General features: G+C 37.7%; 2 protein-coding genes, 1 non-coding gene and 1 pseudogene across 3 annotated transcripts; 3 read left to right on the forward strand and 1 right to left on the reverse strand.

The window, feature by feature from the left end:
* Positions 1-3,672: 3,672 nt before the first annotated feature.
* On the reverse strand, positions 3,673-4,257 carry LOC121173142 (putative pentatricopeptide repeat-containing protein At1g10330). The gene has a single exon (XM_041007198.1). The coding sequence runs from the start codon at positions 4,255-4,257 to the stop codon at positions 3,673-3,675; it is 585 nt and encodes a 194-aa protein (XP_040863132.1).
* A 19,323-nt stretch (positions 4,258-23,580) lies between these two features.
* On the forward strand, positions 23,581-24,583 carry LOC121173239 (uncharacterized). Its single transcript, XM_041007728.1, has 2 exons — positions 23,581-24,357; positions 24,464-24,583. Exons 1-2 carry the CDS (start codon positions 23,916-23,918, stop codon positions 24,496-24,498), a joined length of 477 nt encoding a protein of 158 aa, XP_040863662.1. The 5' UTR covers positions 23,581-23,915; the 3' UTR covers positions 24,499-24,583.
* Positions 24,584-31,810: 7,227 nt separating this feature from the next.
* On the forward strand, positions 31,811-36,795 carry LOC100787429 (protein Mpv17-like; annotated as a pseudogene).
* Positions 36,796-67,786: 30,991 nt separating this feature from the next.
* On the forward strand, positions 67,787-67,893 carry LOC112998632 (small nucleolar RNA R71). The gene has a single exon (XR_003263726.1). It is a non-coding gene; the product is annotated as a small nucleolar RNA R71 (small nucleolar RNA).
* The last annotated feature ends 4,196 nt before the right edge of the window (positions 67,894-72,089 follow it).

Below are 72,089 nucleotides of genomic sequence, written 5' to 3' on the forward strand. Positions count from 1 at the left end.
AAAACAACTCTGTGTTGTTTTCCAGTTAAACAGTGAGCACAAGGATCAAGCGGCTTACCTTTCACATTAGGGATGAGATGTTTTCGAGCTAGCATGTGAAGACCCTTCTCACTGATATGCCCAAGTCATTTATGCCATACTTCCATATCATCAGTGGTTATGTTTACCTCTTATTTGCAGAGCTTAGCTTGCATCACATATAATGATCATACCTTCTTTCCTCGAGCCATGACTAGACTTCCTTTGGTGAGCTTCCACTTTCCTTCACCAAAGTAGTTCATCAGACCAGCATTGTCTAGCTTCCCAGCGGAGATAAGATTGAGGCGCATAGTCGGGACATGCCTCACATCTTTTAGAATAAGCTTGCGTCCGGTGCTTGTTGTCAGGGTGATGTTTCCTATCCCGACGATCTTGCTCATATCTTGATTTCCCATTTGCACCGTACCAAAGTCACCGCTTTGGTAAGATGAGAAGAAACTTCCATGTGGAGTAACATGGAAGGAGGCACCAGAATCGACAATCCAACAACTATCATCACAAGCAATGTTTAGGATATTACCTTCACCAACGAGATATAACAAATCTTCTTTTGAAACTACGGCAGTAGTATTCTTCTCTTCTTGCTTCTTTGTTGGATCGACATTCTATTTTCCTGTGGCCCATCCTTCCACAGTAGTAGCATGTAATTTTTGAGTGTGATTTGGATCTACCTCGAGTTTGATGCGGATCTTGGCTCTTATTACATTCACGAGTCTCATTCCTACCCTGATTCTCAATAACATTAGCCTCGGGATGGATAGACTCACCTCGTTCCATTCTTCTTGCTTCTTCACCGCGAAGGCTGTCACTAACTGTATCCATGGCGAGCTTTCCTTCTGGAGCTGAGTTACTAAGAGTAACCACGAGTGTGTCCCAACTTTCTGGCTAGGAACTAAGGAGTAGAAGGGCTTGCAAATCATCATCAATCTTCATCTCAATATTGGTTAATTGATTTACGAGCCTTTTAAAATTATTCAAGTGCTCAATCATACTATGACCATCCTTATACTCTGACTTCACCAACCGTCGAACTAAATTGGCTTTATTAAGAAGTGTTTTCTTTTGAATCATGGACTCAAGCTTTGTCCATAATTCATAAGCATTTGTGTATGTAGAAACATGCTCGAAGAGAGTTTTGTCAATGTAGTTACAGATCATAGCAATGGCCTTCCGATTTAGTAACTCCCACTAAGCGTCGCTTTTACCTTCTACCTTGTCTTTATAGATGACGGGCTTATGCAAATCCTTGCAGTATAGATGATCCTCCATCATCGGCTTCCAATATGAGTAGTTGTTAGCCGTGAGCTTGAACATGTCTCCATCATGAGCGACATTATCCTCCATCTTGAACTGCACGAGCTAATGACGACTCCGAATGAACCTGGCTCTGATACCACTGTTGGGAAAACTCAGACTTTCCCGCTTCGTGAAGTTAAGATAGGAATTTAGTAATTAAAGGTAGTAATGGGAGCACACGATTATAATTCTCCAATATGGAGATTCTTCCACTATACAAAAGAATAGTAGGGTAACAAGGATGTGTTTACAAAATTGACTCACTCTACGGTGACTCACTCAAGCTTGAGGATAGAGACTTCCCAAGCTATTTATCTTCTCTTTCAAAGAGGCTCTCTAACTTTCTAGCTTTCTCACTCTAAGAAGTGGATTCACTCTTGTCTTGGATGGTTAGGAATGAAGGCTCCTACCCTTATTTATACTACTCCACCTCCACAATGAATGGTGGAGATTACTTGCATCCTAGGGTGGAGATTAATTCTCTAGTGAAGAAGCAAGGAAAGCTCACCATGGATACAGTCAGTGACAACCTTCTCGGTGAAGAAGCAAGGAGAATGGAACGAGGTGAGTCTATCCATCCCGAGGCTAATGTTATTGAGAATTGGCATAGGAATGAGACTCGTGGACGTAATAAGAGCTGCGATCCGCATCAATCTCGAGGTAGATCCAAATCACGCTAAAAAATTACATGCTACTACCGTGGAAGGATGGGCCACAGGAAAATAAAATGTCGATCCTTCAAGAGAGATCAAAAGGCCGATAACGTTAAACCAAACCAAGTCAGCCCAACAAAGAAGCAAGAAGAGAAGAATACTACTGCTGTAGTTTCAAAAGAAGATTTGTTATATCTCATTGGTGAAGGTAATATCCTAAACATTGCTTGTGATGATAGTTCTTGGATTTTTGATTCTGGTGCCTCCTTCCATGTTACTCCACATGGAAGTTTCTTCTGATCCTACCAAAGCGGTGACTTTGGTAAGGTGCAAATGGGAAATCAAGATAGGAGCAAGATCGTCGGGATAGGAAACATCACCCTGACAACATGCTCCGGATGCAAGCTTGTCCTAAAAGATGTGAGGCATGTCCCGGCTATGGCCTCAATCTTATCTCCGCTGGGAAGCTAGACAATGCTGGTCTGATGAACTACTTTGGTGAAGGAAAGTGGAAGCTCACCAAAGGAAGTCTAGTCATGGCTCGAGGAAAGAAGGAATGATCATTATACGTGATGCAAGCTAAGCTTTTCAAATGAGAGGTAAACATAACCACTGATGATATGGAAGTATGGCATAAATGACTTGGGCATATCAGTGAGAAGGGTCTTCACATGCTAGCTCGAAAACATCTCATCCCTAACGTGAAAGGTAAGCCGCTTGATCCTTGTGCTCACTGTTTAACTGGAAAACAACACAGAGTTGTTTTCAAAAGATCTTCTCCGCCCACAAGGAGAAAGAACATTCTTGACCTTGTACACACCGATGTGTGTTCAATGTCCGAGAGATTCATTGGTGGTGCATTGTACTTTGTCCCCTTCATTGATGACCATTCAAGGAAGGTTTGGTTACACCTGTTAAAATCAAAGGATCAAGTGCTTGACGCCTTCAAAGAATTCCATGCTCTAGTGGAGCGTGAGACTGGAAGAAAGATCAAGAACATACGATATGATAATGGAGGTGAGTATAGAGGTCCCTTTGAAGCCTATTGCAAGAAATATGACATTAGGCTAGAGAAGACTCCACCCAAGACACCACAGTTGAATGGACTAGCTGAGAGAATGAACCGAACATTTGAAGAAAGAGTTCGATGCGTGCTTTCTCATGCTAAATTACCTAAATCATTTTGGGAAGAAGTTATAATCGTGTGCTCCCATTACTACCTTTAATTACTAAGTGTCTATCTTAACTTCACGAAGCAGGAAAGTCTGAGTTTTTCCAACAGTGATTTTCAATCACATAAAATGCTACATCGCATTCACAATGCTGCAACAACGGGGCCTTAACACCATTCCTTTCCACATTTTTTGTAAAAAGCAATAAAATTTAGATTTCAATTTTCTATTTGAACTTCTAAGTGTCAATGATTGAACTTGAATGAGTATGACCATATGGGATGTTGAAGGATACAAAATCTTAAAATGAATGAAAAATTATGCCATCTTATAAATAAAAGATATACCAATAATTAGAATTATTATAAAATTCTTTTTTACATTTAGTGAAAACATAATAATTTCACATCACAACAGCCACAATGCCTACAACTGCGGTCGCAGCCTTTGCAATTGTGTCACGACCGTAATTACAATCACAATTTCGAACCATTTTTAGACCAAAAAAATAGTTATGTCAAGTCAACCATACTGTATTCTGGAAATTTATGAATTCCAGCCTCCATTATTTCTCTCCTCAAACCAGCAGCACGATCCCATCTTTCCTTTGCATTCATGCTTGACAGTAACACATATTGGCCACAATATTGTGTCTGCAATCTAAGCATCTTTTTTCCTATTCCTTCTCCAAGTTCAATAGCTCCATGAATCCTACATGCTCCCAAAATAGATGCGTAAGGCTGAAAAGACATATTTCTTATGATCTCAGTTGCTTCTTCATTATGGCCTGCTTTACCCAAAAGATCAATCACGCATCCATAGTGCTCCAAATTTTGCTTTATTCCAAAGTCATACCACATTGATCGAAACAAGTCCAATCCTTCCCTAATTAAATTTCCACGAGCATATGTTGTAAGAACTACAACAAAGGTAATGCTATTTGGTTTCAACCCATGAAGCTTCATCCTTTTAAACATGTCCAGAGCCTCGTTCTCTCTTCCATGAGAAGCTAATGAAGAAACCATTGCATTCCAAGTACTCACCTCTCTGACAACCATTACTCTGAAAACATTTTCAGCATTACTCAAGCACCCCATTTCCTATAAAGATGTATCAAGGAAGTTCCCACAAAAACTCCCGACTTGACCTCATTCATTACTACATATCCATGAACCTGCTTTGCACAATCAAAAGATGTTTTTGATGGAGTGGCCCATGTTCAAGCTTTATTTTTTCCCACATTTCACGTTCTATTTTAGTTATTTCCCATTGCAAATCTTGGGAATTTTGTTGTTTCTGTATCTGGTCCATTTTCCATTCATATTCAACCCCTTTATCACTGCCACCTTCAGTAACAAACTCACGTACCTATCCTCAAGTCCACGTTCTGATAACAAGTTGGTTGAACTCTATGATGGACAGACTCTATAAATAGGATAGCGTGCTCTTAGTTTTGTATCACCAAACTCACTTCTCTATTCAGAGCGAGTAAGGGTCTGGAAGAACAAAACTGCCTTCGGGTTTGTGTATGCGCCGCTTTATGTTCGATTTGCAATGGCTGGAGGTACGCTCGTAATATTTAATTTCTGTTGTTTTATCTGAATATTCCATTTAAATTGATTTGTTTGTTTAGACCAATATCTGTATATTTTTTTATCATTTGGTATCAGAGCCATTCCATTGCTTCTATTTTGTTTTGTTTAATAGAGAAGAAAGATGAACAATGTATATATATATATATATATATATATATATATATATATATATATATATATATATATATATATACATTTTTTTGACCGGAATAATAAATTTATGCCAAAACAGCTACCAATCCTAAAGGGAAACTACCTTTAGCCAAAACACAAACACTACCTACCAAACAAACTAACAACTATATTTATAAAAATAAATTTTTAACTGTTTTGCAGATGGAACCTGAATTTTGGGACAAAAATCCCTTCAAGGTGACGGCCAAGGCTTTCCTATCAGGATTTCACTACAAACCAACCACCATCCTGAAGACAAGAACTTTTTACGAATTGATTTTGGTAGATTCAAATTCAGTATCTATCAAACATTTCAAAGACCCAAAAGACCAAACCTTAAACACCCACTCCACAATCCAAATACTAAAAGTTCTTTAACCAAGACACTTTGGTTCGGACCTGAACAAAGGAAAGAGATTTTTCAGTTCCATTTGATCCGGTAGGTTATACCTATTGGGATTATGTTGATGCTTGGACTAAGGTGTTTTGGCACCAAAATAGGACAGTAAGACTAAGGTGTATTGTTCAAATAAAATATTGAGACATAATATACTGGTGGCTATAGGAGTAGTGTTCAAACTATATTGTCCGTAAAAAAAAAAATCTTTTTCATTAGTTCAGATCCAAGAAGTTCTGTAACATATATCCTTATGGAAATATTTCTATGTAACCAAATGAAGGCAAAGATATTAGAGAATGTTATAATCATGTCTAGACTATTGCGCTCTTTTTCTTTTGTTTTGGACAGGCCGGTAGACCGAATTGTTCACAGAAAGAACCTAAATCCTTCTTTGTTTGAGCCTTTTCTTTGGCTAATTGCCTCTGAATTTTGTTATACTGACAAATTTTTAAGGCTACCTTTTGGACATAAGAAATTAATTGACCATAGCTTAAAATTTCATATGGAATATCTCCATTGGCAGATTGACTACGGATTTTATCTCTAACCTTGTCTCCTAATGATCTAGGAAGACCGGCTATAAATTTTTCTTTCCAAAAAGGTTGTTGACTATCTTCTCTGGTGTAAACCCTAGTTAGGAAAGTATCTCTTTACCACCTAAAATCTGCTAAGGTTCTACACTTAAGATTTGATAATAATTCTGCAGACCTATCTTTCCACAAGGATGGGTCTCCAATGAAATGTTGGGCTATTGTAAAAATTAATGTGTTAACAGCGTCAGGAATCTCTTTATCATCATCATTAGTAATGACTTTTCCATTGAGATTTGTCTTAACTGCGCTGTAAATTTTTTATTTCTCTTCATTAGTGAGATAATTATCCCACCATCCTTTTAGTTGTCCAGAAAATCTTGCCACTAGGATATCTATAATGGTCTCTTTTGAACATTCATGGGAGGTTTGGTAAGCTGTAGCTACCATGGTCATCTGTTGGAGTGTATTCATGATGTTATACTCTGTTTGTACATCTATGTTCCATTCATAGATGTTGTTTGCACTAAAACTCTTAAAATTGTTTTCACCTTTTTCTTCTAATAGAAGGTCAGGGGCAGTTGGGCGTTGATAATAAAGTTTGGAGGGTGTTTTCCAGTGTTTGGAATTAATTGGATTTATATTCTTTTTTGATACTGATCCTATCTCAGTTGTATTTTTTGAGTTCTGGTCACTATCTTCATTAATAACATTAATTAATTTGGAAGTACTTCTTGTTACCATTTTGGAAGTATTATCTGAAGTTTGGGGAGTTTCTGGATGACCTTAAGTAAACAACCAATTTTGTTTAGTAATTCACCATGATTATCGCCTACTCCTTCAATTAAGGATTTAGTTTTCTAAGTTCCCTAATTTTTCTTTTAGCCTTCTCACTAAATTTGAAAGGTTTGAATAATGGTTTTTCAATGGGAATGCTTGGCGAGCTTCCTCAATTGATTTTTGTTTAGGAACTACCTTAGTTTTAATGGTTTCTCCTAAAGCTTGTAAATATTTATTGGTATAATTTGCCTGTTCCATTAGGCTCTTAATGTCTTTAGAGATTACTTCCTTGTTGACATCTTTTGTCTTGAATGGAATTGCCATGATAGGTTTATTGTTACTGTCTTTGACATTTGGTAGTTGATATTGTGTTGCGGGAGGTAATTCCGATTAGATTAACTCACCATCCTTCATTCGCCAATTTGTTATGACATTTGTTGTTGGATCACCTATGATATCTTGTTTCCAAGGGTAATCTATATCCTTTCTAATGGTATAAGCATGAAACCAATCAAAGAAAAGGACATTAATTTTGACTCTTTCGACAAATTCGTAGAACTTGTCTTGGATTTGTTTTCTGTTTGTACCCTTGTAATGTTGGAAAAATCATCTCCTTTGAGGCTCATTCTTCGGAGAATAAAAATATTTCCTAAGGGTTATATGTTACCCTCTAGTATAAGAGCCTGAGGGGAAGTAGAAATAGTGTCCGTAAGGGCATATGTTAACTGAACTTATGGATCTGAACCATGTACAGTAGTTTTAATTTAAACAGTATATGTTTGAACATTATTTTCTGGAAGCACAGCAGTCTGATATTTTAGTTGAATGATACTGTAGCAGTAAGACTAAGGTGTATTGTTCAAATAAAATATTGAGACATAATATACTGGTGGCTATAGGAGTAGTGTTCAAACTATATTGTCCATAAAAAAAAACTCTTTTTCATTAGTTCAGATCCAAGAAGTTCTATAACATATAGCCTGATGGAAATATTTCTATGGAACCAAATGAAGGCAAAGATATTAGAGAATGTTATAATCATGTCTAGACTATTGTGCTCTTTTTCCCGTATCTCTTTTCGATCAAATTCCTCCTCATCATCTTCTTCAAGAAATTCCAATTTATTAAGTGATCAAGATAACTAGACCCAAGAGGTCGCCCCCAAACACAATCTCTTCGATGAGGAAGTCCGATTCGAAGATATCAATCAAAACATGGATGACTGGAACATTCCAGAAATCCCTTAGGATCAACTATACGTTCCTGAAACAATTAAGGACAAACACAACTTTGATTACATAATCAAAACAGTAGAAAACAATATTCCTCTAGGACAAGATATAGGGGAAGAATTTCATTTACTTTCAAAAAATTCAATTTATGAACATAGTCGTAAGTATAAATATCTACACATTGGTTGTGTACAAGTAGCCATCAAGCCCTTAATTGACATGGACATAGATGCAACAGTTTTAATGTATCTAAGAGATATTTGGCATAATAAATTTGAAGACTCCTTAATTGGAATAGTCGAAACTAGCCTAGGACAAGGTCCAGTATATTTTAATTGTTATCCAAACGAGACAGTGAGTCTGATGGACATAAACATTCTTGACTCTCTATAATTAAATATCCACTTTCATGGCCTTGACATGAAAGAAGGATCAATCCCAGCGGCTTTGATCTATAGGATCCAATACAAGGTCATGAATACTTGTGCATCTAGAGTCCTATTGCGACCACAAAAGGGAGAAACAACCTTATTTATCACTGATATTGCAAAAGCCAACATTTCTTTAAAAAGAATAATAAAATGGGATGAAGTAACTCTCCCCGAAAAATGGGTCATGGAGAAGGTCACACCGTCTGATCCCCGACCCGCTCCAATTATTGAAAAAATTAAACAAGATAACTCCGGAAAGGTAGAGATAACCTTCAATAGGAGAAATTCTTTTTCATCAAGGATAGAAGCCTCTAGGTCTGAATATGAGTAAGCCAGAAGGTCTTTTTCGGTTAGAACCCGTTCAATTCCAGTAGGACTAACCAGATCTGAGTCACATAACCAGTTCCCTACTGTAAACCTCCAAGTATTAGACACTACTTCTAGCATACCTAGAACAACTTACAACCAAGAACAAGAGGACGACCAAAAGTCGATCCAATCCCCAACATACTCTTCTATGGAACCTTATGATGTTATCTGACAACTTTAGCATTGATAAGGAAACCCTTAGGAAAGATTTTTATTCTCCGGAGAATGAGCCTCAAAGGAGATGGTTTTTCCAACATTACAAGGGTACAAACAGAAAACAAATCCAAGACAAGTTCTACGAATTTGTCGAAAGAGTCAAAATTAATGTCCTTTTCTTTGATTGGTTTCATGCTTATACCATCAGAAAGGATATAGATTACCCTTGGAAACAAGATATCATAGGTGATCCAACAACAAATGTCATAACAAATTGGCAAATGAAGGATGGTGAGTTAATCCAATCAGAATTACCTCCCGCAACACAATATCAACTACCAAATGTCAAAGACAGTAACAATAAACCTGTCATGGCAATTCCATTCAAGACAAAAGATGTCAACGAGGAAGTAACCTCTAAAGGCATTAAGAGCCTAATGGAACAGACAAATTATATCAATAAATATTTACAAGCTTTAGGAGAAACCATTAAAACTAAGGTAGTTCCTAAACAAAAATCAATTGAGGAAGCCTCGCCAAGCATTCCCATTGAAAAACCATTATTCAAACCTTTCAAAGTTAGTGAGAAGGCTAAAAGAAAAATTAGGGAACTTAGAAAAACTAAATCCTTAATTGAAGGAGTAGGCGATAATCATGGTGAATTACTAAACAAATTGGTAGTTTACTTAAGGTCATCCCAGAAACTCCCCAAACTTCAGATAATACTTCCAAAATGGTAACAAGAAGTACTTCCAAATTAATTAATGTTATTAATGAAGATAGTGACCAGACCTCAGAAAATACAAGTGAGATAGGATCAGTATCAGAAAAGAATATAAATCCAATTAATTCCAAACACTGGAAAACACCCTCCAAACTATATTATCAACGCCCAACTGCCCCTGACCTTCTATTAGAAGAAAGAGGTGAAAACAATTTTAAGAGTTTTAGTGCAAACAACATCTATGAATGGAACATAGATGCACAAACGGAGTATAACATCATGAATACACTCCAACACATGACCATGGTAGCTATAACTTACCAAACCTCCCATGAATGTTCAGAAGAGACCATTATTAATATCTTAGTGGTAGGATTTTCTGGACAACTGAAAGGATGGTGGGATAATTATCTCATTGATGAAGAGAAATAAAAAATTTACAGCGCAATTAAGACGAATCTCAATGGAAAAGTCATTACTAATGATGATGATAAAGAGATTCTTGACGCTGTTAACACATTAATTTTTACAATAGCCCAACATTTCATTGGAGACCCATCCTTGTGGAAAGATAGGTCTGCAAAATTATTATCAAATCTTAAGTGTAGAACCTTAGCGGATTTTAAGTGGTACAGAGATACTTTCCTAACTAGGGTTTACACCAGAGAAGATAGTCAACAACCTTTTTGGAAAGAAAAATTTCTAGTCGATCTTCCCAGATCATTAGGAGACAAGGTTAGAGATAAAATCCATAGTCAATATTCCAATGGAGATATTCCATATGAAAGTTTAAGCTAAAGGTAGCCTTAAAAATTTGTCAGAATGACAAAATTCAGAGGCAATTAGCCAAAGAAAAGGCTCAAACAAAGAAAGATTTAGGTTCTTTCTGCTAACAATTTGGGCTACCGGCCTGTCCAAAACAAAAGAAAAAACAATCCTTCTAGAAAAGAAATCCATGAGAATAAACTGGTCAATACAAAGATTTCCAAGAAGGAGATACTCACACAAACCATCAACCAATAAAGAAATGGAAAATCCTAAACAATAAATAAAATAAAAAATAACGTGCTACAATTGTGGAAAACAAGGCCACATTAGTAAATATTGTAGACTAAAAAAGAAGTTAAGAAACCTTAACCTAGAACCCGCAATTGAAGAGCAAATAAACAATTTTCTTATAGAAACCTCGGAGGAAGAAACATAAACTTCAAAAGATTAGAAAACTCATCAGCCAAACCAACAACAATCCAAGATTTTCAAACAGAGATAAACAGTCTAAAAAAGAAAGTAAAAGAACTTCGTCAACAACAAGAAATTCATCAGATCATTCTTTCTCAGCTCGAGAAAGATAATGATTCTGAAAGTGTCAACAATAGTGAAGAAAACCAACCGGAAAATCTAGAAGATGATATGTTTATGAGATTAATCAACAAGATTAAAATCCAAATTTTTTACATAAACATAAAAATAATTATTAATGACTTTGTTTTAGAAACGATGGCCCTATTTGACACAGGGGCTGATTCAAACTGCATTTTAGAAGGATTGATTCCTACAAAATTCTTTGAGAAAACCTCAGAAAAATTAAGTACGGCAAACGACTCAAAATTAAAAATTAATTTTTAGCTATCAAATGCAATCATTGAGAACCAAGGTCTTAGGATTAACACAAACTTTCTTCTGGTAAAAAACCTTAAGAACGAAGTAATCCTAGGAACCCCCTTCATTAGAGCCTTGTTTCCCAATCAAATATCTAATGAAGGAATAACCACAAATTATTTAGGAAGAAAAATTATATTTAATTTTTGTACTAAACTAATCTCCAAAAATATAAATCTTATAGGAAATAAGATTAATCAAATTAACTTCTTAAAAGAAGAAGTATCTTTTAATAATATTCAGATACAACTAGGAAAACCCGAAGTAAAAAAAAAATTCAATCTTTATTAAATCATATCGAATCAACTGTCTGTTCTGATTTGTCACATGCATTTTGGGACAAAAAGAAACATATTGTTGATCTCCCTTATGAGAAAGACTTTAGGGAAAAACAAATTCCCACAAAAGCTAGACCAATCCAAATGAATGAAGAACTTCTTCAATACTGCCAAAAGGAAATCAAGGATTTGCTTGATAAAGGCCTAATCCGGAAAAGCAAATGCCCATGGTCTTGTGCGGCTTTTTATGTCAACAAACAATCTGAGATTGAGCGTGGAACACCCCGCTTAGTCATAAATTACAAACCAGTAAATCAAGCATTACAATGGATTAGGTATCCTATTTCAAACAAAAAAGATTTGCTTAACAGATTAAATTCTGTAAAGATATTTTCAAAATTTGATATGAAATCTGGATTTTGGCAAATCCAAGAATCAGATAGGTACAAAACAACGTTTATTGTACCTTTCGGGCAATATGAATGGAATGTGATGCCATTCGGACTAAAGAATGCCCCTTCAGAATTTCAAAAAATTATGAATGATATTTTTAATCCCTGTTCAAAATTTGTCATTGTCTACATAGATGATGTTTTAATCTTTTCCCAAAACATTGACCAACATTTCAAACATCTCCAGACTTTCATCCATATCATCAAACATAATGGTTTGGCAGTCTCCAAATCAAAAATAAATCTTTTCCAAACTCGAATTCGATTCCTTGGTCACAATATATATCAAGGTACACTCATTCCAATAGAAAGGTCAATAGAGTTTGCTGACAAATTTCCCAACCAAATCTTAGACAAAACCGAGTTACAAAGATTTCTAGGTTGTCTAAATTATGTAGGAAAATTTGTCCCCTATTTAAACAATATTGTCAAGCCATTGCATGATAGGCTGAAGAAAAATCCGCCTCCTTGGTCTGACCTCCATACACAAACAGTTAAAGAAATCAAACTCAAAGTCCAATCCCATAAATGTCTGTATCTTCCCATTCCCAAGACATTTAAATTGGTCGAAACTCATGCCTCATATATAGGTTATGGTGGCATCGTGAAACAAAGAGTCCATGCCCAAGATCATGTCATTGCATATACATCGAAACACTGGGAATCCAGCACAAGTAAAATATTCAACTGTTAAAAAGGAAGTTTTAACAATTGTTTTGTGCATTTCCAAATGTCAATCGGATTTATTAAACCAAAAGTTTTTAATCAGGGTTGATTGTAAATCAGCCAAAGATATTTTACAAAAAGATGTTAAAAACCTTGCCTCAAAACAAATTTTTGCAAGATGGCAAGCAATTCTAAGTGTCTTTGATTTTGACAGAATATATCAAGGGCACCTCAAATTCATTACCTGACTACCTTACCTGTGAATTTTTACAGAAAAGTGGTAATGCCTCCTAAGGCATCAGGAATCTCCCTAAGGGGAGGACGAAGTACAGGCAAAGGATCCAGACTGGCTCTTCCAGAGCCAACCACTAAGAAATCATCAACCTCTTATGGGTCACCAACCCAGGCTGGATCATCTACCCAGAAAACATATTTAGAAGGGTCATCGACCCAGATTACCTCAATCAAACCTGAGCCATCCACTCAGGAATCTCTCAAACCGGCAACCGCCAAGCAAACATCGGTCGACTATGCACCAATTGAAACCTTTCAGGCCCTTCAAGACATGGGTCTAACCAAATTTCCAAAAATAATCAAAAAATCTTGGGCAGACATTGCCTCAGAATCTGATGATGATTCTGAATCGAATTTACAAACAATGATCCAAAATGCATCAATGACCAAAACATCTACCAATCCTAAAGGAAAATTACCTTTAGCCAAAGCACAAACACCACCTACCAAACAAACTAACAATTATATTTATAAAAATAAATTTTTAACTATTTTGCAGATGGAACCTGAATTTTGGGACAAGAATCCCTTCAAGGCGACGGCTAAGGCTTTCCCACCAGGATTTCACTACAAACCAACCACCATCCTGAAGACAAGAACTTTTTATGAATTGATTTTGGTAGATTCAAATTCAGTATCTATCAAACATTTCAAAGACCCAAAAGACCAAACATTAAACGCCCACTGCATAATCCAAATACTAAAAGTTCTTCAACCTAGACACTTTGGTTCGGACTTGAACAGAGGAAAGAGATTTTCAGTTCCATTTGATCCGGTAGGTTATACCTATTGGGATTATGTTGATGCTTGGACTAAGGTGTTTTGGCACCAAAATACCCATTTCAAGCATTCATGGCTGATATATTTCAAGACCAATACAATTTACAATTTTCCCAATTGGTTTTTACAATGGTGGGACTTCTTTGGACAAATTCCAGAGATATTCCCATAAACAGTCCAACAAGGATTTGCCCAATTTGAGAGACAATACAATTCGCAGGAATCACAAATTCCAACAGATCTTAAATACTTCTCAAGCTTTGCACTGTCATGGATCTTCTCATGGCAATATCGTTACAGCAAGACTGAAAAGACAAACCAATATCCATCACTACAAAGACACACATTTGTAAAATGGTGGACACAATTTGACTCATCCAAAGCAGATCCAGAACAAGTAAAACTCTAGTTCCAATCCCAACCATAATTCCTCAAAGCAGCTGATCCAAAACTTCTGTGTTTTTGAACCAAAAGTCTCATCTGACAACATTTTTAGCAGGATCGAAATCAAAGGAGATCCTAACTAAAAATCTAAAGGAAGTTTAGCAAATGTTACAGCAGGAAGAAGAAGGATCATCCTTAAAGAAGGAAGAGACAAGTTCTGCTGAAGAAGAAGAAGAAGAAGACCCCTTTTACCAAAACGAAGATGATTGTTTTGGTATCTGTTTAGATTAAATTTATATTCGGTCACAAAACCGTCTGTTTGTAATTAATGTGTAATTAATTTTGGACAATACTACCTGTCCTGTAGCCATTAAAGTCCCGGTCAAAACTACTTGTCTTGTAACAAACAGTTAAATAGTCCCGGTCAAAACTACCGGCAACTACCGGTCTCAGATTTTTGGCTATATAAGGAGTCCTCAACTATGTTGTGAGACACCCTTTCATTTGGCCATTTTTCAGGTTTCTGAAGAGAGGTGCTCTGAAAGAAAACTTTTGTAAGCGCTTCTTTCAAGTTTCAATAAATTTCTATTTTCCGTCTCTTTTCTCTCTCCCACCACCGATCCTGTGCGGTTGTGCCGCCGTTTCGGTTTCTTTGTTTATGAAAACCTGGGATTTGTAAGCCGGTCTCCGGTGTGCCCTTGATATCTGTTTTACAAGTTTATATTTTCATTTCCATTTATCATACTGCATTCTTACTTCCTACCTGTCCGTTTGATCCTATTCCACTGACCTCTAGTATTAGAGCCTGATGGGGAAGTAGGAATAGTGTCCGTAAGGGCATATGTTAACTGAACTTATGGATCTGAACCATGTACAATAGTTTTAATTTAAACAGTATATGTTTGAACAGTATTTTCTGGAAGCAGAACAGTCTGATATTTTAGTTGAATGATACTGTAGCAGTAAGCCCTGTGGTTGAGAAAGGGCAGTAAGACTAAGGTGTATTGTTCAAATAAAATATTGAGACATAATATACTGGAGGCTATAGGAGTAGTGTTCAAACTATATTGTCCATAAAAAAAAATAAAAAAAATTTGTTCAGATCCAAGAAGTTTTGTAACATATAGCCTTATGAAAACATTTCTATGGAACCAAATGAAGGCAAAGATATTAGAGAATGTTATAATCATGTCTAGACTATTGTGCTCTTTTTCCCGTATCACTTTTTGATCAAATTCTTCTTCATCATCTTCCTCAAGAAATTCCAATTTATTAAGTGATCAAGATAACCAGACCCAAGAGGTCGCCCCCAAACACAATCTCTTCGATGAGGAAGTCCGATTCGAAGATATCAATCAAAACATGGATGACTGGAACATTCCAGAAATCCCTCAGGATCAACAATACGTTCCTGAAACAATTAAGGACAAACACAACTTTGATTACATAATCAAAACAGTAGAAAACAATATTCCTCTAGGACAAGATATAGGGGAAGAATTTCATTTACTTTCAAAAATTTCAATTTATGAACATAGCCGTGAGTATAAATATCTACACATCGGCTGTATACAAGTAGCCATCAAGCCTTTAATTGACATGGGCATAGATGTAACAGTTTTGGCATAAATTTATCTGTCTCTGATACTAGAGGTTGGCGGAAAAGGATCAAACGGACAGGTAGGAAGTAAGAATGCAGTATGATAAATGGAAATGAAAATATAAACTTGTAAAACAGATATCAAGGGCAGACCGAAGACCGGCTTACAAATCCCAGGTTTTCATAAACAAAGAAACCGAAGCGGTGGCAGAGTCGCATAGGATCGGTGGAGGGAGAGAGAAAAGAGATGGAAAATAGAAATTTATTGAAACTTGAAAGAAGCACTTACAAAAGTTTTCTTTCAGAGCACCTCTCTTCAGAAACCTAAAAAATGGCCAAATGAAAGGGTGCCTCACAACATAGTTGAGGACTCCTTATATAGCCAAAATTCTGAGACCGGTAGTTGCCGGTAGTTTTGACCGGAACTATTTGACTATTTGTTACAAGACAAGTAGTTTTGACCGGAACTTTAATGGCTATAGGACAGGTAGTATTGTCCAAAATTAATTACACATTAGTTACAATCAGACGGTTTTGTGATCGAAAATAAATTTAATCTAAACAGATACCAAAACAATCATCTTCGTTTTGGTAAAAGGGGTCTTCTTCTTCTTCAGCAGCAGAACTTGTCTCTTCCTTCTTTGAGGATGATCCTTCTTCTTCCTGCTATAACATTTGCAGAACTTCCTTTAGATTTTTAGTTAGGATCTCCTTTGATTTCGATCTTGCTAAAAATGCTGCCAGATGAGACTTTTGGTTCAAAAACACAGAAGTTTCTGGATTAGCTGCTTTGAGGAATTCTGGATGGGATTGGAACTAGAGTTTTACTTGTTCTGGATCTGCTTTGGATGAGTCAAATTGTGTCCACCATTTTACAAATGCGTGTCTTTGTAGTGATGGATATTGGTTTGTCTTTTCAGTCTTGCTGTAACGATGTTGTCATGAGAAGATCCATGACAGTGGAAAGCTTGAGAAGTATTTAAGATTTTCTGGAATTCGTGATTCCTGCGAATTGTATTGTTTCTCAAATTGGGCAAATCCTTGTTGGACTGTTTCTGGGAATATCTCTGGAATTTGTCCAAAGAAGTCCCACCATTGTAAAAACCAATTGGGAAAATTGTAAATTGTATTGGTCTTGAAATATATCAGCCATGAATGCTTGAAGCGGGTATTTTGGTGCCAAAACACCTTAGTCCAAGCATCAACATAATCCCAATAGGTATAACCTACCGGATCAAATGGAATTGAAAATCTCTTTCCTTTGTTCAAGTCCGAACCAAAGTGTCTTGGTTCAAGAACTTTTAGTATTTGGATTATGGAGTGGGTGTTTAATGTTTGGTCTTTTGGGTCTTTGAAATGTTTGATAGATACTGAATTTGAATCTACCAAAATCAATTCATAAAAAGTTCTTGTCTTCAGGATGGTGGTTGGTTTGTAGTGAAATCCTGGTGGGAAAGCCTTGGTCGTCGCCTTGAAGGAATTCTTGTCCCAAAATTCAGGTTCCATCTGCAAAATAGTTAAAAATTTATTTTTATAAATATAATTGTTAGTTTGTTTGGTAGGTGGTGTTTGTTCTTTGGCTAAAGGTAATTTTCCTTTAGGATTGGTAGATGTTTTGGTCATTGATGCATTTTGGATCATTGTTTGTAAATTCGATTCAGAATCATCATCAGATTTTGAGGCAATGTCTGCCCAAGATTTTTTGATTATTTTTGGAAATTTGGTTAGACCCATGTCTTGAAGGGCCTGAAGGGTTTCAATTGGCCATGCATAGTCGGCCGATGTTTGCTTGGCGTTTGCCGGTTTGAGAGATTCCTGAGTGGATGGCTCAGGTTTGATTGAGGTAATCTAGGTCGATGACCCTTCTAAATTGGTTTTCTGGATAGATGACCCAGCCTGGGTTGGTGACCCATAAGAGGTTGATGATTTCTTAGTGGTTGGCTCTGGAAGTGCCAGTCTGGATCCTTTGCCTGTACTTCGTCCTCCCCTTAGGGAGATTCCTAATGCCTTAGGAGGCATTACCACTTTTCTGTAAGAATTCACGGGTAAGGTAGTCAGGTAATGAATTTGAGGTGCCCTTGATATATTCTATGTCAAAATCAAAGACACTTAGAATTGCTTGCCGTCTTGCAAAAATTTGTTTTGAGGCAAGGTTTTTAACATCTTTTTGTAAAATATCTTTGGCTGATTTACAATCAACCCTGATTAAAAACTTTTGGTTTAATAAATCCGATTGAAATTTGGAAATGCACAAAACAATTGCTAAAACTTCATTTTTCACAGTTGAATATTTTAATTGTGCAGGATTCCAGTGTTTTGATGTATATGCAATGACATGATCTTGGCCATGGACTCTTTGTTTGAGGATGCCACCATAACCAATGTATGATGCATCAGTTTCGATAATTTTAAATACATGTGGAATGGGAAGATACAGACATTTTATGGATTGGACTTTTAGTTTGATTTCTTTAACTGTTTGTGTATGGAGGTCAGACCAAGGAGGCAGATTTTTCTTCAGCCTATCATGCAATGGCTTGACAATATTGTTTAAATAGGGGAAAAATTCTCCTACATAATTTAGACAACCTAGAAATCTTTGTAACTGGGTTTTGTCTAAGATTTGGTTGGGAAATTTGCCAGCAAACTCTATTGACCTTTCTATTGGAATGATTGTACCTTGATATATATTGTGACCAAGGAATCGAATTCGAGTTTGGAAAAGATTTATTTTTGATTTGGAGACTGCCAAACCATTATGTTTGATGATATGGATGAAAGTCTAGAGATGTTTGAAATGTTGGTCAATGTTTTGGGAAAAGATTAAAACATCATCTATGTAGACAATGACAAATTTTGAACAGGGATTAAAAATATCATTCATAATTTTTTGAAATTCTGAAGGGGCATTCTTCAGTCCGAATGGCATCACATTCCATTCATATTGCCCGAAAGGTACAGTAAATGTTGTTTTGTACCTATCTGATTCTTGGATTTGCCAAAATCCAGATTTCATATCAAATTTTGAAAATATCTTTGCAGAATTTAATCTGTTAAGCAAATCTTTTTTGTTTGGAATAGGATACCTAATCCATTGTAATGCTTGATTTACTGGTTTGTAATTTATGACTAAGCGGGGTGTTCCACGCTCAATCTCAGATTGTTTGTTGACATAAAAAGCCGCACAAGACCATGGGCTTTTGCTTTTCCGGATTAGGCCTTTATCAAGGAAATCCTTGATTTCCTTTTGGAAGTATTGAAGAAGTTCTTCGTTCATTTGGATTGGTCTGGCTTTTGTGGAAATTTGTTTTTCCCTAAAGTCTTTCTCATAAGGGAGATCAACAATATGTTTCTTTCTGTCCCAAAATGCATGTGGCAAATCAGAACAGACAGTTGATTCGATATGATTTAATAAAGATTGAATTTTTTCTTTTACTTCGGGTTTTCCTAGTTGTATCTGAATATTATTAAAAGATACTTCTTCTTTTAAGAAGTTAATTTGATTAATCTTATTTTCTATAAGATTTATATTTCTGGAGATTGGTTTAGTAGAAAAATTTAATTTTTCTTCCTAAATAATTTGTGGTTATTCCTTCATTAGATATTTGAATGGGAAACAAGGCTCTAATGAAGGGGGTTCCTAGGATTACTTCGTTCTTAAGGTTTTTTACCAGAAGAAAGTTTGTGTTAATCCTAAGACCTTGGTTCTCAATGATTGCATTTGATAGCTAAAAATTAATTTTTAATTTTGAGTCGTTTGCCGTACTTAATTTTTTTGAGGTTTTCTCAAAGAATTTTGTAGGAATTAATCCTTCTAAAATGCAGTTTGAATCAACCCCTGTGTCAAATAGGGCCATCGTTTCTAAAACAAAGTCATTAATAATTATTTTTATGTTTATGTAAAATTTTTGGATTTTAATCTTGTCGATTAATCCAATAAACATATCATCTTCTAGATTTTCCGGTTGGTTTTCTTCATTGTTGTTGACACTTTCAGAATCACTCTCTTCCTCAAGCTGAGAAAGAATGATCTGATGAATTTCTTGTTGTTGACGAAGTTCTTTTACTTTCTTTTTTAGACTATTTATCTCTGTTTGAAGATCTTGGATTGTTGTTGGTTTGGTTGAAGAGTTTTCTAACCTTTTGAATATGTTGCTTACATCAAATTTATTGTTTGTATTAAAATCCTTTTGTCTAGGTCTTACCTCTAATGTTTTCTTAAGTTTTTCCAGAAAAACCTTCTTTTCCTGGGGGTCAGGTATGGAATTGATTGCTTCAAACAAGAGATCTTGTTCTCTTGTTAGAGTATTGATTTGCCCATCATCATCATCTGTTGATGATAATTGGTCATCTTGTTGGATTAGGTTTAGGTCTTCGTCAGAGAGCACGGAGGATGAAGTTTCTGTTTCTTCCTCCGAGGTTTCTATGAGCAAATTGTTTATTTGCTCTTCAATTGCGGGTTCTAGGTTAAGGTTTCTTAACTTCTTTTTTAGTCTACAATATTTACTAATGTGACCTTGTTTTCCACAATTGTAGCACGTTATTTTTGATTTTTTTTTAGGATTTTCCATTTCTTTACTTGTTGAGGGTTTGTGTGAGTATCTTCTTTTTGGAAATCTCTTTTTATTGACTGGTTTATTCTCATGGATTTCTCTCCTAGAGGATTGTTTTTTCTTTTGTTTTGGACAGGCCGGTAGACCGAATTGTTCACAGAAAGAACCTAAATCCTTCTTTGTTTGAGCCTTTTCTTTGGCTAATTGCCGCTGAATTTTGTCATCCTGACAAATTTTTAAGGCTACCTTTTGGACAAAAGAAATTAATTGACCATAGCTTAAAGTTTCATATGGAATATCTCCATTGGTAGATTGACTACGAATTTTGTCTCTAACCTTGTCTCCTAATGATCTGGGAAGACCGGCTATAAATTTTTCTTTCCAAAAAGGTTGTTGACTATCTTCTCTGGTGTAAACCCTAGTTAGGAAAGTATCTCTATACCACCTAAAATCTGCTAAGGTTCTACACTTAAGATTTGATAATAATTCTGCAGACCTATCTTTCCACAAGGATGGGTCTCCAATGAAATGTTGGGCTATTGTAAAAATTAATGTGTTAACAGCATCAAGAATTTCTTTATCATCGTCATTAGTAATGACTTTTTCATTGAAATCTGTCTTAACTGCGTTGTAAATTTTTTATTTCTCTCCATTAGTGAGATAATTATCCCACCATCCTTTCAGTTGTCCAGAAAATCCTACCACTAAGATATCTATAATGGTCTCTTCTGAATATTCATGGGAGGTTTGGTAAGCTGTAGCTACCATGGTCATATGTTGGAGTGTATTCATGATGTTATACTCCGTTTGTGCATCTATGTTCCATTCATAGATGTTGTTTGCACTAAAACTCTTAAAATTGTTTTCACCTATTTCCTCAAATAGAAGATCAGGAGCAGTCGGACGTTGATAATATAATTTGGAGGGTGTTTTCCAGTGTTTGGAATTAATTGGATTTATATTCTTTTCTGATACTGATCCTATCTCAGTTGCATTGTCTGAGTTTTGGTCACTATCTTCATTAATAACATTAATTATTTTTGAGGTACTTCTTGTTACCATCGTGGAAGTGTTTTCCGAAGTTTGGGGAGTTTCTGGAATGACCTTTAGTAAACTACCAATCTTGTTTAGTAATTCACTATGGTTGTCACCTACTCCTTCAATTAAGGATTTAGATTTTCTAAGTTCCCTAATTTTCCGTTTAGCTTTATCACTTACTTTGAAAGGTTTGAATAATGGTTTTTCAATGGGAATACTTGGCGAAGCTTCCTCCATTGATTTTTGTTTAGGAACTACCTTAGTTTTAATGGTTTCTCCTAAAGCTTGTAAATATTTATTGGTATAATTTGCCTGTTCCATTAGGCTCTTAATGTCTTTGGAGGTTACTTCCTCGTTGACATCTTTTGTCTTGAATGGAATTGCCATGACAGGTTTATTGTTACTGTCTTTGACATTTGGTAGTTGATATTGTGTTACAGGAGGTAATTCCGATTGGATTAACTCACCATCCTTCATTTGCCAATTTGTTATGACATTTGTTGTTGGATCACCTATGATATCTTGTTTCCAAGGGTAATCTATATCCTTTCTGATGGTATAAGCATGAAACCAATCAAAGAAAAGGACATTAATTTTGACTCTTTCGACAAATTCGTAGAACTTGTCTTGGATTTGTTTTCTGTTTGTACCCTTGTAATGTTGGAAAAACCATCTCCTTTGAGGCTCATTCTCCGGAGAATAAAAATCTTTCCTAAGGGTTTCCTTATCAATGCTAAAGTTGTCAGATAACATCATAAGGTTCCATAGAAGAGTATGTTGGGGATTGGATCGACTTTTGGTTCTAACCGAAAAAGACCTTCTGGCTGACTCATATTCAGACCTAGAGGCTTCTATCCTTGATGAAAAAGAATTTCTCCTATTGAAGGTTATCTCTACCTTTCCGGAGTTATCTTGTTTAATTTTTTCAATAATTGGAGCGGGTCGGGGATCAGACGGCGTGGCCTTCTCCATGACCCATTTTTCGGGGAGAGTTACTTCATCCCATTTTATTATTCTTTTTAAAGAAACGTTGGCTTTTGTCATATCAGTGATAAATAAGGTTGTTTCTCCCTTTTGTGGTTGCAATAGGACTCTAGATGCACAAGTATTCATGACCTTGTACTGCATCCTATAGATCAAAGCTACTGGGATTGATTCTTGTTTCATGTCAAGGCCATGAAAGTGGATGTTTAAGAACAGAGAGTCAAGAATGTTTCTGTCCATCAGACTCAATGTCTTGTTTGGATAACAATTAAAATATACTGGACCTTGTCCTAGACTGGTTTCCACTGTTCCAATTAAGGAGTCTTCAAATTTATTATGCCTAATATCTCTTAGACACATTAAAAATATAAGATGAGGTATAGGCACCACTGAAAGCGTAAAAGAAAAGTTGCGTAAACTTTATATATATAATATAATATAATGCAAGAAGTATACGCTTCAATCCAAACAGTTGATCTTTTATATATTAAAATAATATAATAAAGAGGTTGCAGCGTGCCAATTTTTTTTTTTATAAAAAAAAACGCATCCCCTCATTATTGAAAACTAAGCTTTTGGTATATTATGTCAGTGTGCTTTGAATTATTCATTAAGATTAATCCTTTAGAAAGCGTAAACTTACGTTAGTGTGCTTAAATTATTTATTAAAATTAATTGTATATTTATTTTAGTAGTAAAGCATGAATATTAAGCTAAATAATTTATGCACATTAAATTTAATGGTTAAGAGTTTATATGTTTCAAATATTGGATAATCATATGCATATAATATTTATTTAATTTTGAAGTTTTGTATGTATGATTTATGATTTTATACATGCGAAATTATCTTGAATATTTTATGCAATATTATTTGGTTTATTTACATTATTTAGAATATTATCTAAATATTTAGTTCCTATTAAGATTGAATGTTAAGTGATTAATATAATTTTATTAAATTAGTGAATAGCCACAACATCTTTAATTGGGTAAAATTATATGTTAAATTTATAATTACATTAGAAATATTAATTGCGATTAATCATATGTAATGCGATGAGATCTACCCACAAGAATTTTGTTGTATTTGTATGATTAATTAGGATAAAATATTAGATTATATTTCTTAATTTACCCACAGGAACTAAGGAAAAGAACATGATTTAATAGTTTTTTCGTAAAGTTGCATGATGAATCTAATTGAGTAGGACTTTAACCCACAAGCAAATTTTGTGTCACTAGATTCATATATTGAGACATGATTTGCATTGGCAAAACATGACATTTGTTTAGTCTTAAATTTTCTTAATAAGCATATGTGTTTGTTTGCAGTTTCACAATTTATGAATATTTCTTGTGACCTTCCCATATTGAAAGGTGATAATTATGAGGTTTGGAAGGAAAGAATTCTCCTTCATTTGGGCTGGATGGATATGGACTATGCTATAAGGAAGGATGAGCCACCGACTATTACTGAAACTAGCAAACCTGATGTTGTTGACCTTTATGAAAAGTGGGAGAGATCTAATCATCTCTCCATTATGTTCATAAAAACCAACATATCAGCTAGTATCCAGGGTTCAGTTGACCAGCATGATAAGGTCAGAGATCTATTGAAAGCCATTGATGAATAGTTTACGACCTTTGAGAAGTCGCTTGCTAGCACACTCATTATGCAATTCTCTTCCATTAAGCTTACTAGAATGAGAGGTGTGCATGAACATATCATGCCCTTAAGGGACATAGTGGCTCAGTTGAAAACCCTGGAAGTTACCATGTCTGAATCCTTCCTGGTACATTTCATTTTGTGCACCCTACCTCAACAGTCTACACCCTTTAAAATCTCTTACAACACACATAAGGATAAATGGTCTATTAATGAACTGATGACCATGTGTGTTCAAGAAGAGGAGAGATTGATAATGGAAGAGGGTGAGAAGGTAAATTTGACTACTTCTACTTTTGGAAAGGATAGGAAGAAGTCTGTAGGCACCAATAAAGGAAGGATTCCAACTCAACCAACGATTAAAAAGGAGTCAAAGTGTTTCTTCTGTAAAAGGAAAAGACACATAAAGAAGGACGACCCCAAATTTAAAAATTGGTTTGAGAAGAAAGGTACACCATTTATTTCATTTTTTATGAATCTAATATGATTAATGTGAATCATAATACATGGTGGATTGACTCTGGTTCTACAATCCATGTTTCTAATACCTTGCAGGGTATGGAAAGCCTAAGGAAGCCAGTGGGAAGTGAGAAGTGCATCTACTCAAGGAGTAGGATGAGCTCGCATGTAGAGGCCATTGGAACGTGCGTCTTAGTTTTAAGTAATGGCTTTAAATTACATTTGGAGAAAGTTTTTTATGTTCCTAGTTTTTGTAAAAACTTAATTTCTATTTCTAAACTTACACCTTTGAGATTCTATTTTAATTTTACAAACTTTGGTTTTAATTTACTGAATAAATATGAAATTATTGGTTGTGGTCAATTGGTTGATGGTCTTTATTCGATTGAATTGAAAAGCGACACTACTTATAATTCTATGCACGTTTCTGTTGGGTTAAAACAATGTATTGTGAATGAAGAATCCTCTATGTTGTGGCATCGGAGATTAAGACATATCTCTATTGAGAGAATCAAGCGATTGGTAAATGAAGGAGTACTTAGTACTTTGGATTTCGCTGATTTTGAGACTTGTGTAGATTGCATTAAGGGTAAGCAAACTAACAAGTCTAAAAAGGGTGCAAAGAGGAGTTCTAATTTATTAGAAATCATATATACAGACATATGTTGTCTAGACATGGATGCAAATAGTCCGAAATACTTCATAACCTTTATAGATGATTATTCATGATATATGTATCTCTACTTACTTCATTCTAAGAATGAAGCTTTAGATTCCTTTAAAGTTTTTAAGGTTGAAGTTGAGAAACAATGTGGAAAACAAATTAAGATCGTGAGATCAGATAGAGGTGGGAGTACTATGGTAGATACACAGAAGATGGACAAGCACCAGGTTCATTTGCGAAATTTCTTCAAGAACATGAGATTGTTGCCCAATACACTATGCCTGATTCTCCGGATCAAAATGGTGTGGCAGAACGAAGAAATCGAACCTTATTAGACATGGTGAGAAGCATGAGGAGTAATGTAAAGCTTCCTCAATTTTTGTGGATTGATGCTCTTAAGACGGATGCGTATATATTAAACTGAGTTCCAACCAAGGCTGTCTCAAAGACACCTTTTGAGTTATTCAAGGGTTGTAAACCAAGTTTGCGACATATACGCGTATAGGGATGCCCGTCTGAAGTAAGAATTTATAATCCACAAGAGAAGAAACTAGACCCTAGGACTATTACTGGGTATTTCATTGGATATCCTAAAAGGTTTAAAGGGTATAGGTTTTATTGTCCATCCCACAACACTAGGATTGTGGAATCAAGGAATGCAAAGTTTCATGAAAATGACTTGATCAGTGGGAGTGATCAATTTCAGAACATTTCTTCTGAAAGGGATCACTATGAAGCTGAACCTTCTGGGACAAGTAATAGGTTGGTAGTCATTCTCACCCCTCAAGTTAAAATGGTTGTTAGGCAACCAGTGATTGAAGTTCCACAAGCTGTTGAAAGTGATCATGTAGATCAAGTTGTTTGTGAGGAACAACATGATGATATTGAACAAACTGGTGAAGAACCGGTTGAACAAGTTCCTCAGCAGGATGATCAAGCAGCATTAAGAATATCTACTAGAGTAAAAAGGATAACCATTCCTAGTGATTATGTAGTGTACCTACAAGAATTAGACTATAATATTGGAGTCGAAAATGATCCAGAGACATTTTCACAAGCCATGAGTTCTAAGGAATCAAATTTGTGGTATAATGCTATGAGGGGTGAGATGGATTCTATGGCATCTAACCAAGTTTTGGATCTCGTTGAGTTGCCTATTGGTGTAAAAGCCATCGGATGTAGATGGGACTTCAAAACAAAGAAAGACTCAGAAGGCAACATTGAGAAACATAAGGCAAGACTTGTTGCTAAAGGATTCACTCAAAGAGAAGGAATCGATTACACAGAGACCTTTTCCCCTGTATCTAAGAAAGACTCTCTTCGAGTAATTTTGGCATTAGTAGCTTATTTTGATCTTGAGCTGCATCAAATGGATGTGAAAACGATGTTCCTGAATGGTGATCTAGAAGAAGAGGTTTACATGAAACAACCTGAGGGATTCTTATCTAGTGTTGGTGAGCACTTAGTCTGCAAGCTTAATAAGTCCATCTATGGATTGAAACAAGCCTCCCGCCAGTGGTATTTAAAATTTCATGAGGTCATTTCTTCATTCAGCTTTGAAGAAAATGTCATGGATCACTGTATATACCAGAAGGTCAGTGGGAGTAAGATTTGTTTCCTTGTATTATACGTAGGTGATATTTTGCTTGCGACTAATGATAAGGGTATGCTATATGAGGTGAAACAATTTCTCTCAAAGAACTTTGACATGAAGGATATGGGAGAGGCATCTTATGTTATAGGCATAAAGATCCATAGAGAAAGATCTTGAGGCATTTTAGGCTTGTCTCAAGAAACCTATATCAACAAAGTTTTAGAGAGATTTAACATGAAAGATTGTTCACCAAATGTAGCTCCTATTGTGAAGGGTGACAAACTTGCTTTGAGTCAGTGCCCCAAAAATGGTTTTTGAGCAGGAACACATGAAAAATATTCCATATGCTTTAGCAGTTGGAAGCCTTATGTATGCTTAGGTTTGCACTAGACCTGATATTGGGTTCGCTGTTGGAGTCTTGGGAAGATATCAAAGTAATCTAGGTATTGATCACTAGAAAACTGCTGTTGCAACCTACCCTTCGGCGGGAGGGTGGCGTGGGGCTCACAGGTGCGTCTTCCAAGAAAGGAAAATGCACGGAGTCGCCACCAATGTTTATTTGAGGAAAACATCGAAAAAATCGGAATAGGTGTGGTCTACGAACTTTAAGTATGAAAGGTTCGGGACTTGTTTTTACGCATAGGGAAGGTATTAGCACCCCACACGTCTGTCACAAGGGATGATAGCCTTTAATCAAGTGTCAAATATGACTTCAATTTGTTTTATTTTCCCTTTTTTTACGTTTTTATGTTTTTTTATGCCTTTTATATTTTTTATCTTTTTGTGGTCGACAAGGGTGTTTCCCTCGCTCCTACGTATCCTCAATTGCGATGAGGAAATCAGACCTATGTAGTTCTTTTAAAACAAAACGTTGGTTAAGTTGTTTTTATCTTTTTTTCGCAAGATATATTTTAACCGAACAAAAGTCGTTTAAGGCGTTGGACCATTAAACGATCTTTTGATTTTTGGAAAGGAGAGAAACGTTAAGACGTTGGACCATTAACGATCTCTTGGTTTTGAAATGAGAGAAACGTTTAAGGCGTTGGACCTTAAAAACGGTTTCAAGTGATTTTTGCGGACAAAGCTTGATTTGTGAGTTGATTTTAGCCTTGGTTTCACTTGGGTTATTAGTCAATTAATTCAAGAAAACTTTCAAAAAAAAAAAACGTTCGATTGATTTTTCTTGATTATTTTATTTTTTTTTCCAAGATATTTTGATTATTTTATTATTATTTTGCTTTTTTGGTTTAACCGAGGTTACAACGTGAACAATCGGTTAGATTTTGTTTTAACAGTGATTAAATGTGATTACAACACAAATGATCGGTTGAAATTCATTTTATCAATTATTAGGTGAGAAAACGGCTTAAATAAACAGTAAAAAACTCGTTAAAGCGGAAGAAAAGAAAACTGAAAGTAAGTGAAATGAAGATGAAAGCAAACAAAACAAGAAATGAATTGAAAGTCTCGGATTTGAACACTTACCGGTTGAAGAACGAAGAATGAACGAAGAACGGACGAAGAACAGTGAAGAACGGAGAAAAATCTTCACAAATTTGCTCACGGAAACGTCTTGGAAGCATTACGGAAGCACTTTGATTCGATTTTTCTGCACGGAAACGTGTTTTTTTACCCAAAATAGCCGAAATGCAAAGTCTAGGGGTCATGAATATTTTTGAAACAGCCCCCCTCCCCTATTTATAGGGAAAAAGGGAGGTGTTTGCCGCCCAAAGGCTTCTTGAGGGAGATTTCTGAGCGCACCCCAATTACTAAGTTCACCCATCCTTTTCATACTTTACCGAAAGGTTATGGAAGCCTTACGGTTTTGGATTTGATTTTCATCTTTTTTTCTCTTCCCTTTCACCAATGTTAAGTGAAATATGCTTACCCAAGGTTTTCGGAAATTTTACGGAAGCCCCAAAAACCATTTTTCAACAATGTGGAGGAGCTTGCTGCCCAGTTGTTTCCTCCTTAAGCAACCCAACTTTCAAAATGTTCTTAGGGCCTAGATTAGAATTTCTATTTACACCCCTATCTTGATAAGTTCACCCCCAATTTTTGTGTTTTTGGCTATTTTCTTTCCGAAATCTAATGAAACTTTACAAATTCCACCACGATGTGTGTTAAGCCTTCCAAAGTGATCAACAATGGTCCTCGGATGAAATTAGAGTGTAACAGTTTATTTACGCACACCCAACTTTGCTAAATACACTCCCATTTTCGTGTTTTTAACCGGTTTCTTCCTGAAACATCTCGAAACTTTACGGATTCCACAACGATGGGTGTTAAACATTTTGAGGTGGTCAAACGAAGGTCGCATGCCGACAAACAATGGTCCCCGGACGAAATTAGGGTATGACAGCTGCAAAGAAAGTGATGAGATATCTTCAAGGAACAAAGGATTACATGCTCATGTACAAACAAACTGATTGTCTATAAGTGATTGGCTACTCCGACTCAGACTTTGCTGGTTGTGTTGATTCGCGAAGATCAACATCTGGTTATATTTTTATGTTAGCCGGTGGAGCTGTATCTTGGAGAAGTGCCAAGTAAACCTTAACTGCTACTTCCACTAGGGAGGCTGAGTTCGTTTCCTGTTTTGATGCAATCCTACCCCGCAAGGGCATTGGATAGAAAACTCCAAGTAGATTGGGCCAAAGATGCAAGAGAAGGCCCTAGGGTTCTTATGAGCCTTAGGGTAGATTTCGGGCCCATGGGCTAAGTAGGAGCTCACTTATCTTTGTAAATATTAGATTAAGGTTTCATTATTTTTGGGCCTTGTATTTAGGGCTCCATAATGTAGGTAGGGTACCCTAGAAATATAGGATTTTTCAGCCCTTGTATTTTAGGGCACCTAGACTAGTTTTTGTATTAGGGGTAGTTTTGTAATTTCACATGCACTAAGTGGATATTTGATGTGTGTGGTTGGAAATAAATTTAATTGAATTGGTAGAAGCCCAATCCAATTAAATTTTAGAGGGGGAGGTGAGCATTTGCTTACTACACCCCATTGCCACATCATATAGTCACACTTTGTGCATGTCCTTCATGTTTTTCATGCCTCATGACACCTAAGCACACTTAGTGGAGAATCTTGGAATTGATCTTGGATTAGTGGGCTGAACCATAACTAAAATTCACTAATCATAATTAGTGAAATTTTGGCTCCACAAATTCAATTTCAAATTCAAGTGAAATTTGAATTTCCCTCCAATTTTGTGTGACACTTAGGCTATGAATAGAGGTCATGTGTGTGCATTTTTTTCAACTTTGATGATTTGAATATTAAACTTCAGATTTCAAAGCTCATTTAGAGCACAAAATTCCGTGCTCTTCTCTCCCTCTCCCTTCATTCATCTCCTTCTTCCTCCAAGCTCTTATCCATGGCCTCCTATGGTGGTGAGCTTCTTCTAGACTCACTTCTCCTTGAAGTAGCGTCTCCTTTCTCTCTCCCTTTCTCCATTCCGCTGCCATTCATCCTCCAAGAAGCAAAGGAATCCATTGATGAAGAAGATCCTAGGCCTACAAGCTCCAATGAAGCTTGCATCACTTATCATTGCCACATTCAGTAACAAACTCACATACCTATCCTCAAGCCCACGTTCTGATAACAAGTTGGTTGAACTCTGTGATTGACAGATTCTATAAATAGGATATGATGTTCTCAGTTTTGTATCACCAAACCCACTTTTCTACTCACAAAAATACACCATCTATTCAAAGCGAGTAAGGGTCTGGAAGAACAAAACTGCCTTCAGGTTCGTGTATGCGCTGCTTTGTGTTCGATTTGCAATGACTGGAGGTACGCTCGTAATATTTAATTTCCGCTGTTTGATTTGAATATGACATTTAAATTGATTTGCATGTTTAGATCAATATCTGTATATTTTTTTATCAGTTTTACCATCTAAATTGGCACAAGAAGAGAGCACACCAGAACAAGTAACCTCATTAGGCTTCACCAAACCGTCCACCACATCCTTATGAATCATCATCTTCCTGAAAAACCGAATTGAGGCATCGAAATTCCCATTCAAAGCAAAACTATCCACAATTGTCCATGAGAAGACATCCCTTTGCGACATGCGTTCAAAGAGTGCCACAACAGCCTCCATGTCCCCATTCATGGAGAAAGCATTGAGCGTTAGTGTACCCAACAATGCAAAATAGTCACTTTGACCTTAAAGGTTTATGCAAACCTCTTAGATATGATATAACAACAATGTCCTAATGGATATTATTAGTTAAACAAATATACCATAACATAACATCACATTTGAAATATATTATTAATTAATTATATCTCTCAAATATAACAGCAATGTCACAGATATTATTAGTTAAACAAATATCACGATTGAAATATACTATTAATTAATTATTTTGAAAACAAAATTATGTTAGTTATTAAAATTGCACCTGACCATTGTTCTAACTTAAATCATTAACCAAGAATTTGTGAATGAAGGACAGACAAAAAGGCCATCCTTGAGGGTTTGTGAATGAAGGACAATGCTCAAAGGGAGAGGGGAAAATTTGAGAAGAGGAGGGAACGTGTGACTATTGAGTTTGACTTGGTTTGCTAGCATGTGAGTGAAAATGAGAAGAGCCTTGTTGTGGTTGTGAATGTGATATGCACAGATGAGGGCATTGTAGAGAAGAGTAGGTATCCATGGAAGGGATACTGATGATGGAACATTTTGGATGGAGGTGACCATTGGAGATTATAAGGGAATGGATTTGCTTTATTTGTTTTGGAAGCTTCTTGTACTTTTGTGTAAGTTGTAAGAAAAACTCTCCTAAGTAACTCATAAGACTAACAACATCAGAAAGTTGGAGACCCAATTGGGGGATTGGACAAAGATTGTGGCTTTTGGTCTTCAATTGCGTTCAAAAACTACAAAAAATTGAGAATCTTCACTTTCGAAAGGTCACAACGTGAAATTAAGAGAACCAAAAAAAATAAAAAATTGTCAATCATGCTAAATACCCAATTGAGCAATTGGATAAAAGCTTGTTGCTTTTGGCCTTAAATTGTGTTTGGGAACAAGAAAAAATGATTTTTTTATTTAATTGAAACCAAAAAATTGGAACATGAAACGGTGCGTTTTGGTGTGTTTGTTTGGTTCCATGTTGGTGTTTTGCTATATAAAAAAAAACATGTGCTTTAGTGTAGTATAGGGGAATGGACGCTATTGGGAGTGGTAATTGGGGGTTCTGGCAGTGGAATCCGTTACCGCAGTCTCGACGAAGTCGTATTCGCTCCAAGTCGGGTTCGGCGGATGCGACCGGTGGAGGCGGTTACCGATTTTTGGCGAAGCAGGCAGTGACCGCCGCGTCCCTAACCCTCACCGGCGACACAATCCCTCAACTCAGCAACCATTGGAGGAAAGCAAAGGAAGGTGGTGGCAGTTAGGGGTGGGAATAGGCCAGGCCGGCCTATAGGGGCCTACGACCTGGCCTACATAAAATTTGGCCTGAACTGGCCTATTTAATTAAAAGGTTAGACTCAGGCTTTTTTAAAAGCTTATTAAATTAAATAGACCAGGCTTAGGCTTATTAAAAAGCTTTATAAACCTGATATATATATATATATATATATATATATATATATATATATATATATATATATATATATATTATTTTTTGGATACAATTAATTTTTTTTTGAAACTACTAGACTTTGATTACACATTAGTGCTCCATAACTTCTATTCCTATAATCAAGGACTTTAATTACAGTATGAGTCATGTGCCTTTTTATATTCCTCATTATTTTGATTGACTTTCCTTTTTCTTTAACTTTCCTATTATGTTCATACTCCATAAAATATTAAAATTTATTGTGAAGAAGACTTTTAAAAAGGCTATCAGACTAGGCCAGTCTTTTAAAAAGGTCAGGCCGAACCAAAATAAAAGTCTTTGAAAGACTATAGGTCAGGCTCAGGCCTCAAAGATTCATCGTAGGCTAGACTTAGGCCTTTCAAAGCCTGGCCTGGCCTGACCTATTCCCACCCCCAGTGGCTGTGTCTCTCAAGTTAGTACAAAAGATTGTATCTTAGTGATTGTTAATTATATGAAGGGAAGAGAGAGAGAAAAAAAATGGGTGTGTGAAAATTAGAGCTGATTTTTTTTTTTTGGGTTAGATTGTTAGTTTTGTTAACAAGAGGAATCGAATCCACGACCTCTCTTTTTTCCTTCTCTGTTAACCATCTAACCCACCTTATATCTCCGGACTGAAAATTTATCATGCTACTACTTTCTTGTAAAGGGTGGTTAGTTACTTAATTTTACATGAAACTAGTATAGTCTGTTAGTACTACTTTGAATTTGAAAAGAAATCTTGCATTTTCACAGCTTTTCTGATGGAAAATTAGTACAATGCATGAAGGTTCCCGACTGAAATTTGTTCTATTTTTGGTGTTTCAGTGATCTACTACCATTCTTTGTAGTGTTACTGTTTATATATTTGGTTTCACCTACAAACGTAAGAAAGATAAATTTATTTATAAGTTGAGAACTGTATCTATGTTTTTCTGGTCACAATTTGATACTTTTTTAGTTTTTTTATCTGGTCTGAAACTATGATCCGCATATCCAATTCAACCATGGGATTATTTTAATAATATATACAACATGTGTAATACACATATCTAGATATGTATAAAAAATTATAAACATAATAAATCAATATATAGTTTACAATTATGCAAATCCAAATTAAGAACATGCTTCTTGAACATTACTATAAACAAAATCAAATTTATAAATCATTGGCATCATAAATCCTTCATATTATTGCCTACAAATAGGAATAGTATCAATTTCGTTCCTTTCTTGAGATCATCCATAAAGAGGAGAATTTCCATTTTTTGATTCATTAAGGGACAATGCTCTTTTGTTTTTATATTATAGATTATACATCCTTCTATGTCTCATATATAGCTATATTAGATTTTCGTAACTTTTTTCAAAGGGTCGGATAATTTATAGATACATATTGATGAAGTATCCAAGAGCATTGGTATCAAATAATTTTTAGATATGGATACATGAAGTAAATATAAGAACCAGAGTTTCATATGTCAGAAACCTAGCGCAATGTGGTTTGATAACATTGAGATGGTGGATGAGAGCTGATATGTTTTTTCTATGCAGTAATATTGCATATTAAAGATACTTTGGGGGGTTTGTTGTTAACCAAAAAGGGCTGTTATAGGATGACTTGTGGAGACACCTTTCAGAACTTGATTGGCTGCATGCTCTGCGAATGACTTCATATGGATTCCTTTTATATGGTCCTGGTTCTTATGCCTGGTACCAGTGCCTTGACCACTTTCTCCCCAAACCAACAGTCCAGAATCTAATGTTAAAGGTACTATGCTTTATAGTTATATTTAATTTAATCTATAGGAGCTAGCAGGAGTTAAGGATAGTGGTGATACTTTCTATGTTATCTTTGTTTCTTCTTCGTCTTCTTCCCTTATGGCAGGTTTTACTAAACCAGATTGTGTTAGGTCCATGTGTCATTGCTGTTGTTTTTGCATGGAATAATTTATGGCTAAGGAAGCTCTCTCAGCTTCCAGAAAAATACAGAAGAGATGCTTTTCCAACGTTACTTTATGGTACAAACCTTGTTGCCTAATTGATATTTATCATAACTTATTGATGCATATTTCATACGGGTTGATGCTAGCCTTTCTCTCTAATTTGTCTCTGCAGGATTTAGATTCTGGATCCCAGTCACTGTATTAAATTTCTGGTGTGCATCTTTATATCCTTTAATTAATCTTCTACTTATGTTTACAATTTTCCTTTTTCTATTGAGTAAGTGTGCCTTTTGAAAATCCCAATAACAATGCAAAAACAAAAAAAATCCCCTTTCCAAGTTGCCATAGAAAATGCTCTTTTATAAATGAGAGAGGCATTTTCATTCTGTTAGAACCATAAAATCTTAAACCTGTGCAATTTGAACCTCTTCAATCTTAGGCACCTTTGTAGAACAAGTTATTTTTACCTATCAAATATTCCTATCTGTGCCAGGACAGGAGAAGATGGAAGATTGATACATACTTCCTTTACACCATCATATTGCTACTTAATCCCAACTAATACGTATATGTCCTGCCATTCCAAATGCCTTACTTGGTAGAAATAGAAACTGCTATTAAGGGTACTTGCAAGTTCTAACAATTAAATTAATTCATGCCAAATTTATGTAACATTTTGAATAGTGGTATCAAATAGGTAGTACCATATTCAGATTTGCAAAATGCTTTTATATCATACATGTGAAGTCCCTTCTCTTGCTTTAGTGAAATACCAGGATACCAATGTTATAAAAACCAGACCAGACAGCCAGTTTGAATAGTGAACTAGTGAATTTGAATAGTAAACTAGTGAATCATGTGCCAAGCCATTCGGCCAAAATAATTTGGATGATCACAGAACCAGTGAACTGAAAACCAGTGGTGAACTAGTTTGAATTTTGAATCAGTTGTTTTTCTTTTTCTTAATTCTATCCAAAACATCTTTCTTTACAAAAATAAAAGCTCAATGCCAAGTTACATTTTTTCTAACAGAAAGTTACTGTTTTCAGAAATATATATGTAATTCTAACTAATACAACCATGGTGCAACCATAGTCAGATTATGAAACATGAACTAGTACCTTCAGCAGTTCATTGACAGCTTAGATTTTTAAAACCTTGTTGAACACTGATAATCTACCCTCCATCTGCAACCGATTTTTATTATTAAGGTTGCTTTTTCTTTTTCAACTGAATTCAAGATCAATGACATGATATAAGTGAGTTATATTATATAAATGAGTTTAATACTATGAAGCATGGACATTCTTCTTGTTTGAAGTGTTGGAGTTTTGGTCGCATCTTTGACATTGACATTTCCCCAACATCCATATGACACATGTTGGATATTCCTCACTAGTTGTTTAATTAAAAAAAATATATATATTTTGTCACCTTTGACACTTACTCTGACACTTATATACAGCTCATACACTTGAACCCACTTCCATATACGGAGATAAAATATTAAAAAACAATGTCTCTCTTGGTATTGTTTTTTGTGAGGTTCATTATCATAGAAAAGAAAATAAAACTTAGCAAGTTATTTTGAAAAGATGATATATTCATCTTATTTTTGAATTTTTGATGAAGAGATAAAGCAATTATATTGTAAAATAATGGCTCTTTATAAACTTTTTTTGTAAGGCTTATTTTATATCTATTTGATGTCCTAATGACCTCTATTTTGGACATTAGTCGTGTGAGAGAGTGTCCGTGTTGTGTTTGGTGTCCTGGTTTGGTTAGAATCTGTGCTTCACAGGTTGGCTATGCTATTTTGTCCCTTTATTAAAAGTGGTAGGAAATTGTTAAAGTGCTTCACACTTGCAGTTCATAGACCCTGATGTTGTGGTCTTTCAGTTTTTTAATCAACAGTTTTAACAGAAAACCTCTGTAAGTATACCTGTAGTCTTGGTTGCATGTAGAAATGCTCCAATCCATAGTGCAAAATTCTTGATTTATAGAATATAAGTAACAGATTATACTCCACATTTAAATCCCTAGATTGGGATGTTATTCTTCAAGGAGACCTGTGATCATGTAGGTATAACTGCGATGAACCTTACTAATTTTGATCGTACTTGCTCTAGCTTTCAAATATCTTTATAATAATCTAGTTATTTATGGTTTGAATTGTTTAGATTGTAAGTCTTACATTCATTGGCTGTTTTTATGCTGTATGTATAGGGTGGTTCCTCTTCAAGCCCGAGTGGCTTTCATGTCAATGGGCTCAGTATTTTGGAATTTCTACTTGTCATCAACAATAACCAAGTAAAATGCATTGTGTACAATTTTTACATTGAGGTATGTTACGAATTCATGATTATTTTCACCTTTTTGAGTGGTTACAACTTATAACATCAAGCCTTGTCTTTGTAGATTAATCAAAAGTCTAATAGCTTTTGGTGAGGAAAGTTGTGGAGGATATGACTTGGATGTTACCATTTGTGTGCCGTGCAGGGGATTTTGCTTGCTGAATAGCTTTTGATATCATAGGCTATGATACATTTTTCCTTCATTGCTGACAATTGTAATATTTATCATTCATATGAAAAGTTATAATGTAGTTGTTAGCTTTCAAGAATGTATTGTTTTTTATGGATAATTGTTGAATACTTGAATCTGAATATCGGAAGACCAAAATAATGTGCACTGTGCCAGTTTTTCAAGTGTCACCCTTGGAGTGGCATTACAACACTTGTATGTTACCAAAATATTTTTTTTCTTTGTTTAACTTTTGCACAAAAGAAATAGAAGACAATGTGTAAATCTTAGATTGACATTGTAAAAATCATATACATGTGGGTAAGGAAAAAAAAATCGGATTGAAAAGAAAAAGGTTAAAAGCGGATAGAATGCTGAATTTTAGTAAGATCAAATTAAATTGAAACTTATTTACTTCAACATTAAAACTTTTAGTAAATTATTCTTTTAAATGCCAATTTTTAGAATTTAACTGTTTGGATTCTATACATTAGTTTTCACAATATTTCATTAAATAATGTTTACATTATTTATTCCAAACCCATTATTTTAAAAAAAAGATTCTAAGTAAATCTTCCTAGATTGAGCTTCAGTTTTTAAATATAAACCAATAAAACTCATAACAACTTAACCATTGTGACTATATCCGTAATCAAGATAAAAATACACACGGTTTATCTTAAAAAAAAGGGGATAAAAATACGTATGGTTAATAATCTTCTCATCAGACTATGATCTCACTTCTTCGACGCTTCCCCAAACGAATGTAGGAACAAAATCCAAGGGCTAAGATAACTGAGTTGATTTTGGAAGAAAAGACCCACAAAAGACAAACTAGTTATGTTTGGATTTCAATTCAAAATACAGTATACAAATTCCGAAATAAATCTAATGATTCACAAAATCAAATTTGCAAAAAGGAAAAGTTTAGATATTTTTGTAAACTTTATTTTGTCTCAAACGTCCGTTTGTAACTGAAAAGCAAACATGTAAGATAATGACTATTTACCTTAGAATTATTTATTTTCTGAAACTGCGAATTTATTTGCTATTATATTGCTGAGATAACTGCAAGATCTGATGACTGATACATGTTCTGAAATTATGATGATTCTCTGCTAATAAAATTAATGATATATGTGCCTATATTTTTATTATTATTATTATTATTATTATTATTAATGAATGATAAGATTGGCAAAGTGTGAACCTAAACAATTATATATGTGGCATGCAAATTTATTTTCTATTATATATATGTTTGTTTATTATCATTTTTATCTATATGCACTCTGGTTTGAGTCTGGGGTGTTCGATCCTCGACAAATTGTTTGATATGTTTGTTTAGATGGATATAATTACATTCACTATGATGTATAGTTGTTTTGTGTGACAAGTAGTTTTACTGCTTAAGGGGCCACGACTAATTCCATGAGAGTAGTATGTAGGCTTGAGCCTCTTTTTTTTTTGTATGTGTGCATTCGTTGATGCACATGGCAGGAAGGCTATGCACACGATGTAATGGCAACAATCAAGATGATTGAATAAAGATTAAGGAACCGCTGGTTCTATTTCCTTCTGTGAGAATATGAGGTTATGTTGAGGAAGTGGATGATAGACAAAGATACACTGGGGTACAGTGGATGGAGGTTTGAGGAACCTAGGAGAATTAGCGAGTGGTGACTACCTGACATTTGGTGCACTCATTTGGCATGGGTAACTCATAGGCCTCACTTTGCTACTTCTGAGGGGCTCCAAGACTATGCTTTTTGAGTTGGGAAATAAGGGATCGGTGTACGATGTATCCATATGTAACGATCACTCCTGACTGTCATCCACATGATTTTGTAAGACCACCAAGACTTGGGAAGATTAGTGATAGTGATTGATCCCTATTGTGAATAAGTGTGATGGTAAGTTACTGACAAATAACATCATGCAATGCACCAATAACATCTGAAAATGCATAAAGACTTTGTAATTCATGATATCACTTGTGAGTGACAAATAGGATAAAATAATGACTTAATGAGGAATTTTACCTACTAACATATCAGTACGAAATTTCCCACTTAGTATGTCACCAAAATTTTAAAATTTGTATACATTCATAGGAATGTCAGGAACATTTTGCTCTCTAAGGGTTGTACCACTAGTAAACAATAGTTAGTATTGATGCTCACACACCTTATATTGTCCTTTATTAGGTAGTATCTTAAAATTATGCATAACATAAGTGGTTTGGTCTTTTAACATTGACTCCCATCTCACCAACTCTTCATTTTTTACAATCACTTGTATCTCATCTCCCTACATTTTAAATTAATCATTTATTAGCAGGATCTATAATTGACTCAAAAAAATTAAGATCGTAAGCATTACTTGTGCATCCATTACAGTCATCTCAAGATGCCTTTTCTTATCTACACTTTGTACAAACCAAAGGTTTGTAATCCTAACAACAATCTTTAATATTTCTCTTTTTCCGTCAATATCTTTAATCATATCAAATTTCTTAGTCATTGCCTAAAAGAACACAAATAATTTAATGATTTAGGTTTTAATAACCAAAAGACCATTTTCATTCATAGCTCATCATTTTGCATGCCAAAAATTAAATAACCGAAAGTTTTGGTATTGTTTCAATTGCTTGAATTATGAATATGAAAACCCTTAAACCCCAATAGTTTTTTATTTTCTCCTAACAGAACCTATTCACATTTTCTCCTTATACTAAGGAGAGATTACCAACAAAAAAAAGAAGCTAAAGCCGTAAAAAGAAAATAGAAATTACAGATCATGGACTCCCATAAAAAAAACAAATCATTCACAATAGAGCCTACAATGTAACAAAAATCCTAAAGACCCAAAACCAAAAAAATTATCAAATCATTCGATTGCAGAAGGAGAACGAAATTACCAAGTATCAAACCTGACCTTTATTGACCTCAATTTGAAATTTCTCCACAAATCTCTTTTTTGCTCACTTCGGTCCTTCTTCTGCTCACATTTTTTTTTTTTGTCAATTCCATGAAGAGGAATAAGTGAAATTTGGTATGTGTATCAACCATTATTTCATTCAGGGAGAGAAAGAGAAAGAAAAAACTATTGAGGATTGTGTTGTGTGTCATGATCAAAGGAAAAAAAGAGACGTAATGATAGAGTCTTTCCCACTGCCCTTACTCATAGTTCTTGAGTGACAAATATTTGCTTAATAAAGTAAACTTATTATATTAATAAAGTAAAATGACAAAAAAACCACAAAACACCAATGTGTCAATTTTTTAGATAATCCAATTTTGTAAAATCAACATCCCATTCTTCGCCTATTTTTAGTTTTTGTTCATCTAATTGTTTGTATTTAGTTTTCAAAAAAATTCTATTATTAAAATTAAGTCTATTACCTTACATTTTGTTTGATAATTAATAGAAATATAAAAAATTAAATATATGACATTTTTGTATAGATCGGTAAAGAATAAAATATTTAAATAAAAGGCATAAAATGCAACGCAAGTTATTTTTTGTTTTTTATTTTATTTAAATATTTGGTATACATTTTTCATTATGAATGTTTACAATTCAATAATACTCTTCATGCCCATTATATTTTTGTTAATTTTGCATGAAAATATATTTTAATAATTAAAAATTTGTAAAATAAATATGACTACACTACTAAGAAAAATGTCTTCTATGTCGGTTAAAAACACACTTCTACGTCGACTATGAATCGTCTTCGTAGAGCATTTCGTAGAATGTGAAGCCTCTACGATGACGGTTCCATCAACTGTCCAAGATTGTACCAAATTCTAAGATGAATTTGACAATAAAATCGTCTTAGAATGGGTTACATTTTAAGACGGTTATGTCATAAAAACCGTCTTAGAATATAAACGGTTTTTACGAAATAACCATCGTAGAATGATTTTTTTAAATTTTTTCTTTTTCTTTTTTATGAAATAAACATCATCCAAAACAATTGAATCATGAAAATTGAAATACAATATACACAAACTCTTTTACAATTAGTATATCCATGAAATGTAACATGAAATCTCATGAACATACAAATAGGAGGGAATTCAATAAGACACATATGTGTGTGAATGTATGAATATATGATTTTGATGATGCCAAAGTAGAATCAAACAAGGTTGCTTCAAAGGAGAAACATTGCTTCAAGATTAATACAAGGTTGCTTCAACAAACAAAGTCTTGCTTCAAGATTAACTAAAGATCAAGTTTTGCCTCAAAACAAAGTGCTTCCAAGACATCCAAGGCTCTGGTAATCAATTACCAGGCAGTGTAATCGATTACCATAAGACAATTTTGAAAAACAGCTGTTAAAAATGGTTTTGAATTTGAATTTTGAACCTGTAATCGATTACCAAATATTTGTAATCGATTACCAATAACGAAACTCTTGAAATTCAAATTCAAAAGTCATGACCTTTCAAAATATAGTTGTGTAATCGATTACCAGAAACCTGTAATTGATTACCAGTGAAAAAATTCAGAAAAAACTTTTTGAAAAGACACATCTCTTCAAACCATTTTGAAAAGGCACGAAGGGCCTATATATATATGTGTGTCTGACTTCAAAAAGCAAGAGAGAGATATTCTTAGAGAACTTCATTGTCAAATGTTCTCTCAACAACTCTTGGGCAAACACTTGCAAATCTATTGAGAGTTCATCCAGGGGCATCAAATTGTATTATCCACTCTAAAAGAGGGAAATCTTTTTGTTCATCTCAGAAAGTAAGTTGTAATCAAGAGACTGGTTGTCTCTTGAATTGTGAGTTTCTTGAACACAAGGGAAAGAGATTCCTTGGGTGTTCAGAAGTTGTAAAAAGGTTTTTTTACAAAGTTAGTGAAAATCTCAAGTGGGTTGCTTGAGGACTAGACGTAGGCACGGGAAGTGGCCGAACCAATATAAATCAAGTTTGCATTTCTCTCTTCCCTTATCTCATTTATTTTATTGCAATCAATTTTATCTTACGCATTTAAAAGAACATTGTTAATTTGATTGCTTCTTCTTCTTCTTCTTCTTCTTCTTTTGCATTCTAAGCCTATCATTTCAAAGGGGAGTTAAAGCTTTTTAGTGGGAAAATTGTGAAACTTAATTCATCCCCTCTCTTAAGTTATTGAGGCCACTTGTCCAACAATATGTACAATTTCTTTGGAACGTCTGAGATAATTAATCATGTTTTGAAGACCAACATCACCAAAGGCATCTGCATTCAGATGAAATACCAGCAGTGTTACTCTCCTTCTTGGCCCATTGAATATGAAATACCAACTAAAGGTCTGCCGAAGATTCCCATCATACACATCAACTTCGTGTACAAACAATTTTGTCAAGTCTTCAGTCAAGGGAGCAAGATAGACATCAATATCATTTCTTGGTTGTCTTGGATCGTCTATCATCATACACAACATAATGTATTTTCGCTTGATGCAGAACCAAGGAGGAAGGTTGTAAATCATCAGCAAAACAGGCCATGAACTATGGTTGGTGCTCAAGTTACCAAAAGGATTGATTCTGTCAGAAGCAAGACCAACCTTTAGGTTTCTTGGATCCTGTCCAAAATTCAGATGCAACTGATCAATTGTCTTCTATTGGGGAGAATCTGCGAGATGATGAAGCAATTCATCATGTTTTATGCAATATGCATGCCATGTAAGGTGATACGAGCAAGCTTATAATCCCAGAAACAGAGGAAGCACCAGCAATAAAGGTGCAAAGAGAAGAAGGGACCAAGAGAAGAGTGGTGAAGCCAGTGTACCTTGATGATTACGTCTAAGGGGCAGAATTAGAAGAATGAATTAGTAGAATCAGCACCAAATCCTGCTTGTGGTGTTTGCTTCTTCATAGGCAGACATGCATAACAAAATCTGTTATTAGAATATTCCTTTTGGATAAAATTGACACAAATCTGTTATTTGAATTCCTCTATATATAACCATGTAAATAAACAAGCAAGATATAAGAAATAGAATTTCCTTCTTACCTTGAGTTTATTTTCTTCTTCTTCCTCTTTGGTCTGGAGGTGCTGACCCTCGAAGTCAGTAAACAAACCCAGAGCACCTAACATTTGGTGCTTTCATTGAGAGCCCATGGCTGCCTTCCATGGCTGCCATACCAACCTCCACTACCACAACCCACACCACTCGCTATATGGAGCTTCCATGGTTGCCTTCCATGGCTGCCAGACCACCTTCCACTACCACCTATAACAACTGCCAAACCACCTTGAATTTTCTCCCGCTATCGAGGACCGCCTTGAGGCCGCCTTGACCAAACTTGATGCGGCTCAATGCCGCCTCGGCTCCCAACTGGATGCCCTTCTCCTAAAACTGCCTCCGAGAACCAACCACCCCTACTCTTCTCCCTCCCTGCAGACCACCCTGTCAAGCACTCAACAACAACAACAATGCCACCCACCACACTCCTCTCCGTCTTCCTTCCCTCTACAGTCACCGCCACTAGCCGCCCCAATACCGACTGATCGAGGTCGTACCCGAATCAAATAAATATTAAACAGTAGTAACTAGGAAGTGATCCTAGGTCGTTTCCCAACGAGCAATGATAAACCAAATATTCATAACAGATAGTAGGAAATAGTAACAAATTGGGGGGGGGGGGGGGGGAGGGGGTTGTTTGCTTTTGTAAATTAAATAGCGAGTAAAATTGAATTAGAAAAATATCATAATTAAAATACGTTGCTTCCCCTTGATTCACAAGAAAGTCTCTTATCCTAGGTTGCGAGAATTTATCCTTATTCAGTTCAACCACTTAATCCAACCCTAAATTAAATTACTAAGCGAAATTCAACATAAAGCATTCATTATGTGATTAAGCATCACATACACCAATTACTCATAAACGATCATTAATCATTGTCATACCCTAATTTCGTCCGGGGACCTTTGCTTGATGACATGCGACCATTCTTTGGTCCTTGTGAGGTGCTTGGCACCCATCATTAGGCAATTTATGAAATTCCAGGACATGCCGAAAAACCAAAAAAATATTGATGCGCAATCCGTAAGTTTCCGTGACACACCGGAAATCAAATGGAAGCATCGTTGCATAATTAAGTGAGGTTCCGTAACATTCCGTAAGTCAAAAAGGGGATGATTATGTAATCCGCAAGGTTCCGTAACATTACGGAAAGAAAACAAGTATCGTTACGAAATTCTTAAGTTTCCGTAACTTTACGAAAAAAGAATTACCAAAAAACAGCAGAGGGGGGTGTACTTAGTAAAAATGGGGGTGCAAATAGCATTCAGGCCCATTTGGGCCCTCCAGAAGGCGGTTGCTTCTGGAGGAAGCAACCCTGCTCGCCTGGGCGAGCTGGGCGGCAACCACCTCCCCTATTTTGCTATAAATAGGGGAGGAAATGAAGAAGGAAGGGTCCAGCCCCTTAGGCACTTCTCTCTCTTTCGAATTTGCTTGGAAAAATTGTTTCCGTGAAGAAAATCTAAGCCGAGGCGCTTCCGAAACGTTTCCGTAACGTTTTCCGTGAGGAATCTCGCAAAGGTTTGAACCGTTCTTCGACGTTCTTCATTCGTTCTTCATCGTTCTTCGATCTTCAACGGGTAAGTACCTCGAACCAAGCTTTTCGATTCATTCTATGTGCCCGTAGTGGTCCACATTGTGTTTCGTGCATTTTGATTCTCGTTTTGTTTACTTTTTATACCCCCTGTTGACGTGCTTAAGCCATTTTACTTAAGTCGTTTCTCGCTTAACTTAAAAATAAAATAAATTTCCACCGAACGTTTGAATTATATTATCCGTTAACTTTGGTTAAAATCAATTCCGACCGTTCGGTCATGCCGTAACCACGTTGGAAATCAAAAAAGAGGTAAAAAATAATATAAATAATCAAAAAAAACATCTTTTAGTAAAATAAAGCGGAAAATCAATCGGACGTTTTCTCTTTGGGATTTCTCATTCTTAATCGAATTGATTAATAACTAAGGTGAAACTAAGGCTAAAATCAACTCGCCTAGTCAAGCTCGTCCACAAAAAATAGGCTTTTGAAGTTTGTCATTTCAATTTCTCACTAAGTAAAATGGATCATTTTTTAAGGTCCAACGCCTTAAAATGATCACCTCCTAAAATAAAAAAGAATCACAAAAAGAAAGAACTACGTAGGTCTGAGTTCCTCATTGAGGATACGTAGGAGCAAAAGCCCCGCTTTTGTCGACCACCCCAAGAGATCGTTAATGGTCTAATGCTTTAACGTTTCTCTCCTTTCAAAAACAAGAGATCGTTAAATGGTCCAAAGCCTTAACGTTTCTCCCCTTTCAAAATCAAAAAGACCGTTAATGGTTCAACACCTTAAATGACCTTTTGTTCAATAAAAACATATTTTGCAAAAAAAGACAAAAAACAACTTAACCAAACACTTTGTTCCAAAAGAACTACGTAGGTCTGATTTTCTCATCCCAAATTGAGGAATACGTAGGAGCAAAGGGAAACACCCTTGTCGACCACAAAAAGAGAAAATATAAAAAGGGTATAAAGGATATAAGAACATAAAAGGGAACATAAAAATCAAAGTCATGTTTGCACATTCGATTAAAGGCTGCCGTCCCTTGGGACGGACATGTGGGGTGCTAATACCTTCCCCGTGCGTAAATACAACTCCCGAACCTTTCACTTAAAAGTTCGTAGATCGCGTCTTTTCCGGTTTTTCCGACGTTTTCCTCAAATAAACGTTGGTGGCGACTCCGCGCGTATTCCTTTCGTGGAACACGCATCCCGCGAGTCTCGCGTCGCCCTCCCGCCGAAGGGTAGGTTGCGACAGTTGGCGACTCCACTGGGGACTGTTTTTAGAGAGTTAGGCCATTTAATTTTGTGCAATGTTTTATCATGACTTACCTCTTTGTTGGTTTCCTTTCATTATGTTCTTGTGTATATAAATTCTTGTTGCTTTTAGTGCGTTTTAAATGTATGCATGAAGTGAATGTTTATTCATTTGATGCACACAAACACCAGCACTATTTGCACACACTGTGAGTGAAAAAGGGCCCTATACCCGGGTTCATGGGAGCATAAGGAGTGGAGGTGAATCTGTGATCATGCTAGGTCTCCGACTTGCTTGATTACAGTGAACCCTCATCTAGAGCTTTTCTCTTTGAAAACTTATTGTTGCTAGTAGTCCCTACTGCTGCAGTATGTTCTTCGAAGGGGATGATACCTCTAGAAACCATCAAGAGAGATATGACTACCTTGGGGATTATTGCTAAAAGCCTAGTTAGTTCTCTCCCTTATAGGTCCCTTAAATAGGGGCACGGAGCAAACACGCTGCGTGCCATTTTTCACACTGCCATGCATAAGTATCATATACCCGTTTGCTTATGTTCAGTGAATATTATCATACTATGTACATCCCTGTATTGTACCTTTCGCATGTGCATCATGTGCGGGTTCCGTCTTAATCCCCTCTCTTGGGCAAACCGACGGAGTGTCCGTGTCACCTTCTTAAATACATACGTTGGGCACTTTGCTACCCCAAGACGTTGTATCTAAGAAGGAGACAATTTCCCGAGCTCCCGTATTCATAAATTGCATCCGTGTCATATGCATTCCTTCATGCATTCATCCATTCCACCCATGATAGATGTCGGAGTTTTGATTCGCACTAGATTTTATTTCACTTTAGTAAAACATGGGATCAAGTCAAAAGCCTTCGCTTAAAAAGAGGTTTTATCAAGTCAAAATCAAGAGCTTAGAGGTCACCAGTTTACGAAAGTTCGGGCAATTAATGGGTCAACTTCAACGGCAAGCCTTCCGCAAAGCCTATGGTAAGCATTTGGGACCTAGCTATGGTAGAAGTCTCCATGGAACCAATTGCCTCCCTCGCCCAGTATTATGATCAGCCGTTGAGGTGCTTCATCTTTGGGAACTTCCAGCTATCACCAATGGTGGAAGAATTTGAAGAGATCCTAGGATGTCCTCTAGGGGGAAGGAAACCATACTTCTTCTCAGGGTTCTACCCCTCATTGGCCAGATTCTAAAAAAGTCCAAATCTCGGCAGCAGGAATTAGACCGCCAAAGGCAAGTCGAAATGGGGTGGTCGGATACCAAGAAAATATTTGGAGGTAAAAGCAAGAATCTTGGCAGATAAAGGCGAGTGGACCCATTCATAGATATTCTCACACTGTTGATTTTCGAGGGAGTCCTCTTTCCGAATATGGAAGGGTTAGTGGACCTAGCAGCGATTGACGCTTTCCTCGCCTTTCATCATGGCAAGGAAAGCCCGATCGTCGCCATTTTGGCCATGTATGACACGTTCGTCCGGGGATGTGAAAAGAGCGGTGCAAGGATTGTTTGCTGTACTCCAGCTCTCTATGTGGGGCTGGTTTCACACCTTTTTCTCCAAGAAGGTAGGCCCGCCTATCCGCTACAAGGTTACCGCTCGTGCGTCGAAAAAGGAAAGGCGAATTGGGACCAACTCCTGGCTAGCATGGAGGGGCGTCTGTTAATTGGTTTCCTCGCTAGAAGGAAGGAAGAATCAGGATTCTATCTTCATGCGAAGGATGTCCAAATGTTCTCTTGATGGGAACAAGGGGTTGTATTAATTATAATCCCATCCTCGCCATAAGACAGCTTGGCTACCCCATGAGAGAAGTGCCATCAGACGAAAGCATCACGCCTTTCATCGCACGAGGTTTCAGTGACCACAACGCTAGGGTACTCCAAGGAGTTCGCAAGGCATGGGATGCGGCGTGAAGAAAGGACAGAGAGCTTAGGGGAAGCAGTAATGGGATCATCGGCGGCTATCATAAGTGGCTGAGAGTCCGAACACAAGGATTGGATTGGCTCCCAAATCTAAAGATTGTGAGGGACGATGAGGTTAAAGCTTCAGAAGAAAGTGATGAGGTACAAGCCCTAAAGGCAAAGCTTGAAAGAGCCCGGGTAGTCAAAGAGAAGTTCAAGTCCATAGCCATCAAAGTCTGAAAAGAGTATGATGAACTAAGGGACATCAATATGGCCACCGCTGAAGCCTTGGAACGAGAAACCAAGAAGGCCCGAAAGGAAGAACACGACCAAAGCAAAGTTTTGAGGGGCTTTATATGGCAGAAATAGTGAGCTCAAGCTCCGAAGAGGTGAAAGGAATCATCATGGGTCAAAGGCATGATCTTGAAGGACGAGCTAAAGGCTTGCCTTAGGTCGAAAAGAAATTTGTCCCAACAGTTAAAGCGAGACTGAAGGGAATATGTGGGCCATCATCGATGAGTGCAAAGAGAAGCTAAATCTAGCGGCGACTCACGAGCAAAGGCTAGAGGATGAGTACGCCAAGATATCAGCAGAAAGGGAAGCAAGGGAAAGGGTAATTGATTCATTGCACCAAGAGGCAACAATGTGGACGGACCGATTTGCTCTTACTTTGAACAGGAGTCAAGAACTTCCCCATTGCTAGCCAAGGCCAAAGCAGTGGCGGACACCTACTCCGCCCCCAGGAGATCCACGGACTTCTCAGCTATTGTCAGCATATGATAGACTTAATGGACCATATGATTAGAAACCGCTAGGAAGTTTGTATTGTCGCTCAGATCTTGACTAGTTATAACTTTTTGAATAAAATGAGTTTATCCCACGTTTTTACTCCAAAAATCAGTGCGAATCAAGTCACTCCCGCATTTTATCTCTAGCATGCATTGTATGTTGGTCTCGTCCTTTGTCACGGGAAGCCGGAAGGTCCATATCACCTTCTTAATTGTACACATGGGGCACTGCGCCCCCAAATGCACAAGTAAGAAGAGATAATTTTCCGGGCTCTCGTGTCCGTAAAATGCATTCATATCATGCATCGCATAAGCATCTCTTCATAACATCATAATGGACATATCCTGCATTTGTCCGTTATCATATTCCAGCCTCACAATTTTGCATGAGTCATGGCATCATCATGCATATGCGTTCAACAAACTTTTTGATCTGCAAAATTGCATACCATTTGTTTTCATGTTTGCTCATCCTTGTGTTTTCCTCTACAAAACAAAAACAAAAAAGGGGGAAGCGTGAAACTTCACACTACATTCTTAGTTTCATGTGTTAGGCACCACGAGCCAACCATGTTGGGATCATAAACCAGTTTCACTTAAAAACAAAATAATTGAACATGGTACCTAATGCATGGTTAACTAGGAAATGGTGTTTCTTCGGGCATCTCAATTTCATAATTACATTTTCCGTGCATAAGCTTAAAGTATGCCCGAGTCATTCATCCCTATGAGATGTTGTTGAAGTATTGGCGATCAGAATTGCCATTCCTTGGATTATAGGGTTGAACCAAGCTCATGCTTTTACAAAAAGGTTCATCAAGTCAAGTTGAAATATGGAAGTAACCGTCTTGCAAAATTGGGGCAAAAGATGAATCAAGTCACATCACTGCTTCATCTACTGCCAAACATATTTAGGATTATTGATGTCCTTGTTACTTCCAGTTTCACCTTGACAAAGATGTCATGGACCATGTTGAAAAGCTAAATTGATTCAACCCCATATCTTGCGTAAAAATTCGCAATACTTCAATTGTACATCATTCGCATGCATCCATGCTTTTCATTGGTTGCATTGCTCGTTGCATTCTTTCCTTGAAAAATAAAATAAAATGAACTTAATCATTGTTATAAAAAAGGAAAGGGACACGCTTTACGACGCCCTTACCGAACTCGTGCTAGAGCTAGAGTAATGGGTGAAGTAGAGGAGATACAAGAGAAGATGAAGGCCGACATGGAGGCCATTAAAGAGAAAATGGCCACAATGATGGAGGCCATGATGAGCATGAAGAAGATAATGGAAGCCAATGCGGTTATAGTTGCCGCTACTAGCGCTGTCGCTAAGGTGAACCCGATGCTCCCATCTGGCCTCAAGCAAATGAATCATCCAACCTCAAATATGGTAGGCAAAGATTTGGGAAGTACGGATGACCCCATGATGTGCAAATTCAAAACGAGCACGCCTTCCCATCATATGGCTTGCCTCCCAACTATACACCACCCAATGTGGCATACACTCTTAATGAAAATCTCAATAACTCCACTCCGATACTCATTGAGAACAAATAACCTCATCAGGCATATATCTCTCAAACCATGGGGGAGACACATGAAATTCCCCACCACAATCTAGCTGACTTCGAGCCTTGGCTCGGATATGCCACTGAAGGGCAAGCAGTTGGTGGTATACCCTTTGAAAACACTTTGGAGGGCCCTCAAATTCGCCCACAACCACAACCATTGCATTTTGCGGTAGGAAGAGCCCCTCCTGCTATGGCCGAAAAGGGAAAGGCGGATCATCTAAAGGAAGGGCTCAGGGCCATTGAAGGAGGTGAAGATTATGCCTTTGCTAACCTAGAAAAGTTGTTCCTAATACCCAAACATGGTCATTCCCAAGTTCAAGGTGCTGGACTTTGACAAGTACAAGGGGACTACTTGTCTCAAGAACCATCTAAAGATGTATTGTCAGAAGATGGGGGAATACGCAAAAGATGAGGAATTGCTGATACATTCCTTCCAAGAAAGTCTTACTGGGGTAGCTGTTACCTGGTACACTAACTTGGAACCTTCCCGAGTCCATTCTTGGAAGGACCTAATGGTTGCCTTTGTTAGGCAGTATCAGTACAATTCTGATATGGTTCCGGATAGGATGCAACTACAGAACATGTGCAAAAAGGGAGACGATAATCGTGATGGTAGACATTATCGGTACTCTACTATGAAAAGATGGTGGGCTGCGCACCCTCAAAGCTTTGCAGATTTGGTCTTCGCCAGTGAAAGGATCAATGTGGGTCCGAAAAGAGGCAAATTTGATCATCCTACTAGGACGACTGAGAAAACTGGGGCAAATAAAGAGGGTGAGGATAAGGGAGAAACCCATGTTGTGACTGCCATTCCTGTACGACCAAGTTTCCCACCAACCCAACAATATCTTTACTCAGCCAATAACAAACCTCCTCCTTACCCACCACCCAGTTATCCACAAAGGCCATCCCTAAATCAACCACAAAGTCTGTCTACCGCACTTCCAATGACGAAGACCACCCTTAGCACAAACCAAAAAAAAAAACACACCAACAAGAAATGAATTTTGCAGCGAGAAAGCCTGTAGAATTCACCCCAATTCCAGTGTCCTATGCTGACTTGCTCCCATATCTACTTGATAATTCAATGGTAGCCATAACCCTAGCCAAGGTTCATCAACCTCCATTTCTCCGAGAATACGACTCAAACGCAACGTGTGCTTGTCACGGAGAAGCCCCGGGGCGTTCCATTGAGCATGGTAGGGCTCTGAAGCGTAAGGTGCAAGGTCTAATTAATGCGGGCTGGCTGAAATTTGAGGAGAATTGCGTGTAAATCCTGACATTGACAAGAGATGCCACACAGGGGGCAATTTTGAAAGCTGTTGTTAGGTGTCCCTAATGACTCATCACGGTTTCCAAGTTTATGCCATTATTGTAAACCACAGCTACAATGTTAAATGAAATGGATAAAGTTGATATCTTTGTCCCTCATCCTCTCACAAACGCATGTTTGCTTATTCAACTTTCACCGGAATGTGGGTGTAAGCCATTGGTCTGTTTGCTCAAGCAACCTGCGCTCCTAAGTGTTGACTTCCAAGACCGTTCAATCAGAGATTACTCATCTTGCACGTTGGTGGGGGTGCCGTAAAACAACGAGCAAAGTTCAAAACAAATAAGTTTCAAAATAAAAAATAAAAAGGCATTTGATTGACTGTGTTTTCAATATAGACGTTCATGTGACCTCATTTTGTCTTTTTAGAGAGAAGTGAGTTATCAAGAATAGGGTGTTGGACAAATGGCCTCAGTTACCTTAGGAAAAAGGGGGGTTGAATTAAGATGCAAAGACTATTCCCCAATTGAACTATCAATCTCTCTTTTCGGATTAACAATGCATACAGGGATAACCCTTCCCTTGTGTTCAGGAATCCTCTACAACAAGAGACCCACGGTCTCTTAATCCCTTTTCAGAAATAAGAAGAAGAGAAGAAGAGGTCTCTCGTAAAAGAGGTAGATTGTAAAAAAAAAAGATCAATCAAAAATTCCTTATTGAATAAGCAAGTGGTTAACCAAGGAATCTTTTTGAGAGGATAAGACATTTCAGTTCAGAAAAACTCTTGATCTTTCGAGAGGATAAAACTGTTTGGGCAATGAAAACTCTCTTTAAAACATTTGAATGGCCATTCATAAAACATTTGAATAGATATGTCTCTTGGAAATTATTTTCTGAAAATCCCCTCTGGTAATCAATTACAAGACTTATGTAATCGATTACAGGTTTTAAAAATTTGAATTAAAACATTTTCAAACTGTTGGTAATCGATTACCAGAGAGCAAATCTCAATTTGAAATGATAGAATTCTTTGGTCAAACCTTTTGTTTTTTCAATTTGGAAACTTCTTCCAAAAGATTCTAGAAATCAACTTGATCATATATCTTGACTTTCTTGGATTCTTGTCTAGAATAAAACTTAGAAGCACTTGATCCTTTAGCATCATCAAGACATCAAAACATCTTGCTTCTACATAGGAGTCATTTGACTTAATCCATCAAAAAATCCTTCAACTATTTCTCGTCCTTGGAAAATTCTTTTTGCAAGAATCAACTGCTTCTTTCATTCTTCCTCACTACGAGGCTATGAAAACAAGACAACGATTGGTACCTCAAAGCCTTACACTGGGGCAATGAGGGGCACCGTGCATGAGCCTCAAGTGAACATAGGGGCCGATCAAAAGTTCTCACCCATCGATGTTTTCAACAAACAAAAAGGGAGGACAAACCCTAGGATTTCAATGGATTGATTAAACATCAGACGACTCCATTGCCGTCACTCCAAAATGGTCAAGTGACTAAATCAAACAGAACACACACTCTGAGGGAGTTCCCGGAGAGATTTGCAAAAAAGATAGGATGAGGTTGCATGAATTATCAACTCTTTCAAAAGGACAGTCAATCTGTGTTTTCCAAAAAAAAATTTTAAATCAAAATCAAAATCACAAAATAGGGAAAGAATGTCATGAACATTGTACAACTTTCCATTACATTGCATTGTTTCATATGAAGTCTGCATTAACCAAAATTTCACGACAAAGGTTGCATGCATCTGCATCCCCAAAAATTATGTTAACTGCATAGATTTCCTACATCTGATGTCCAAATCTTGTGGATTTGGGATGACCGGCCCTCTCGATGAGTCGATCTCTTGCTTTCTCATAAGGGTGGACCCTTGGGTACTTGTACCTATCACCTTTAGAGGACTACATGTCCTCGCCATCAGAGGACTACATGTCCTCGCCATCAGAGGACTTCCTGTCCTCGCCATCAGAGGGCTGCACGCCCTCACCTTCAGAGGACTACACGTCCTCGCCTTGAGAGGGCTACACGCCCTCACCTTGGGTACTAGTTACCCTCACCGTTGAGAGGACTACACGTCCTCGCCTTGAGAGGACTACACGTCCTCACCATCAGAGGGCTGCACGCCCTCACCTCCAGGGGACTACATGTCCTCGCCTTGAGAGGGCTACACGCCCTCACCTTGGGTACTAGTTACCCTCACCGTTGAGAGGACTACACGTCCTCGCCTTGAGAGGACTACACGTCCTCACCAGCAGAGGGCTACACGCCCTCACCTCTAGAGGACTACATGTCCTCGCCTTGAGAGGGCTACACGTCCTCGCCTTGAGAGGACTACACGTCCTCACCATCAGAGGGCGGTATGCCCTCACCTCCAGAGGACTACATGTCCTCGCCTTGAGAGGGCTACACGCCCTCACCTTGGGTACTAGTTACCCTCACCGTTGAGAGGACTACACGTCCTCGCCTTGAGAGGACTACACGTCCTCACCATCAGAGGGCTGCACGCCCTCACCTCCAGAGGACTACATGTCCTCGCCTTGAGAGGGCTACACGCCCTCACCTTGGGTACTAGTTACCCTCACCGTTGAGAGGACTACACGTCCTCGCCTTGAGAGGACTACACGTCCTCACCATCAGAGGGCTGCACGCCCTCACCTCCAGGGGACTACATGTCCTCGCCTTGAGAGGGCTACACGCCCTCACCTTGGGTACTAGTTACCCTCACCGTTGAGAGGACTACACGTCCTCACCATCAGAGGGCTGCACGCCCTCACCTCTAGAGGACTACATGTCCTCGCCTTGAGAGGGCTACACGCCCTCACCTTGGGTACTAGTTACCCTCACCGTCAGAGGATTACACGTCCTCGCCTTGAGAGGACTACACGTCCTCACCACCAGAGGGCTGCACGCCTTCACCTCCAGAGGACTATAAGTCCTCGCCTTGAGAGGGCTACGCGCCCTCACCTTGGGTACTAGTTACCTTCACCTTCAGAGGACTACACGTCCTCGCCTTCAAAGGGTCATGTACCTTCAACTTCAGAGGACTACACGTCCTCGCCGTCAAAGGGTCATGTACTTTCACCTTTGTAGGGCTACACGCCCTCACATTCAGAGGACTACACGTCCTCACCTTTAGAGGACTACACGTCCTCGCCATCAGAGGACTGCTTGTCCTCACCTTCGTAGGGCTACACGCCCTCACCTTTAGAGGACTACACGTCCTCGCCAACAGAGGGCTGCACGCCCTCACCTTGAGAGGACTGCACGCCCTCACCTCCAAAGGACTACACATCCTCGCCTTGAGAGGGCTACGTGTCCTCATTTTCAGTGTGCTCGGCATCCACACCTTAAAAGAATTTAAGGTCCTCTGCCCTTAAATGCTTAACCGAGACTTGCACTTCCGATTAAGGGGCCAGTAGTTTCCTTTTAACGGTTCCTGGGCCACCCCCTGATATTGCAGGAGGGCCAACTGTGCGAGCACAACCAGAGAGGGAGGCTATTACACAGCTACTATGCATACCGGGGCAAGATTTCATCCGTGCCGCTGTAAAGAGACGAGTGCGGATCATGCGCACCAACATGACCACTCTTACACAGATATAGATGACATTGCTACTTAGCAACATTCTGCCCAGCGACCGCAATGCCAATCTCCCCCTGCAAAAGTATCAGTTGGTCTGTGTCGTCCCGACATGGGTAAGTATGCATATAGTTCAACTGATTTCTGATACCATCTATTGTTTGCAGGGATCGCACCCACAAGACACCCAGTGGACCCAGAAAAGTCCAACAGGGCCCTGGGGTTTCCAGCTCTGGTTACGGGCCTCTATCAGTCCTACAGGGTGCCCGTACCCCCCCGGCAAAGTTATGTCATCATAGGTAAGTATGCACATCGCTCAACTGATTTCTGATTTCATCAATTGTTTGCAGGGATCGCACCTGCAAGACACCCAGTGGACTCGAAGAAGTCCAACAGGGTCTTGGAGTTGTCAAGCTCTAATTACGGGTCTCTGTCAGTTCTACAGAGTACCTGTAACCTCCAGCAAGGGCATCAGGCCCCCTACTGGTCGAGCTTTCATCAAGAAGTACTGCGTCCCTAGGCAGGCGCAGGGCGAAACACCACAGCAGCATTGGGATGGCCGGTAGCGGGCAATAGACACACCGCCACCACCTCTAGAGTTCACCTCAGCTCATCCGCAAAAAGGTTAGAGCGTTGCCTACGACACATGGCCGACCAGCAGGCTACCAAGTCCAAAGCCAAAGGTAAGCAAAGTACTAGGTCAGTGACTGACAAGTCATAATGCGTCCAGCTAAAGACGTTAAAGAAGCGCTACTAGGAGGCAACCTAGTACCTTTTGAATCTATGTTTGTTATTTGATCGCTTTTTATAGTAGGATGCACCTAGTTGCTCATGATCCTGGGGATTTAAATAAAACAAGCGCAAGCTCGAAAAGTAGTCATACCTCACAAAATATATATATGTATGTTTAGGTAGTGAAAATACCTTAGATATGCATGTATGTAAACAAAAAAATACTTCACAAAATATATATTTGTATGTTTAGGTAGAAAGATACCTTAGATGTGCGTGTATGTAGTAAAAAATACCTCACAAAACATATATATGTATGTTTAGGTGGCAAGATACCTTGGATATGCATGTATATAGCAAAAATACCTCACAAAAATATGCACATGTTTAGGTAGCAAAATACCTCATGAAAAAAAAAAAGAAGAAAAAAAAAAAAGAACAAACAAGAAAAAGAAATAACAAATAAAAAAGGGAAAAAGAGAGAAAAAAGAAAAATAAGTTGTCTAGCTGAAAAACCAACATGCTTTTGAAAAGAGATGACTTCCAACCTTTCTTTAAAGAAAATTCGCTGATCATAGCTAGTTTTTAAAAAAATGTGTGTACACCTGAAGGGTGAATGCTGTGAAAATTTTCCCGGACGCCCAAAATGGACTCGGATGAATGCCCAAATTGATAAAAGAACATATTTTGGAAACATTGGGTTGATTAAAATAGAGGAAATGAATCCTGAGCCCTAGCATCACATGACCATAAAAATTTGACATTTGAGTGTCCGCATAGATGCATGCATGACCAGTTTTGCATAAAGTTTCCAAATCATCATTTTTGCATTTGTGTCATGGAAATAATGTGGGGCATCCCTTTTACCCTTGAACCAAACCAAGCCCTGACATGTATCATGTCTAGCCATTCTACCAGCTTTGAGCCAAAATCCTGACTCACCATAAACCCTGACCCAGGGTGAGAATGTCAATCCTTACCCTCGGAAGCAAAAAAGAATAGAAGGGAAATTTCCAATCAAAGAAAAGAGAAGGAAAATTTCCAATGAAAGAGAAAAAAGAAAAGAAAGGAAATTCCCAATCAAAGAGTGGGAGAAAGCAAAAAGAAAAGAAAGGAAATTCCCAATCAAAGGATGGGAGAAAGAGAAAAAAAAAAGAAAAGAAGGAAAGAAAGCTCCTGATCAAGGATCGAAAGAAAACAGAAGAAATGTGCAGAGAGGTCTTTGGACCGGACAATATCTGAACAATACTGAATTGTCGCCAAATGAACAAAAAAGAAGGAAAGGAAACCACGACCTAAAATGGTCTTCTCCCTTTAATTACCAACCAAAATCCCGTGCGCTAGCGACCTTTTTTCGCCCCGCACTAAACAAAAAAAAAAAACAGAAAAAGAAAAAGCCAGAAAAATCAAAAGCCAAAAACACACAAAAGCCGAAAAACTCCCCAAAAAAACCCATTCCCAAGGGAAGTCCTATTTGATCCATGATCACGCATGCAATTTTTGATTTGATAGGAAATAATTTGCAAAGTCAAGTCATGACATATCTATGGTTCGGAATTAGGATGAAACACTTACCTGTGCGAGATTGATACACTTTGAGTAGATTTCTTCTATTTTTGTCGAACCCAGTGTTTCCTCTAAATGGTCATTTAGAAACGAAATGCTAACATCCAAAATCTCATTTATGGTTATGGGAGATTTCATCAGCAGACTCTCCTTCCCCGGCAGACGCATTGTTTTTCACTCAAAAAGCATATGCTGCTCTAAATCAGTTGGAATATTTGTCTCTTTGCTAAAGCATGTTTGCATTTTAGCGAAGAAAACACCGAGACTTTTTCAAGTCTCACAAGTTATCCAGAACTACGTAGGTCTGAGTTCCTCATTGGAGGATACGTAGGAGCAAGAGCCTCGCTTTTGTCGACCACACCGCCTTTTGTTGCCATAACTCAAGAGCTGGTAGCTCGCGGAGACACCTTACGGTTATCCGCACCTCGTCATTCAGTGACCCCAAGTGTGATTGACGAGCAGAGGCCGATATGGTCATCTGCGCCCTTTCCGGAGATGTCAGCATTTTCCGATGGAGACTTTTCAAGTCTCACAAGTTATCCAGAACTACGTAGGTCTGAGTTCCTCATTGGAGGATACGTAGGAGCAAGAGCCTTGCTTTTGTCGGCCGCCCCATAATCTTTGTCATACTGACCCTGAGGTCATGTGACGTGCCCCCATGATATGCGGAGATACCTTATGGTTATTCGCACCCTTTTGTCATCCAGAGGCGGCGGGCCCGATGACAAGCAGAGACCAAGTTTGGTCATTCTGCACCCATGATACGCGGAGATACCTTATGGTTATTCGCACCCTTTTGTCATCCAGAGGCGGCGGGCCCGATGACAAGCAGAGACCAAGTTTGGTCATTCTGCACCCATGATACGCGGAGATACCTTATGGTTATTCGCACCCTTTTGTCATCCAGAGGCGGCGGGCCCGATGGCAAGCAGAGACCAAGTTTGGTCATTCTGCACCCATGATACGCGGAGATACCTTATGGTTATTCGCACCCTTTTGTCATCCAGAGGCGGCGGGCCCGATGACAAGCAGAGACCAAGTTTGGTCATTCTGCACCCATGATACGCGGAGATACCTTATGGTTATTCGCACCCATTCTTTTGCTATCTGTAAGACAGAACGCTTGATAGCATGCAGGGGCTGACACAGTCTTCTGCACCTTTTGTTCCTCCGGGAACAATAAAGTCATTTACATGCGGAAATTTCATGGTCGCCCGCGACTCTCGTCAACCGAGAGGAGCGAAATTAGTGTCATACACTGATTTTCGGGGACCTTTGCTTGATGACATGTGAACATTCTTTGGTCCTTGTGAGGTGCTTGGCACCCATCATTAGGCAATTTGTGAAATCCTAGGAACGACAAGTCACGGTCACCCGCGACTCTCGTCAACCGAGAGGAGCGAAATTAGTGTCATACACTGATTTTCGGGGACCTTTGCTTGATGACATGCGACCATTCTTTGGTCCTTGTGAGGTGCTTGGCACCCATCATTAGGCAATTTGTGAAATTCTGGGAACAACAAGTCATTTGCATGTGGAGATTTTATGGTCACCCGCGACTCTCGTCAAATCGAGAGGGACGAAATTAGTGTCTTATCTTTACTTTTCTTTTATCTCCAATAAAAGACAAGTAAAGAGGGGCAACTGTCATACCCTAATTTCGTCCGGGGACCTTTGCTTGATGACATGCGACCATTCTTTGGTCCTTGTGAGGTACTTGGCACCCATCATTAGGCAATTTATGAAATTCCAGGACATGCCGAAAAACCAAAAAAATATTGATGCGCAATCCGTAAGTTTCCGTGACACACCGGAAATCAAATGGAAGCATCGTTGCATAATTAAGTGAGGTTCCGTAACATTCCGTAAGTCAAAAAGGGGATGATTATGTAATCCGCAAGGTTCCGTAACATTACGGAAAGAAAACAAGTATCGTTACGAAATTCGTAAGTTTCCGTAACTTTACGAAAAAAGAATTACCAAAAAAACAGCAGAGGGGGGTGTACTTAGTAAAAATGGGGGTGCAAATAGCATTCAGGCCCATTTGGGCCCTCCAGAAGATTCCTCCAGAAGGCGGTTGCTTCTGGAGGAAGCAACCCTGCTCGCCTGGGCGAGCTGGGCGGCAACCACCTCCCCTATTTTGCTATAAATAGGGGAGGAAATGAAGAAGGAAGGGGTCCAGCCCCTTAGGCACTTCTCTCTCTTTCGAATTTGCTTGGAAAAATTGTTTCCGTGAAGAAAATCTAAGCCGAGGCGCTTCCGAAACGTTTCCGTAACGTTTTCCGTGAGGAATCTCGCAAAGGTTTGAACCGTTCTTCGACGTTCTTCATTCGTTCTTCATCGTTCTTCGATCTTCAACGGGTAAGTACCTCGAACCAAGCTTTTCGATTCATTCTATGTGCCCGTAGTGGTCCACATTGTGTTTCGTGCATTTTGATTCTCGTTTTGTTTACTTTTTATACCCCCTGTTGACGTGCTTAAGCCATTTTACTTAAGTCGTTTCTCGCTTAACTTAAAAATAAAATAAATTTCCACCGAACGTTTGAATTATATTATCCGTTAACTTTGGTTAAAATCAATTCCGACCGTTCGGTCATGCCGTAACCACGTTGGAAATCAAAAAAGAGGTAAAAAATAATATAAATAATAAAAAAAAACATCTTTTAGTAAAATAAAGCGGAAAATCAATCGGACGTTTTCTCTTTGGGATTTCTCATTCTTAATCGAATTGATTAATAACTAAGGTGAAACTAAGGCTAAAAATCAACTCGCCTAGTCAAGCTCGTCCACAAAAAATAGGCTTTTGAAGTTTGTCATTTCAATTTCTCACTAAGTAAAATGGATCATTTTTTAAGGTCCAACGCCTTAAAATGATCACCTCCTAAAATAAAAAAAGAATCACAAAAAGAAAGAACTACGTAGGTCTGAGTTCCTCATTGAGGATACGTAGGAGCAAAAGCCCCGCTTTTGTCGACCACCCCAAGAGATCGTTAATGGTCCAATGCCTTAACGTTTCTCTCCTTTCAAAAACAAGAGATCGTTAAATGGTCCAAAGCCTTAACGTTTCTCCCCTTTCAAAATCAAAAAGACCGTTAATGGTTCAACACCTTAAATGACCTTTTGTTCAATAAAAACATATTTTGCAAAAAAAGACAAAAAACAACTTAACCAAACACTTTGTTCCAAAAGAACTACGTAGGTCTGATTTTCTCATCCCAAATTGAGGAATACGTAGGAGCAAAGGGAAACACCCTTGTCGACCACAAAAAGAGAAAATATAAAAAGGGTATAAAGGATATAAGAACATAAAAGGGAACATAAAAATCAAAGTCATGTTTGCACATTCGATTAAAGGCTGCCGTCCCTTGGGGCGGACATGTGGGGTGCTAATACCTTCCCCGTGCGTAAATACAACTCCCGAACCTTTCACTTAAAAGTTCGTAGATCGCGTCTTTTCCGGTTTTTCCGACGTTTTCCTCAAATAAACGTTGGTGGCGACTCCGCGCGTATTCCTTTCGTGGAACACGCATCCCGCGAGTCTCGCGTCGCCCTCCCGCCGAAGGGTAGGTTGCGACAATCATGAACGTAAATTAAGCGCAGAGACAATTAATCAAGCACTAAGGATGCATGAATTAATAGCAACAAATTCAAAGTAATTAATGAAGAGGAAAAAAACTGAACATAATTTAACAATAATAATAGAACCTCAAAGAGAACTGTGCTTGATCCTCAAGAGAAAACAACGCTGCGGACTTAGCCTTTCATTAATCAAATAGAGAATGAAATTTTATTGATAAACCTAAAAGTCTGAACTGGAATTGTAAAAAACGAAAATAAAAGAGAAAGAGAAGAGAGACCAAAACTAAAAACGAAAAATAGAAGAGAGAGAGGAGAGAGAGAGAGCTAAACTAGAACCTTGGTGTTGTTATATATTTTTTCAGCCCCAAAGCTTACAAATCTCTTTTAAATCCAAGTCCATAAATAAATTAAATTCAAATCTAGATAAGATAAGATAAGATAAGATCTAGATTAAATAATATCTAGATGAGATCAAATATAAATAATATCTAGATAAGATAAATATAAGATAAGATCTAATTTTGTAGAATAAATTAGTTTGCCCTCTTCAAGTCCAAGCCCAATGCTTCATTAATTCTTGAAATTAGATTAAAAACATCAAATTAGCTGAATGGGCCCAAATAATAAAACTTCCTCATAAATTTGACAATTAAGACTAATTAGTATTTAAAATGGTGAAAAAAGGGTTAAGAAATAGGAGAAAATAATGGCACATCAAAACCCCCCATACTTAGCCTTTTGCACTCCTGGGCAAAATGAAATAAAGAACAAAATCCAAAGATATCAAAGAGAGAAACAAAAACATTTACATATTTCTCAATGAACATCAAGGAATGAAAGGAATGGGTAACATCTAACATGAAGAGATCCAAAGAGTCAAGACATTCGTGAAAATCATCCAAGCAACCCAATCATGGAAAAATAGTTAATCAGCTCAATAATGAAAAATGATTAAGCCTCACAAGATATACACTCTATCTCTCAAGTGTCTAGGCTACTGTTTACTCTCAAAGCACCCATGAAAACAAACACCACATAGACTTGGCAAAATTCTAAAATTGACAACAACTTGACAAACACATGTACATGAGAATCAAAAGGTCTTTAAAGGTTGTAATGGGGCCAAGGACAAGGTAGGGAAGAAAAATATGGAATAAGTAGCTAAATCCCAAAGGAATAGAGGAGCAATGAGGAATAAGTGGAAATTAAGCACAAGTAGTAAACCCAAACCCTCTAATATCAACAAAATCAACCAAGGCTCCCAAATCAAGTTCTCATATCAAGACCTTATTTATTCAACTTCACTTCTTTTCTTCTTCTTCTTCTTCTTTTTTTTATTGAATAGTACGAAATTGCAGAATTTGCAGCAACTGAATTTTTTTTTTTTTTTCTTTTTTCATTTTTCATTTTTTTATTGAACAGTACGAAATTGAAGATTAAAGAAAGAACTAGGCAATATATATATACATCAAGCATGGCCAACATTAAGCATGGCCAAAAATCATATCTTCCAATGAAACATACCCCCCCACACTTATTCTCAGCTTATTCCCAAAACAATTCCAAAGCTCCAAAATTCCTTAAGGGTAAAGTGATATCATAGTTTTTCACTTAAGGCTTGTAATGAGCTTCAAAACAAAGAAAGGGGAAAATAGGCTCAAAGGGGCTATCTAAGGAATTAATTCAAGGTAAGTCCATTTGGCTAGAAGCTTATAAGAACGAAATTGCCTAAATCATTTCCAAATATGCATGTGAATTAGGAAGCATCAACAAGAATCAAGCCAAGGCTATTGTGCAAGCAATCAATGGGGAAAAACACACCAAAAGATTATGATGATGGATGGCTCGAATTCTCACAAAGGTAAACTTATCACTTTCAAATTGAGCTTTCAAAACTATCATGACATGTAAAGGAAAAACAAGGATTTCAAGTCACAAAATGTCAAGAGACTTTTATTTTCAAAACAATTACCCATTACTTGAACATATCCTATAATTCAAAGAAAAACATGCAAATTTAACACAACAAAACTAACAAGATTAAACTAGAACCCAACAAAACTAACAAAATTAAACTAATTTAACACAACTAACGAAACCAAAACCAAAGAACACACTCCCCCCCACCAAAGAACACACTCCTCCCCCCCCCCCCCCATACTTAAACAACACATTGTCCTCAATGTGACTCAATTAAAAGATTAAAAGCAATTAAACCATCAAATAGAATCGGACAAATGTAATAAAAGTAAAGAAGGAGATAGGAAAGAAAAACTCCCTAAGTCATGGTAGAGGAAGAGTAAGGTGGAGTAAGGAAGTCTCTTCCACCACTACGTCCACTAAAGAAGGGTTTGTGAGGAATGGCTTAAGTCGGTGTCCATTGACCTTGAAGCTCTTGTTTGTGGAGTCGCTTTTGATCTCAACTGTACCATAAGGAAAAACATTAGTAACAACAAAAGGATCAATCCACTTAGACCTCAACTTACCACTCATGAGTCCAAGCTTAGAATTATACAATAACACTTTTTGCCCAACCATGAAGTCCTTCTTAATTATCATGCTATCATGGAACTTCTTGGTCTTTTCTTTGTAGAACTTGGCATTCTTGTAGGCTTCTAGGCGGATCTCATCTAACTCACTCAGTTGCAACTTTCTTTCCTCACCAGCTTGATCCATAGAGAAGTTGTAGGTCTTCACTGCCCAGTATGCTTTGTGCTCAATCTCCACTGGAAGATGACATGCCTTTCCAAAGACAACCCGATAAGGAGACATTCCCATGGGTGCTTTGTAGGCAGTCCTATGTGCCCAAAGAGCATCATCTAGCCTGGTACTCCAATCTTTCCTACTTGGCTGCACAATCTTCTCTAAAATTCTCTTGATCTCCCTGTTAGAAATTTCTGTCTGTCCATTGGTTTGGGGGTGGTATGGTGTGGATACCCTGTGGACAACCTCATACTTTTTAAGCAAGGCATGCATTGATTTGTTGCAAAAATGGGTTCCTTGATCACTAACGATTGCTTTAGGTACTCCAAACCTACAAAACAGATTAGATCTGACAAAATCTACAACAACCTTAGCATCATTAGTTCTAGTGGGCTTGGCTTCCACCCATTTTGAAACATAATCAACTACAAGGAGAATGTAAACATAACCAAAAGATACAGGAAAAGGGCCCATGAAATCTATACCCCAGACATCAGACACCTCACAAAATAGCATAGGTTGTTGAGGCATTTGTTGTCACCATGTAAGTGCACTTCCTGCTCTCTGACACTGCTCACAAGTGCTACAAATATTCCACGCATCTTTAAAGATGGTGGGCCAGTAAAAGCCACAGTCAAGCACTTTGCGAGCTGTCCTTTGAACACCCAGATGACCTCCCGGTGCGGAAGAATGACAGAACTGCAGGACTGAGTCAGTCTCATGATCTGGAATGCATCGTCTAATGCCCTGGTCATTGCACAATTTCCACAAGTAGGGGTCATCCCAAATAAAATGCTTAGCATCACTTTTAATTTTATCTTTTTGGGCCTTAAATGCTAAGGGAGGAAAAATAGAAGCAACTAAATAATTGACAATGTTAGCAAACCAGGGAGTAGAAAGAGAATCAGAAATACTATACAATATATATAAATAATCATCCGGGAAATCATCCCGAATGGGTGAGTCCTCATCAGACACATGTTTGATCCGACTCAAATGATCAGCAACTAAATTTTGTGCTCCGCTCCTATCACGGATCTCCAAGTCAAACTCTTGGAGCCAGAGCATCCACCAGATCAACCTAGGCTTTGAATCAGCCTTCTGCAACAAGTACTTTAAAGCTGCATGGTCAGTATAAACAGTAATGCGAGTACCAAGCAAATAAGAACAAAATTTTTCAAGAGCAAAAACTATGGCTAGTAGCTCTTTCTCAATAGTAGTATAATTCGCTTGGGAAGCATCTAAAGTCCTAGAAGCATAATATATCACCCTAGGCAATTTATCAATTTTTTGAGCAAGGACAGCCCCCAATGCATAATTTGATGCATCACACATAAGCTCAAAAGGGGCTGTCCAGTCGGGTGCCTGGATGATAGGGGTGGTAGTCAGTGCTCTTTTGAGGCAATCAAAAGCATCTTTGCATTTATCATTAAAGTCAAACCCCACCTCCTTTTGCAACAAGTTGGATAGTGGAAGGGCTACTTTGCTAAAATCTCTTATAAAGCGCCTGTAGAATCCTGCATGACCAAGAAAAGATCGCACCTCTCGCACGCAAGAGGGGTAAGGCAATTGTGAAATAACAGAAATTTTTGCAGGATCTACTTCAATGCCTTTATTGGAAATAATGTGGCCTAAAACTATACCTTGCTCAACCATAAAATGACATTTTTCAAAATTTAGAACAAGGTTAGTTTCAGTGCATCTATTCAAAACCTTTTCCAGCTATCCAAACAAACATAAAAAAAGGATCCATATACAATGAAATCATCCATAAACACCTATATGCAATTTTCTAAAAAATCACTAAAAATACTAATCATGCACCGCTGGAAGGTACCAGGGGCATTGCACAGGCCAAAAGGCATTCTCCTATAGGCAAAAGTGCCGAAGGGGCAGGTGAATGTGGTCTTTTCCTGATCCTCAGGAGCAATAGTGATTTGCATATAACCAGAAAAACCATCAAGGAAACAGTAGTGAGATTTACCTGCCAGGCGTTCAAGCATCTGGTCAATGAATGGCAGTGGAAAATGGTCCTTTTTGGTAACCTGGTTCAGTCTCCTATAGTCGATGCATACTCTCCAATTGTTCTGCACCCGAGTAGGAATCAGCTCCTCCTTCTCATTTTTTATCACGGTGAGGCCGGTTTTCTTTGGAACTACCTGGACGGGACTCACCCATTGGCTGTCGGAGATAGGATAAATGATTCCAGCTTGCAAAATCTTGGTTACCTCCTTCTTCACTACATCAAGAATCACTGGGTTGAGTCTTCTCTGTGACTGTCTTACTGGTTTAGCCCTATCTTCTAAATTTATTCGATGCATACATGTGGATGGGCTAATACCAGGAATGTTCGCCAGGGTCCAGCCTATAGCTTTCTTATGCTTCTTGAGAACTGATAACAGCTTCTCCTCTTGCTCATCAATAAGGGAGGCAGATATAATTACTGGAAAACTTTTGCTATCATCCAAGTAAGCATATTTTAAATTTGATGGCAGAGGCTTCAATTCTGGTGTGGATGGCTGGATAGTGGTAGAAAGAGATGGTTTCTCAGCCTGTACCTCATAAAGAAAGTCAGAGGTATGTGTACTTCCTGAAACATGGTTAGTTCTATCTGACTCTATAAAATCAATCTCAAGAGGTAAAACATCAGTAGACATGTAATCAATATCAAATTCAGATTCACTCTCAGCATCAAATTCAGACATATGATCAAGTACAAATTCAGATTCAATGCATGAAGAGTGATAGGCAGGTAGATTAGAATGAAGATCAGTCATGTATTCATCAACAATATGGTCAATTATTTCAACACGAAATACAGAAAGATCTTCAGATGGGCGTTTCATAGCATCAAGAATATTAAAGTGAACAGTTATATCACCAAACTCCATAGATAGTGTGCCTGCATATACATCTATCTTAGTTCTAGCAGTTTTCATAAAAGGTTTGCCTAGAATGATGGGAACTGATCCTTTAGAAAATCCATCCTCCATATTTAAAATATAAAAATCAATAGGGGAAATCATCTCACCAACTCTAACTAAGACATCCTCTATGAAACCAGCAGGATAGGCAACACTTCTATTAGCTAAATGAATTACACATCAGTTGACTGCAAAGGACTTAGAGATAGAGAATTAAAAATAGATAGAGGCATAACACTAACAGAAGCTCCTAAATCTAGCATGGCATTGTCAAACTTATTGTTCCCTATAATTCAAGGTATGTTGAATGTACCTGGATCTTTACATTTTTCAGGGATTTGGGGAACAGATTTACCAATCAATGCGGAGACATTTCTGCCCATACTAATTCTTTCACTTCCTTTAAGCTTCCGCTTATTAGTGTACAGCTCCTTCAAGAATTTAGCATATCTTGGAATTTGCTTTATTGCATTCAGCAGAGGTATGTTTACCTCTACTTTCCTAAATTTTTCCAAGATCTCCCTCTCTGCCTCTTCCATTTTTTTGTTGGAAATTGCTCTTGGAGGGAATGGAAGAGGGATATGTTGCTTCTCTTTAGATTCACCTGCATAGAAATTGTTAGGTAACTTACTCTTTAAATTTTTGTCATCATCTTTTTCTGGAGTAGAGTGAGGTTGGGCAGGTTCATTGGTGGATGAGGAAGATGCTACTAGTTGAGGTCCTTGACACTGCTTTCCTGACCTCAATGTAATGACACTCACATTTTTGGGATTCTGGACAGATTAAGAAGGTTATCTATCAGAATTCTGGGACTATTGTTGATTTAATTGTGTAGCCAACTGTCCCATCTGATTAGTTAAGCTCTGAATGGAGGCTCTGGTCTCTTGTTGAAACTGCATGTTTTGCATAGTCATTTGCCTCACAAGTTCTTCAAGGGAAGGTTGCGGAGGGGCCTCAACTGTTTGCTGTTTCTGGGGCTGTTGTTGTTGTTGTTGCTGGATTGGTGGAGGAACGTATGGTCTGCTTGGGCCAGCAACATTTTGAAAATAAGTCTGTTGTTGCTGCTACTATTGTTGTGAAGGATTCGACCATCTAAGGTTGGGATGATTCCTCCATCCGGGATTGTACCTGTTGCTGGAGAGGTCATAATTATTCTATTGCGGCTGATTTTTCTGTTGAGGTTGAGGAGGTCTGTTGTAGATGTATACAGCATAAGCTTCAGGTTGTTCAATTGCTTCAGATTGTTGCATAGAAGGGCAAAGGTCTATGTGTTGGTCAGCAGAGGAGCATAAACCACATAGTCTGGCGACAGGTGCAGATTTTTTATTCATGGCCAGTTGGATTACCAGGTTAACCAAGGCATCTAGTTTACCTTCAAGCTTCTTAGTCTCACCTGATGAATTCGTGGCTACTTCATGCACTCCTCTAATGACAATATCATCACTTATGGCACTAAATTGCTGGGAGTTTGAAGTCATCTTCTCAATTAAATTTTTGGCTTCAGCAGGGATCATGTCTATAAGGGCTCCACCACTGGCAGCATCAATCATACTCCTCTCCATGTTGCTAAGTACCTTATAGAAATATTGAAGAAGAAGTTGCTCAGAAATCTGGTGGTGAGGGCAACTTGCACACAATTTCTTGAATCTTTCCTAGTACTCATACAAGCTTTCTCCACTAAGTTGCCTGATGCCTGAAATGTCTTTTCTCATGGCAGTGGTCCTAGATGCAGGGAAGAATTTCTCCAAGAACACTCTCTTAAGGTCATCCCAGCTGGAGATGGATCTGGGAGCAAGGTAGTACAGCCAATCTTTTGTCACTCCTTCCAATGAATAAGGAAAAGCCTTTAGAAAGATATGATCTTCCTGGATATCAGGGGGCTTCATGGTGATACAAACAATATGGAACTCCTTAAGATGCTTATAAGGATCTTCACCTACAAGACCATGAAACTTGGGCAACAAATGTATTAGTCCAGTCTTGAGAACATATGGAACATCCTCATCAGGGTATTGTATGCACAAGCTTTCGTAGGTGAAATCAGGTGCAGCCATTTCCCTTAGAGTCCTTTCACGGGGTGGAGGTTGTGCCATATTCTCAGAATGTACAAAATCAGAATGTTCAAAATTATAATGCTCAAAATCACCAATATCATAATGCTCAGGATGCTCAAAAGGTACTAAATGATGTCTAACTAATCTATGAAATGTCCTATCTATCTCAGGATCAAAGGGTTGTAAGTCAGATGGATTTTCTCTAGTCATACACTAAATTCAGCATGCACAACTAGTTGCCTTCTTATGCAAGTAACAGTGTAGGTTTGAACTACAGCTACCATTAAATGATATCCAAATGACTTGAAATTTTGTGAGCAACCTTATAAAATGATGAGAAGATAGCACAAAAAATTTCAAAAGAAAATTCGAAGTCTAACTATATAAGCTAAAAATGATAAGTTAAGAAAACTAAGAGAATAATACTTAAAAAATAAAAAACTTTTGACAGAATCACTTTTTTTGGACAATGGAGACCTCAACCAGCCTATGGTAGGCTTCCATGGCATAGGAAATTTTTTTCTTCCCCAAATACATATATAATAATTGTGATTCTGATAACCGGAGCAAAAGTTATGACAGTTTGAAGTCTTGACAAAAATCAAATTTGCTACTTTTTTGGAACTTTCAAATCTGACCAAACTAAAGGCTCTAGCTATTTTTCCCACAAAATATAGAGTAAAAGAAGTTACCACAAAACAATTCAGCCAAAAATAAAAACTCTAGCTACTAAAACAAAAAATCCCAATTAATTCAGCAAGGGTGGTCGCTAAAATCTGTTGCTACATGATTTCCACTACTACTTTGTTTTGCCGCAATCAAAAGGGGTCGCTAAATCCGTCGCAAAACACTATTCACAGCAAAACACCCAAAACTGAAACAGGGAAAACGCTTAATAGAAAAACTAAAATAGAACACACACTAAACAAAATACCAAGGCACTAAACAACACTAACACACACACTAACACAACACTAACAATTAAACATAAAACACGAAAAAATTAAACACTAACACGACACTAGCTATTATGAACCTTTCGACACTGCTCCCCGGCAATGGCGCCAAATTTGATCGAGGTCGTACCCGAATCAAATAAATATTAAAATGTCGTAACTAGGAAGTGATCCTAGGTCGTTTCCCAACGAGTAATGATAAACCAAATATTCATAACAGATAGTAGGAAATAGTAACAAATTGGGGGGGGGGGGGGGTTTGTTTGCTTTTGCAAATTAAATAGCGAGTAAAATTGAATTAGAAAAATATCTGAATTAAAATACGTTGCTTCCCCTTCATTCACAAGCAAGTCTCTTATCCTAGGTTACGAGAATTTATCCTTATTCAGTTCAACCACTTAATCCAACCCTAAATTAAATTACTAAGTGAAATTCAACATAAGGCATTCATTATGTGATTAAGCATCACATACACCAATTACTCATAAACGATCATTAAGCATGAACGTAAATTAAGCGTAGAGACAATTAATCAAGCACTAAGCATGCATGAATTAATAGCAACAAATTCAGAGTAATTAGTGAAGACGAAAAAGAACTGAACATAATTTAACAATAATAATAGAACCTCAAAGAGAACTGTGCTTGATCCTCAAGAGAAAACAACGCTGCAGACTTAGCCTTTCATTAATCAAATAGAGAACGAAATTTTATTGATAAAACTAAAAGTCTGAACTGGAATTGTAAAAAATGAAAATAAAAGAGAAAGAGAAGAGAGACCAAAACTAAAAACGAAAAATAGAAGAGAAAGAGGAGAGAGAGAGAGCTAAACTAGAACCTTGGTGCTGTTATATATTTTTTCAGCCCCAAAGCTTACAAATCTCTTTTAAATCCAAGCCCATAAATAAATTAAATTCAAATCTAGATAAGATAAGATAAGGTTTAGATTAAATAATATCTAGATGAGATCAAATATAAATAATATCTACATAAGATAAATATAAGATAAGATCTAATTTTGTAGAATAAATTAGTCTGCCCTCTTCAAGTCCAAGCCCAATTCTAGATTCAAGCCCAATGCTTCATTAATTCCTGAAATTAGATTAAAAACATCAAATTAGCTGAATGGGCCCAAATAATAAAACTGCCTCATAAATTTGACAATTAAGACCAATCAGTATTTAAAATGGTGCAAAAAGGGTTAAGAAATAGGAGAAAATAATGGCACATCACCGACCATGCCGCTACCTCCGTCGCTCAAGCCAAGTCCGTCACCTACGCTCACCGCTCCCACGACCATGCCAACTCTGTCACCACACCTCGCAATCATGCCGCAACACCCCGCACCTTTGCCGGTCCCACTTACTAGCAGAGGATAGACTATGGGGAAGCTTGTAGCACCACTTCACCCTACCTTACCTCTCGAGAGCGGCAACAACATCCACCGTGGTACCCGTCTTCCCCTTAACATGCTCAGTCACCACCCTGTGCCCATTGGATCCTCTCTTGCCTTCCTCCCACGACCATCATATTCGTCGTCGTTACTTCCACCACCACCACCGAAGCCACCACCTCTACCTCGACCACGGTTAGCGCGGGTTTGCGCTTCATGGATAGTGATGTTCGGCCGTCAAGGTCTTGGTCGTGCAAACCACTATTCACAACTCTCGCTCCCTCTTGTTGCTTCTTCTGACCATCCAACAACAGTATCTCTTCAGTGTGGTGAGTTCCCTTCATGGCTTGCACCCATTGGAGCAACAGTTCGAGCTGCTGGTGTTTCCGCGAGCCATAACCAAGCAGAGAAAAGGTGCAGGGATGGGATTAATGCTCTGTGGCGCAGGTCACCACTCAGCCCACTCACCTTCACGAGGTTGGTAACCCTCGAGGATTTTTCACTGTCAGGGCCGTAACCAACCCAGCAACTTCACTTATGCACCTTTCTTCTTTCTATACTCACCCCCTTGTTTCAGCTTGTTTTTTTTATTGCCCACTTTTCTTTTCCACACCTCCATAGCAAGCCCAAATCACCATGGCCCAAATTTCACTCACGTGTTATTTTTCTTTTTTTCTAAACCCACCTCGTGCCATACCACAACTCCTCACGCCAAGCATGGCAAATATCGAGACATCGCGTTGTTTGAGCTGGGACCAGGATTCTTTGAAAGTATCATGGTCTCATGCACGTGCATACCAGTTGTCTCTGCACTACGAGCAGGTGCTGAGCTGAGTGCGTTTTGCCGCAACAGACCTTGGGACCCTGGTATTACTTTGGTAGCCATGGTTTGAAGTGTATCACCTTGAGGACAAGGTGAATTTCCAAGGGTCGTGGACTGATACGAGCAAGCTTATAATCCCAGAAACAGAGGAAGCACCAGCAACAAAGGTGCAAAGAGAATAAGGGACCAAGAGAAGAGTGGTGAAGCCAACGTACCTTGATGATTACGTCTAAGGAGCAAAACTGGAAGAACGAATTAGTAGAATCAACACCAAATCCTACTTGTGGTGTTTGCTCCCTCATAGGCAGACATGCATAACAAAATCTGTTATTAGAATATTCCTTTTGGATAAAATTGGCACAAATCTGTTATTTGAATTCCTCTATATATAGCCATGTAAATAAACAAGCAGGATATGAGAAATAGAATTTCCTTCTTACCTTGAGTTTATCTTCTTCTTCTTCCTCTTTGGTCTGGAGGTGCTAACCCTCGAAGTCAATAAACAAACTCAGAGCACCTAACATAAGGTTTTTTGCATCATCTGCATTAGCAAACAATTGCTTAAACCTTGGTATTATTGAAAGATACCAGCACACCTTTGTTGGAAAATCGTTGTTTGTGACTGGATCATCACTGCATTCATCATACTTCACTTTGTAGCGTGATACCTCACATGTAGGGCAGT

The sequence above is a fragment of the Glycine max genome, chromosome 12 (genome assembly GCF_000004515.6).
Source record: "Glycine max cultivar Williams 82 chromosome 12, Glycine_max_v4.0, whole genome shotgun sequence".
Lineage (NCBI taxonomy): Eukaryota > Viridiplantae > Streptophyta > Magnoliopsida > Fabales > Fabaceae > Glycine > Glycine max.

Coding starts and splice junctions, on each gene's coding strand:
- LOC121173239 (XM_041007728.1), top strand. CDS start 23,916: ATGCAATTCTCTTCCATTAAGCTTACTAGAATGAGAGGTGTGCATGAA. Junction 24,358..24,463: donor AAATTGGTTTGAGAAGAAAG/GTACACCATTTA, acceptor AATACCTTGCAG/GGTATGGAAAGCCTAAGGAA.
- LOC121173142 (XM_041007198.1), bottom strand. CDS start 4,257: ATGGGGTGCTTGAGTAATGCTGAAAATGTTTTCAGAGTAATGGTTGTC.